The 72,089-nt window shown below is 30.7% G+C and overlaps 6 protein-coding genes across 12 annotated transcripts; 5 read left to right on the top strand and 1 right to left on the bottom strand.

Moving 5' to 3' along the window:
* The first annotated feature begins 23,360 nt into the window (after positions 1–23,360).
* On the top strand, positions 23,361–26,739 carry LOC133701220 (auxin-responsive protein IAA27-like). 3 transcript variants are annotated; one of them, XM_062125059.1, is made up of 5 exons: positions 23,363–24,128; positions 24,934–25,163; positions 25,670–25,811; positions 26,148–26,209; positions 26,414–26,739. In XM_062125059.1, the coding sequence occupies exons 1-5, from the start codon at positions 23,563–23,565 to the stop codon at positions 26,449–26,451; spliced, it is 1,038 nt and encodes a 345-aa protein (XP_061981043.1). In that variant the 5' UTR covers positions 23,363–23,562; the 3' UTR covers positions 26,452–26,739. The 3 variants fall into 3 exon arrangements, with proteins under 3 accessions (XP_061981042.1, XP_061981044.1, XP_061981043.1); XM_062125058.1 differs by having other exon boundaries at positions 23,361–24,128; positions 26,148–26,447; XM_062125060.1 differs by lacking the exons at positions 26,148–26,209; positions 26,414–26,739 and adding an exon at positions 25,936–26,141 and having other exon boundaries at positions 23,361–24,128.
* A 578-nt stretch (positions 26,740–27,317) lies between these two features.
* Positions 27,318–30,725, bottom strand: LOC133701219 (uncharacterized). Its single transcript, XM_062125057.1, has 4 exons — positions 30,237–30,725; positions 28,590–29,034; positions 28,356–28,471; positions 27,318–27,879 (listed from the first exon to the last, which is right to left on the bottom strand). Exons 1-4 carry the CDS (start codon positions 30,604–30,606, stop codon positions 27,458–27,460), a joined length of 1,353 nt encoding a protein of 450 aa, XP_061981041.1. The 5' UTR covers positions 30,607–30,725; the 3' UTR covers positions 27,318–27,457.
* A 12,516-nt stretch (positions 30,726–43,241) lies between these two features.
* Positions 43,242–43,926, top strand: LOC133701556 (protein JINGUBANG-like). The gene has a single exon (XM_062125505.1). It carries the CDS (start codon positions 43,321–43,323, stop codon positions 43,924–43,926), a length of 606 nt encoding a protein of 201 aa, XP_061981489.1. The 5' UTR covers positions 43,242–43,320.
* Positions 43,927–48,611: 4,685 nt separating this feature from the next.
* LOC133701555 (protein JINGUBANG-like) lies at positions 48,612–49,513 on the top strand. Its single transcript, XM_062125504.1, has one exon. It carries the CDS (start codon positions 48,612–48,614, stop codon positions 49,317–49,319), a length of 708 nt encoding a protein of 235 aa, XP_061981488.1. The 3' UTR covers positions 49,320–49,513.
* Positions 49,514–53,877: 4,364 nt separating this feature from the next.
* On the top strand, positions 53,878–59,362 carry LOC133701088 (uncharacterized). Of its 5 annotated transcripts, none has more exons than XM_062124878.1 (13): positions 53,881–54,297; positions 54,393–54,541; positions 54,923–55,095; positions 55,808–55,845; positions 55,940–56,019; positions 56,243–56,310; positions 56,738–57,050; positions 57,358–57,470; positions 57,541–57,606; positions 57,859–57,949; positions 58,118–58,185; positions 58,526–58,563; positions 58,956–59,362. In XM_062124878.1, exons 2-13 carry the CDS (start codon positions 54,424–54,426, stop codon positions 59,161–59,163), a joined length of 1,374 nt encoding a protein of 457 aa, XP_061980862.1. In that variant the 5' UTR covers positions 53,881–54,297; positions 54,393–54,423; the 3' UTR covers positions 59,164–59,362. The 5 variants fall into 5 exon arrangements, with proteins under 5 accessions (XP_061980864.1, XP_061980863.1, XP_061980862.1 ...); XM_062124876.1 differs by having other exon boundaries at positions 54,388–54,541; XM_062124879.1 differs by lacking the exon at positions 57,541–57,606 and having other exon boundaries at positions 53,880–54,297; positions 54,391–54,541.
* A 5,161-nt stretch (positions 59,363–64,523) lies between these two features.
* On the top strand, positions 64,524–66,224 carry LOC133700457 (aquaporin TIP2-1-like). Its single transcript, XM_062123995.1, has 3 exons — positions 64,524–64,844; positions 65,149–65,399; positions 65,629–66,224. Exons 1-3 carry the CDS (start codon positions 64,718–64,720, stop codon positions 65,992–65,994), a joined length of 744 nt encoding a protein of 247 aa, XP_061979979.1. The 5' UTR covers positions 64,524–64,717; the 3' UTR covers positions 65,995–66,224.
* Positions 66,225–72,089: the final 5,865 nt, after the last annotated feature.

The raw sequence follows: 72,089 nt of genomic DNA, 5'->3' as shown, positions 1-72,089 counted from the left end.
AACACCAAATTTTTTTTAACATTCTCCATAATAAAAATAAGGACTTTGTTTGGTTAACCTAATATTTTGTAGTCATTTCTTTTATAATTTTTAATTTAAGACAAACAAAGCCTTTGTTTTCTATTTTATAAGAATTATATCTAATAAAGATATTTTCTTAATTTCCATGAAAAAAATCTATTTATAATAAATAGTGTTTTTTCCAAAAATAAACACAACCTAAATATCTCAAAACAAAAGACATGTTTAAATTTTGTTTTTTTAGGGAAAAACTAGCAAGTACATTTTTTGCTTAATATTTGTATTTGTATTTTTTTTTCTTACTTCTGTTTCACTTGAAATCTTTCCTATATATCAAGAATCATTTCAATTTAAAATTTTAAAATATTAAAACTCTAAACTTTAAGCTTTGCACTATCTTGTGCTGAAATGTAATTTAATTAGAGAATAAGTATAATGAGATTTGAATTCTACATAATTATTAATAGTTTGATATCATATTAAAGAATTATATTAAATTAAAAAATTTAAATTATTAGATAAGATTTTAAAAATAATTTTATATTAACCTCTAATATAATTCTCAATTAAAAGTATTTTGAACTTAAAATTAATATAAGCTAACATCATTCATATAACAATTTTAATATTTGAATATTATTATAGTTTATACTTCCTATAGATCTCCAGATTCCAAAGGTTAAATTGACCTTCATAACACCTTCAATTTATTTTATGTTTTCTTGTCTTTCCGTCACGTATAGAACTGTGGTGAGGAATTGATCGATTCAATTGGAAATATCTTGAGATTACAATTTAAAATTCTATTTGAGCCTAAAGAATAATATTTTCAAAAAAAAAATCAATGAGAGAATTGAGAAAGCCTCTTAAAAAGACATTAGTTCATTGGCTTCTGCCATGTCGTGGTTCAAATAATTTTTTTTAAGTAAAAACAAATGTCAATAGTGTGAGAAATTATTTGGTAATATTATTAAATTTGATCAAATATGTCAATCTTAAAACCTCCTGACCCAATATCTTATCTAACTCGAGTTTTCAATTAAATTACGTGAGAGCTCGACATGAATCGTCCCTAAAATAGATGTTTATTAGAGATTTTGATAACCCTATAAAAAAACAAAAAAAAAATAAATCATGAAATTTATTCCCTAACCAATCTAATATTAAAGGATGACATAAACAAATCAATTAAAAAAATTAAAGGACCAAAAACTATATATATAAATATATTGGGTTCGTTGGATAAATCTGTCAAACCCGTGAATTGGATAACCTAGGTTAACTCGCATGAAACATGCGCCAATTGAACATCAACTCAATATCAAAGGATGAAATAAAAAAAAATTTAAACAAGAAAAAAATTAAACCTGCCAAACTCGCGAATAAGTTAATGGACTTTATAAAGTTTTAAAATAATATTTTTGAAACTATTTTTATTAACTATATGATAAAAAAATAGACAATCACAAAATCAAGTTCAAATAAAAAGAAAATAAAAGAAAAAAGGTACCCAATCAAACCTGCAAATCTGGTCATTAACTCCGCAAATCTGGTCATTGACTCCACAAATCTTAATAACTTGGTTTTTTTCTGAAATTATTTTTTATTTAACTAAATATTAAGAAAATAGATGATCATAAAATCAAGTATTAACTTAATATCAGGATGTTTGTTTGATACTATAATAACATTATAGAAAACCGAAACAAAAAAAAATAAATTATAATATCTAATTCTCAATCAATTAATTATTAAACGATGAAATAAAAAAAAAACAAACTTGATAAAAAATCAATTAACAAATCTAAGCAAAAAATCAAAGAGATTTAGAAATCCAAAAACTAAACTTAAAGAAGTGGGGAAAAGTGACAAATCTAGAAAAAAAAAAAAAAAAGGGTTCGGGGGAGGGGGCAATTCAATAAAGACAAATTCAATAATCGAAGCAAAAAAGAAAAGGATCTACTGGGAATTAATTTTTTCCCACACTTGTAGTTTTTGTTATAATTATAATATAATATAATTTTATTGAAATATTTTAAAGGACCAATAGAACCACAACTGGGAATTAATTCAACTTTGTGTTTTCATTTTTATTTTAGTTTATTTTTGGTTTCGTGGCTCACAACCGCTCACAAAGCACTAAATAATATTAGTTCCTGGAAGGTGGGCTGACGAGGATTATTCTTAGTTACCTTTCTATTACTATATAGTGTGTGCGTGTGCGTGTGCGTGTGCGTGTGCGTGTGACAGTAAGATTCGGAAGTGTGGCAAACTCCCATCAGTCGCGATCAAATAAGCAAGATTCCAATTTATTTATATTTTTTCAGAAATGGAGTTGCTAGCCGACATTTTTGTTTCAAACGTGCCTTGGAATTTCAAACTATCTTGGAATTTCAAAGAGGTTTCATAAGACTTTTTCATAAGACTCTGTGTGTGTGTGTGTGTGTGTGTGTGTGTGTGTGTGTGTGTGTGCGTGTGGGCTCATTGATAGAACCACTTCATGAAAAAGAAAAGATAATGTTGGTGCAAAAGTGGCCTACCAAACAGTCCGTATGAAAACCACAATTTTACAAATAAAGATTTTGATTGTTCTTCTGTTCGTTCCGTATGAGATAAACGCCCCTACTATATTTTTCTAAACATTCCACGCTATTTCTAGAACATTATATGTAAAGGTAAATCACCTGAGAAAATCATGTTCATCAAGACTTACTGATGCAGTGTTAGCAAAAGTCATATTTATCAAGATTCATGTTATTGTTGTTATGATAGAACTGTCTTTGATATAAAGAGTTGCAAAAACCCGAGTCAAACCGGTTTGAATCAATTTTTATTTTAAAAAACTGAAACGAACCAAAACCGGTCGGTTTGAACTGGTTTTGGTTTTTTTAAAAAAAATTTAGTTTGGTTACTTTTTTTTTAATAAAAACCAAAACCGAACAAAAAATGATCACCCCTATTTGGCGCTAGGGCTGCCATGCCTAGCCACAAAGAATTCCAAAGGCTACATGGGGGTGGGGGTAAGGTTGTGTCCCAGACTGCAGACACTTGACGCTGGGGCTGCCATGCCCTAGGTGCTAGAGCCAGACCCGCGCTCCTGGTTGCTGACCTGGCCAAGCAAGTCTGCAGAACCACACACCTAGGGTCTAAATGGTTGTTAGGTCATTGCAGCAGGACCCAATAGCATTAGGTCCTGCTGACACCAAGACCTAATGACGTTGGGTCTTGCAATACCTATGACTGTAATTTTTTTTTCATATGATAAAGAGGAAATAAATAGATGTGAATTTTTTTATATTGTATGAAAATTGAGTGATGATTTTTTTTATTTGAGGTTGGGTTGAATTTTCTTATTAAAACATGTTTGTTTTATGCTTTTAAAAATAAAATAAAAATTCATTTTTTTCTTTACTTCAAATTAAGATTTTTATTTTTTTCCCTCTTGAATTTTTTTTTCAAAATAAAAGCATTCAGAAAAATTATAATTCTAATATTGTCATATTAAAGTTGATGGAGCTCTAATAATTTAAATTTATTCATATAATATACTTTATATATTTCTATTATATAAGAAAATTTTTTAACAATAAAATTGATTTAAAAAAATTCATAAATACTATAATATAATATTATTTTGGGCCAGCACTGCTAAAATTCGTGTTTTATCAAACATGACCCAATGATGTTGGCTTTGCTGCCCAAGACGACCCAATATTGCTAGATTCTTTTGCCAAGCATGACCCAATGATATTGGGCCCAGATGGGTACCTAGCTGCCAGGTCATTATGTCAAGCAATACCCAATGATAATGGATCCTTTTGTCAAACATGACCCAATGATGTTGGGTCATGTTGCCCACCAACATTAAGCCCAAATGGATCCCTAATTGTTGAGTCCTTTTGCCAAGACTCGAGTTTATTGGGTCTGCCATTGCCGCCAGACCCAATGATAATGGGTTTAGGTGCCTAGTAGGAGGCCCTAGTAGCGGTGGGGCCAGATAAAGCAGGACCCACTAAAATTGGACTCTGCTTCCACTAGGACTTGGCAGCGGTGGACCCAGAGCTGCGAGCAGAACCCACTACAGTTGGGCCCTGCTTCCAGCCCCAACTGCCAACAGGACCCAAGAGAATTAAGTCTTGGCGAAGAACCCATTAGCAGTGGGTCATGGCACCAAACCCAAGAGCATTAAGTCATGAAGCCAGACCCAAGAGAATTGGATTCTAACGCAGGACCCACGAGAATTGGTTCCTGTGTCAGCACCCTAGATAATTATAATAAAAATAAAAATATTTATATCATAAATAATACTTTTTTAATATTAATACTTTCAATTATAATAAAAATAATAATATTTATGCCATAAATATTAATATTTTTTATATTAATACTTTGAATTATAATAAAAATAATAATATTTATAGCACAAATAATACTATTTTTAATAGTAATACTTTGAATTATAATAAAAATAATAATATTTATCGCACAAATAATAGTATTTTTAATATTAATACCTTCAATTATAAATAAAATAATAATATTTATAGCACAAATACTAATAATCATAATAATTTTTAATTTTATACTTTAAATCAACTATATGGTTTTTCTTTAGTAGTAATAATATTTTATTTCAAATTTATTAATGATAATAATGATAATAAGAACAATAATTTATACTTTTACCCTTCAAATGGGTCTTGCGTCAGGACCCAAGTCTAATGGGTCCTGCGTTAGGACCCCAGGGTAACACGTCCTGCGTCAAGACCCAATTTTCTTAGGTCCGGCTTCAGGACTCGATTGTTTAGGGTTCATGTCAAGACCCAAGCTTAATAGGTCCTGTGTCAGGACTCATTTCTCTTGAGTTCTGCGTTAGGACACAATGCTCCTGGGTCTGGCTACGCAACCATACCCAAGAGAATATATTAAGTTGGGTTTTGCTTAGCATGACCCATTCGAGTTGGATCCTGCCCTAGAAGGACCCGAAATAGCTTTGAGTCCACTCGCTGCTGGACCTATTAGCCTTGGGTCCTCCTGCGCTGGACCCATTAGCCTTGACTCTTACTGCAAGCAGGACCCTTCAGTGTGGGTCTTGTCTCAAGCAAGACCCATCAGCATTGGGTCCTGCCTCTAACAGGACCCAATGCTTTCAATTTTTTTTCTTTTCTCTCATGTAAGTTTTTTTTTTCATACAGTAAAGAGAAAATAAATTGATGAAAGTTTTTTTATATTGTTTAAAATTTGGGTGATCATAATTGCTCGGGAATTTATTTATTAAGACATGTTTATTTTTGCCTTTCAAAAATTTATTGAAAAATATTTTAAAATTTTTAATTTTTTCTCTAACATGATCATATTAAAGTTGATGGAGCTCTCAATAAATTTTTCATTCACATCATATACTTTATATATTTATATTATATAATAGAATCTTTTAACAATAAAATACATTAAAAAATAATTTATAAATATTATAATATAATATTATTTTGGGTAATAGAAATTACTTTTATAACATTAGTGTATGAGATTCAAAGTTTTATCAATGTTTTATTGTCTTTATATTTTTTATTCAGTAGTTTAGAATTATATATATTATTAAAGACATAAATAAATTATGTGTTGGGTCATTCCCGAGCATGACCCATTAGAATTGGACCCACAATAGCTTTGGGTCTGGTTGCACAACATGACCCAATAAGTTTGGGGATCCAAAAGCACTAGGTCCGGACCTAATTCTCTAGGGTCCTGCATCAGAACCCAACTTGCTTGGGTCCGACATTAAAACCCAATTCTCTTGGGTCCTGCATAGGACCCAAGACTAATGGGTCCTGAGTCCGGATCCAATTCTAGTCCTGCGTCAAGATCTAAGGGTAATGGTTCATACATCAGGATCCAAAGTTAATGGGTCTTGTGTTAGGATCCATTTCGCTTGGGTCCTGCCTCTGGGTCTAATTCTCTTGGGTACTACGTCAGGATCTAATTCTCTTGGGTCCAGCATCAGGATCCAAGGGTGATGGGTCATACATCAGGATCCATGGTTAATGGGTCTTTCATCAGGATCCATTTCACTTGGCTCCTCCGTCAGGACCCAAGGTTTTTGGATTTTAAGTTTCTAAATATTATTATTTGTGTTATAAATATTATTATTTTTATTATAAATAATAAAGTTTTAAAAAATTATTATCAATATAGAAAAACAACCTTAGATTCGATTTGAAGGGTAAAATTAAAAATTATTGTTAATATTGTTATTATTATCATTAATAATTTTTTTAAGAAAATATTATTATTACTATTGAAGAAAAACATTATAGATTAAAAAATATAAGAATAAGGGTAGACAAGTTAAATATTATTATTTATATTATAAATAATATTGTTGGATTTAGTGTTGCAGCTAGACTTGAAGCTTTTGGGTCCAGTGTTGTAGACAGACCCAACACTTTTGGTCTTTTATTTTTTATATATTTTTTATGAAAATAAAAAGTTGGCCCGTACAACTAGCAATTAAGTATAACTTGTAAAGCTTTTTCAATATTCTCTTTTCGTTTCTATTGTAATTTGTAAACATATCATTTAGGCTCTTATTAGGTTATTGTCTGTGCTTCGCTACTGTTAGGATCATATTTTTTAAAATGTAAAAAAAAAGTAGAAGTGAAAATACAAGCATTACTAACATTCTTTTTTCTATTTACAAATAAGAGTTTAACAATTACGATTTAATCAATTGACCTGTGTTTTGTTATATATAGGTTCTTAATATTAAAAATAAATTTGCCGACGTGTTTTTGACACGAGGACAATATCTTTATTGCTAATTGAAGAACTTTATTGCCAATTGAAGAACTAACTCATACATTTAATTAAGTAATTTGATAATCATATGTACTAATAAATATAAAAAATTATTGGTAACGCAAACTAAAAACTAAACTGAAAAGTTGAGAAATAGAAACAAATTCGGATATTAGATCTCGTAACCTAGTTGAGTTTAACAACTTAATTTCTTGAAACCAATTTCTCATTTAATTAAATGATAACAAAAATAAACAAGCATATGAAAGCTATTGAATAAATTAAAGAAAAACAATTATGTAGGGTTGCATAAAAAAAATGTTATAATCTAATTCAAAAATCAAGTAAAACTTAAATGCTATTCTATTAAAAATATCACAAATTTTTTTAATTTATTTATTTTATGTAATGTCAATTAAACTTGAATATCTAGATTGGGCATTCCACACTTTTATGTAATTAATCTAATTTAATAAATTCAAAAAATAAAGTTAAAAAGCCCAGTAAAAATGAAGCCCATACACTTTGGCTTGCAAGGCTTTTCTTTATTATTTTTTTATCTAGTCAAAAAAGCAAATGCCTCTATATGTTGTCTGCTTGCTCAGAATGTGATGATCAAAAAATCAGGGGGGTTTGTTTATCTAAAAATCTATTTTTAACTTATTTTCACATAAAAAAACCTATTAAACACCTTTAGAACATTATAAAATCAATTTATCAACCTAAAAAAGGTAAAAAAAAATACAAAATCAAATTATAAAAAAAATTTATTTATCGACTTCAATCTATTTTCTTAGACAAGATGAAGTTTCAAAAATACCTTTATGAGATTCTCTCATCAAATGAAACTCATTGACACTAATATTGGTCCTTTTCATCGCTGAAATGTGTTCAAATCGATGAGTTTCTCTATTTTTTTTTCCATTTTAGATGACTTTCTCTCTCATCTTTCAAACTTGTGGATTGAAATGTTATGAAAATAATGTTTTAGATCAAAATTAAAATTATACAAACTATAGGGGCTATGAACAAATAAAAAGGAAAGTACATGGACTTAAAAGAACATTTTTTAGAATATTTTAGATTGGTCATAGAATATCTCATTATTTTACACGTTGATCCTCTTTTGTTGAATTTGTCCTTTCTCTAACAAATTATAAAGAAATTGGTCAATAATTTTGTATAGAAGACTACAAATTAAAAAAAAATTGAGAATGTAAATGGAAAAAAAAGAGTTATTGTTGATTGTTATAATGTTGTAGTCATGTTTTTTAGTAGATTTTGTAATTGTAATGTAATACAAAGGTCATTATATATATATATATATATATATATATATATATATATATATATATATATATATATATATATATGATTTAAGAATTTGGTAACCAATTGAATCCAAATATATAATAACAAACCGATAAATTAACCTTATAAAAAGATGAATATTTCACTTAGGGTGAAACAAACAACAAAATAAGAGGAAAAAAATATAATTTTGTTAGGGAGTCAATATTTTGCACTATTATTAAGACAAACAAACAACAAATTAAATTAATAACAAATAATTAGGATTCTTAAGGAAATCCTAAACAAATAGATCATAAATTAGAACCATTTTCTTAGGGATTTAAAAAAATGGCTAAAAAAATCTTCTAGTTAAATTCAAAATATTCTTGCTAGGTGTTCAAAAATTAGCTTGAGCATATACTTTGGTTTAGTGATTCAAGTTTAATTTTAAAAACAATCAAGATTCTCTGTGGCAATGAGTAATTGGAGAAGATAGTTCCAAATCATTGGAAATTTGTTGTATTTAAGTGTAAATCTCAAAGATAAGGGTGTGAAGTATTACAATGCTCTGTCTACATGATGTTATTAATTTTTATAAGTTCCCCACTTAATTTTCTTAAACACTAGAATCCAAGGTTATTTTTTATCAAAGAAACATAGGCTTTAGGGCATCTTAACCTGTGGTCATGAGAGCTTTGGGAATGAGATGAATAGAGTAATGGGAGAAAATAGTTCCAAATCATTAGGAATTAGTTGTATTTAAGTGTAAATTTCAAAGATGAGGGTGTGAAGTATTACAATACTCTATCTACATGACATTATTAATTTTTATAAGTTCCACACTTAGTTTCTTAAATACCAAAATCCAAGGTTGTGTTTTATCAAAGAAACACAGGCCTTAAGGCATCTTAACATGTGGTCATGAGAGCTTTGGAAATGAAATGAATTGAAGGTTTTTTTAATTAAAGTATAATTAGTGATAAAATTCATACTTTTTATGATTAGAGTATTTTTAGATGGTGTATGTTTTGTTTCAATACTTTTTTTTGGGTACTACATATATCATATTGGTAAGTTGAACTCATTGTAGCAATATTGGGCAACAAATAGGGTCTTGCTTCTTTTTCAAATTTTACTACATCGATGGTTTCCCTCTTCTTTTATACTATTGAACTGACTATTGTCTCTTTTTTATTCATTGTAATTGCAGAAATCCTTGTTTCTCTCCCATTAACTATTATTAGAAATTCTCATTCAATGGCCACGATTTCTTATGGTGCAGTTATCCTTCTCTTTATAATACGCATCAAGTTATCTCTTGAAGGTTAACCAATACCATGAGTGAAGCTCTATCTATAAGGTTATGGGATTTATTCCTTTGTGGATGATTCCTTCTTATATCTTCCCTCTCATATTGTTTCCACATATATGGTTACCCCCATGATCAATCCCTCTTTTCTTTTATGGAAACAATAAGATAATCTATTTATGAGTGTTATTTTGTTCTCGGTATCTGCTGAAGTCTTACCCCTTGTTGTTGATTGTCAAACATTGTGTAGCATATGACAGACTCTTGAAAATACACTTCCTTCTCCATCCAATTCTAGAATTATACAACTTCATGGTTCTTTTCAAAAGCTATGACAAGGCGATGATATAGTTAGTGCTTATTTACAACAAAGTCTTTCTTTGATGAATTAGCTGCTGCAAAGAGAATGATCTTTTTAAAGGATTTTAATTTGTATGTTTTTAGAGGGTTAAGATGAGAGTTTAAAGATTTACTAACTAACCTTTCTACCAAGATTGAGCCTTTCTCTTATATTGATCTTCACAATCACTTGTTACATATGAATTTATAGATTCTATTTGTAGATACCTGTTGAGTCTCCTACAACCTTTCTTGCTAAAAAATAATCCTACCATTCCTAGGGAAATTTTTTAGGCTCTAATGGTAGTAGTTATAATCAAAATCATGGTGTTAAAGGATGTTTTCATGATGGATGTTGAAACAATAGCTAAAACAATCACAATAACAACACTTTTCACAACAATAATGGTTATGATTCTAGACAAAATTTATAGCAAGAAGATACTCTTTTCTCCTCTTCTAATTCCTTTGCAAATAAGTGGTCCGATAATTGGTCTGTGAAATGCTAGTTATGCTATGGTTTTAGTCATTCAGCACAACAGTATTCGCAGTTAACTAATTATAATTTACAAGGTAATGTTCATTTAGCGTTTAATAATGCTCTCATCATTACTCATATTACTTGGTTTCTTAGTACTACTACAAACTAACATGTGACACTTGACCTTACGACTATGATGGGTTCATAACCTTATCTTGGCAATGATACGTTGCATGTTGGCGAATGAAAGAGACTCGTTATATCATATATTGCTTATTCTACCATCCACACACCCAAACATATTTTTACTTTATCCAATATTTTACATGTTCCATGTATTAGAAAGTCATTATTATATGTTCAGAAGTTTTGTCTTGAACATCACATCTCAGTAGACGTCGATCGAGGCCACCTGAAATTGGTAAGGGGAAATATGATATCAAGAAAAATTAGGAGTCGCCATCTAGTAATTACAAAAAATTAGAGATCCTAAAATATGCATCAATCCTAGAGATTCAGATAAGAGATTAGTTATGCTTAAAGAGAGAATGACATCACCCTTACAACAAATTTTCTTATGAAAGGTTACCTTTGCTATATGTTTTCTTCTAAATTTATCCTTTTTTTTATTGCTCTAGTTATCCCAATTGCTTTTAGCTTCTTTTTTTATTTAATTTTCAATTGTTTTTATGGAGAATTTGATGTCTATCCCTAAAATAAAAGACTCCTTGATTTGGTTATTCTCAAAATTAAAATCTTAACATCGATCCTTTTTTAAAAGGAAACTTGTCATTTTGGTTATTCATAAAAAATTTGCATTGGATCCCTAAAAAGAAAACTTGTATTTCACAAGATCTTGATATCAGTCCCTATAAAAAGAAGACTTGTCATTTAAGACATTTCTAAAATGAACATTGGATCCACATGAGTGGCAAAAATGAGCTTCGGCTTTTTTGTTCAAAACATCTTATAAGTTGAGAATTTTTGTCATAGTTTTTTTTTTAACATGGGTTTTTTATTTTGTTTTTTTATATGTAAGCTAATGGGCCATTTGATTTTAGTCAAGTTTTAATGTACTTAATAAACTTGTCATTAAGTCCAAATATACATGCAAAGTTGTTTTTTATTTTTTATGAAAATGCTAAAATGTAAAAAATATTTTTTTCCTTTTTCTTTTCTTTTATTTTTATTCAATTAAAAGAGAACTAAAAAGACGTATACTCTTTTTTATTGTACAATGATAGAATATGCAAAAATGATTTTTTTGTAAAAAAAAAAAAGACTTGGTTGTAATGCAATCTGAATATAAAAACAAAAAAACTGATATTACTTCTAAATAATTATCAAAAGAGTACACAAATACTGATATGATATGTCCACTGTAAAAAAAAATGCTAATAGAAAGAGGTAGTATGTTGTGTGCATGTCTTCCATACTAGAAAGAAAAGCTAGGTTTTAGTGATGACCTTGCTACAAAACGCCAACATATGGCTTTATTTTAAGAAACTATTCTTCCTAATTTTTTCAAGTCATGTTGTGAACATGAGCTGCCACTCTTGTTCATTGTTCTTATACACAAGCTATAGGTATGAGAAGAGATCTCACCAATATAAACACAAAACTCAACCTTTAAAAGAAAACTATCTTTATGACAATGCATGATTATTTTCCTTTTAGTTTCCATTTCTCAAATGATGTTAGACTGTGATTTTTCATGATTTATGATCCGACAACTTGCAACTCTCCTACTAATTTTCATGATTTATAAAGATGACAATCATTGGTATTCTCTCCCTATACTCATGAATTGACAACATGCATTTTCCATATAGATTTCAAATTTACTTAAGAAGGTTTCAGGTTATTGAAGATTCTCAAACATGGAAAATTAAAATTATGCTTTCATAAGTATATGATTTCAGGTCTCACGTTTACATGATAATTCATTAAAAATAAAAAAACAAGAATTAGAACAAGACATTTACAATGAGAAGAAAGACAGCTACTTGACTTACACATGTTTTGTTGCAGACCAAACAAGTATTATGAATAAAAAATCACTAGAATCAATTCTTTTTTGTCGAGAAGCAAATATTAAAAGCCTCTTATTTGCCTACAAAAGAGCACTGGATGGCCCCTACTGATTTTCCAAACCTTGTGTCCAATAGTATACCTTTGAGCCAAATTCTCACATGGAAGGCCACCTACCCAATCATGAGTCTTTATAGTTATTTTCTCTGTATTTGTTCTCCTCCCTTCCTTATTTTCTTTGATTTTTATTTTATTTTTATTTTCATAAGAGAGGATTTTTTGCGTGAATTTTATTCATGATGGCTATCAATCTCACATGATATCAGTCTTTTAAAGAACAAATGAGCTTGAAGTTAAACATGAGTTAAATGATGACTTCCTAGATCTCTTTGCTTGATTCGTGGGGAGGGAATCATGGCAGAAAAGAAGTTATATTTCTTTGGTGTAGTAGACCACATATTTGAGATTATCAACATATGTGTTTTTACCTACAAGAATGATCAATTGAGAGCTGAAATTGGAGGCAAAACATAAGCAAAAAGTTAGCCTAACATATATATATATATATATTTATAGAAAAACTAGATTTTCATAGATTTTAGGGACAAAACGATGCCACTATCCTTTGAATGTTCAAAGATTATTCTTCCTTTTTCCAGGCAAAAGACATTGTTTCACTTGTTTTGTTTTAGGTTTTCTTCAATTGAAATTATGTCAAATTTCATATTCATCCTATCATTTCAGTATTTTTTGCGTTTCAATCTTCTTTTAATCATACCTTAAATGGAATTAAAACAACCCCTCTTATTTCTCTATTGTGTTTATTTTGGCTTCTGGTCTTCTCATTTTTCTATTTTTAAGTTGATTTGGTGCCCAATTTCAATTTGTTTTTCAATTAAGCCCTTAAATGATTTTCTAACTTGACTATTTATTTTGAACTCATCCTTGAACTTCAATTTCTTTCAGTTTTACCCAAATTAAACCAATTTAAACCCTTTTCTTCAATTCAACTTTCAATAGTAGCCTAAAAATTCCCAAACTCAGTTTTTGCATGTGATACTTAATTTTGGTCCAATTTCAAACCCCAACTGTCTTTTTTTATTATTATTTTTTGTACTTTTGTATTTGTTTTCTTTTTATGATTACTTATAAGCACGCAAATGCTAATAAATATGATGAAAATAACAAAACAAAATAACTAAGTTTAATGAAAAGATACATTTTCTGGATTTTCTTTTTTTAATATAAAAAAATAAAGGTAAAAAATTGGGTTGTAACATTGAAGATAAAGGTATGGAATTGGGTTAATTTCATTATTTGTTTTTTGTTAAGGATCTAATAACTAAGGATGTGCTTCTTTCCATTCAAAGTATGGATGGTCTTTATGTTATCTCTGAGTTTTTTGCAACATATTTACCTTAAGCCTTAATGCCTATATATGTTTCTATCTTTACTGATACCTGACATCATTGTCTTGGACATCCTAGTTTATGAATTTTGAGTTTTTTAGTGTCAAATAAAAAAGGTGTTATATACTTTAAAACATCTGAATTTTAATTGTTCAACATGTCTTTTAGAAATTGTGAGAAATTTATCTTTAAAACTTACAGGTCACAAAACTTCTTCTCCTTTTGAATTGATATTTAGTAATGTTTGAAGACCTTCCTTTATGTTCTCTTCTAATAATTTTTGCTATTTTGTTATTTTTATGGATGCTTGTACTAAATATATTTGGTTCTTTCCTTTGATTGTCAAATATGATGTTTTTATTATATTTCAATAATTTCAAGCTTAAGTTGAAAGATAATTTTTTGCTAAAATTAAATCTGTACAAATGGATTAAAATGGTAATTATAGAAAATTAAACACTTATTTTAAAACTATTGGTATTAAACATAGATTTATCTGTCTAGATACTCATAAATAAAATAGCACAATTGAACATTAATACAGATATATTGTTAAAACTTGTCTCAACTTTCTTGGTCATTGTAAGGCACCCTTAAAATTTTGTTTTTCTGCATTAGAAACATTTGTTTATTTAATAAATTATATGCCAACACTTGTTTTAAATAATAAAACACCTTTTGAATGTCTTTTTAAGTTTACACCATATCATAATTTCCTTTGTATTTTTTTAGGTGTCTATATTTTCCCTACCTTCTTCCATATAACAATCATAAGTTGGATTTTCATTCTACTCCTTTTATTTTTCGTGGTTATAGCTCATTTTATTTGGGTTATCAATGTCTTGCTTTTTCTTCAAAATGAATATACATTGTTTAGCATGTTAGGTTTCATGAAAATATTTTTTCTTTTAAAAAATCTGAACAGAAGGTAACATTGTCTACACCATCTATGAGTTTCTACCTTGATACCTTTTCCCTTTTCATCTCTCAACCTAACACTTACACATACTTTACCTAATCAGCTAATTTTAGTGAGCAATATTCTTGATGATCTATCTCCTTACACTTTCTCCCCTACTAATCATTATCAAGGTATAAGTTCTTTCTTTTTAGGTTCACATGGCTTTCTTCTTCTCATGTACTTACACGAGATGGTTCAGCCTTGGGTTTTCCTTTATCATCCACCTCTGCCTTATCACCTCCTAACTTGAATCTAGTGATTGATCTCTTTAATTTTTCTTTTAAATATGTTTTGGATTTTGACTAAATTTCTCATGCTTAGGTTCTATGTCAACACTCTATAGTTCCCATGAAAGACTTTTAATCCAGTTGTTAAGCCAATAACTGTTTATTTTTGTTGTTTCCCGGGGTTGGCAGATTAATCAACTAGATGTTCATAATATCTTTTTAAATAGAATACTTAAGTAAGAGGTGTATATAGAGCACAAATTAAAATTGATAGCACAAATTAAAATAAAAGTACACACTTCACTTTGTACATATTTAAAAAAGATTGATAAAACGGTTCTAAGAATTCATTAAGATTAAAACTGATAAATTTAGAATTTTACATAAACTGATTGATCGTTCGGTGATACTATGATTGGAGTGAAAAAATAAAAAACACCTTTATAATGTTTCAGTAAAGAATGATCATGTGTTTGGAGCTATAGCACATCCCAAAAGGTTATTTTTGCTAGCGACTAGTTTAGTAAAAAATATTATTGAAGGCGTCATTGTCATGTATCCAAGACAAACATATTCACAGCATAGAAAAACAAATGTTGAGGGAGGGAGCACGAATATCTTAGATTTGACTTGTAATAAAAATTAAATAGTATTTGGTTACTATAAATGTTAAAATATTGAGAGATATAATTGTGTTAATGAGATATAAAATATAACAGATTGTAGAAAAAAATTGTCATTTACTTAGTTATTAAATCATTTTTTAAAATATATTTAATAATAAAATAAATAACTAAACCAATCATATGTGCCAAATAAATATTTACACCAACACAAAATTAAAATCCCATATGGTTAAAAATGCAAGATAATAAGTTTATCATAAATACATTTTTTTTTTGTTATGATTCAATCATCACCTCTTTATCATTAAATTCAGTTTATTTGAAAATAAAAACAATTTCCATTTTTTTATATTATGTTGTTTTAATTTTTATATTATTTTTTCAATAATTATATTCAATTTCTTTCATAACGTTAAGAAAATCACTCATTAAATTAAAGAATTCTTGTACTTTTTAATAAGAACCACTCTTTGGTTATTTAGTTTTATTAATTCAAAAGAAAATTATTTACTCTAATTTACTCATCTTTTTAACTATAACAAGTTATTAAATTTTATAAAATAATTTAATGTTTATTTTTACAAAATTATTTTTTTTCATATTAATTTGATGAAATGAGAAAAATCAAGATTTTAAAATAATCATATTCTTTAAAAATTATTTTGAAAGATTTTAAAAATTAAAATGTTTAAAGGAACATTTGTGGAAAAAGGATTCAACTTGATTATGTCCCCAACTACCCCCCTAAAGAGATAAAAACCTATTTTTGTATTTATTTTCGAAACTAAATATATTCTTTTATTATGATCGAGAGCATATTCTTACCTGTCAAATGAATCAAATCTTGAATAATAAAATGTTGATATAGCGGTTAAAACATTGTTATCTTTTTGTAAGGATAAAAACACAAATTCAATATTTAGAAAGCATATTTATTAGAAAGAATAACCACAAACTCTGAACAGGATTAATTTCATCTTTTAAAAAAGTGCGAGGGCAACCGAATAATAATAATAAAAAAAAAGAACCAAATCTCGGATTTTCATATGCTTTGCCATATTTGTTTTTTCAATGAGAGCTAAAATCTACATTGTTCTGTCTGTTGAGAGAATATTACGAAATCTTTGCTTATTTTTATATGATCGACAGTGAAATCAGGACATCCTGCTGCTGTCTTGGAATCACCATAGAACGCAACTTATTAGCTAATCAATAATTTAAATAAGGCGTGGTCAAACTAGCATGGTATTTCAAGGGATTTAATTACATAAAAGTTTATTAATAAAGAATTAAACATTTCATTGCTTGTCCAAAAATGGGTTAACATGGTTTAATCAGTGGGGAAACGTCAAGGTTCTTCCGAGGGATTGGGTCGTTAAAGATAACGCTTTTTGACGGATCAGACAGAATCTTTATGTGGAGATTTTGAATAGTTTTGCTACAAACCAATATCATGCACAACCCACATTAATCTTGAAAAGTTCAACAATGTGATTACGTAAGGAGCAGCCACTTTAAAAAATAACCACAAAAAAAAAAACTAAGAAATAATGATTTGCACCTACCATTTTAACAGTTTTTAAATGTTGTGTTTAAATGTTGTTGTTAATTATTTAGTAAGTGGTTTAATAGATAATTCAGTGGTAAGAGTTTGGAATTAAAAGATTTGTTTTCCTTGTGGTTTCAAGTTCGAGTCATACAGTTGTTAATATGATGGCCACTAGAGGCTTATATGGTTGTTAATTTCAGGGCCAGTAGGATTAGTCGAAATGTGCGCAAGTTAACTTGAACATCCATATTAATAAAAAAAATATTATGGTTTAAGTAAAGATTGTGTTCGGAGGTGTTTAATTGAAATGCAAACATAAAATAAACAAAAATTTGAGTGAAATTTTGTAATTTTAAAATTAAAAATACAAGAAAAGTTTTGTTCCCATATAGTGGCTAAAAGTTATCTTAATTGGTGTTTGGTTAGTATTGTAGAACAAAAAAAAATAAAAACATAAAATGTTTAGGTCTCTATGTATTTTTTTAATTAATTTTTATACTTAAATAAAGAAAAAAGCATATCTCCTCTTGTTATTTCATTCGAAACACTACCTAAAACATTGACTTTGAATCACATCCCAAACATTTTGCAGTAGATTTTTCCCTTCTTGGTTGGGGGATTGACAAATAGTTCATTGGGAGTGTTAAATGTACAAAAATAACTTGAATTTTGTTTTTATTTAGAGCTTGTTTATTTTTGTATTTTAAAAGTATTTTTTAAAAAATTAATTTTTTTATTTTTTATATCAAATTAGTTTTTTTAGTGTTTTTAAATTTATTTGATATGCTCATCAGTCAAAAATAAATTTTAAAAATAAAAAAATATTTTTTTAATATATTTTTTTTAAAAATATTTTAAAAAATAATTATTATTATAATTAAAAAAACAATTATTTATTAGGAAGGGCCGGATTCAATTACAAGTTACAACCATGCATCTTGTGATTAGGTTACGCACAATAATTACGATGGGTACATGCGTGGGGGACACAAAGATTCACCAGCCACCACCCGACAGGATTAACCCCTTGAGAATTTACCACCGCACTCTTCACTGACCCGGGCAGTAAAATGTAACTCAATTTACTCTAGGCTTTTTATTAAAGCTTCAAAATCTAGATTTGAATTTTACTGAAGATAAAAGAGTCACTGGAGGGTTTATGGGTATGATTTTGATAGTGGTTATAATTTAAAATATTTTTTATTTAGAAATATATTAAGATAATATTTTTTTTATTTTTTTAAAATTATTTTTAATATCATCCCATTAAAATGATCTAAAAACATTAAAAAAAATAAACCTTATTTAATAGTATTTATTATTTTACAATCTATTCATGATGAATGCCCTCGATCCTTAACTAGCTATAAATGATTTTTAAAAACTATATATGGAGTAAAAATATTATTCCTGTATAGTAATCATTAAATAAATGGGAGTTATTATTATAAGGGAGGCAGAAAAATCCAGGGAAATCTTTCGAAAGAAAGGACCTGAAATTTTGTCACGGAGTTTTGATATATGCGAACCAAGGACACAGACAGATGTTCATTGTCGATCTATCACTTTCTGCTCTCTGCCCTCCTCCCTCTCTCTCACCTTTTTCCCTTTTTTCTAATATATTCATTACCCTCCCCTCCTTGCTCTTAACAGTTGACAGTGTGTGTTTATATATATATATATATATATATATATATATATATATATATATATATATATATATATATATATATATATATATATATATCTGCTCGTTGTCTGTCTTGCGCCAGGTGATACGGTGGAGGAGATGTATAGTAACATCAACAGTAGTAAAATAATAATAATAACACATGTATGTAAAGTGAGGCATGATAAACACTCTGTAAAAGGTTGCCGGAATATGTACAGGGAGCTGTCGGTGGACATGCATTTGACAGTTCACACAGCCACACGCTTATATATTTTGCTTCATGAAATGAGAATTTATAAAAGTTCAACAACTACAGGTCATTCCTCCCAAAAAGTTTTGGTCAATATAAAGCAATTTAGTTTCGAAATATAAAATAGGCTTGAAAATCCGGATATAGTAAGCACAAATACCTAGTCTTACTTTAATACATTTACTTCAAAATTATTATTTTTTATTTAGATAAAATCACAGATAATGTAAAAATCATCAATAAAAATTAAAAATTTATGTTAAAGATTCCTTATCTAATTAGATAGTTAGATTATGTTAGTTAGATGAGTAATCTCTCTATGAATATAAGAGTCACTAAATTTAAAATTTAAGTATGTTAAGAAGAAAAAAAATGTATTTTAAGAATTGAAAATCAATTAATAAAGCTTGAGAGGTCCAAATACTTGTGTGTGTTTTGTTTCTAACAATTGGTATCATGACTTAGTTTGATTAGGAGGAAAAAAAACACCGAGTAACAACAATTTGTTTTTTTAAAAGCTTTTCAATTAAAAGGATGAGTTCCAACACAAAATTTATAGATTGTTTGGTGTTTAAATTTCATAGCAAAAACAACTTCAAACATTGAAAATTCAGATGTAATTTTCCTTTGAGTATATTTATGCTTGGGATGTTGTCGAGAACAAAGTTCCAAAGTCAACGAATGTGCGAAAAACAAATCAAGCCAAGAAAAAAGAGAGGCTAATATCACATCAAAAGGTGGAATTATTTGTTTTTGAGAAGATCATGCATGTTGAAAGTGCAAAGAAAACTTGGGATATTTTAGACAAAACTTACAAAGGTTACAAGACAAAAAAAGGTAAAGTTGCTGATTTTAAGCATAGAGTTCGATCTTCTCCAAAATAAAAGCAATAAAACTATTGAAGAGTATTTTTCACGAACACAAAAATCAGTTAATCAGATGAAAGCAAATTGATAAATGATGATAGATTTCCTAGTTATGGAGAAAATTCTTCAAAGCCTAACACTTCATTTTGAGTTCGTGGTAGTAGCTATTAAAGAATTAAAAGATTTGAGTGAGATATCAATTGAGGAATTACAAGGTTCATCGGTATCTAATGAGCATCGCTTGAATTTGAAGATGTTTGTAGTAGCCAATAAAGATACATTGTAATCTCATTTGAACTTGATGACCAAGGAGGAAATCTTAAACAAATTTGAGCATAATTAACATGGTCAAAATAGAAGATGAAAGAAATAACAATTTTGATCAAAGAAAATGATACAATGGAATAACAAATAATAGAAGTGGAGGAGATTCAAATTAGCATAACAAGTCTCAAATTTAATGCCATAAATGTTATAATTATGGTCACTATAAAAAAGATTGTAACTCTCATATTCAATATCATCACTACAAAAAGTTTGGTCATTATCAATATGAGTATTGGTTTAAAAACTCAAAAAATAAAAAAGATGCATGCCAAATTTATAGAGACTAATAAAGATGCTTTGAAGACTTTGTTTTTGCAAGCTGTAATATAAAAAAGAAAGAAGAAGTATCTTTATTAATGACTTGTCATATGAACAAGAAAAAAAAAATATGAAACTGAGTGAGAGTTGATTAATAAAAAAAAAGCTAAGAAAGGAAGTCAAACATGTAGCTAAAGAGAGAAAAGCTATTTCTAGGTTGCTCAAAGATAAGCATGATAACCATAAATTAAAGAGAGAGAAAAACAATACAAGATCAATATAAGAACCATGTTGATTAACTTAATTGTGAGCATAAATATTTAATGAATAAAATGGAGCAAGAATGCATGAATAGTTCAACAAGATTCAAAAGGAACATGAAAACTTCTTATTGAGCATTAAGATGCAGAAGAAGGAACTGGAGAGCAATATTGATAAAAGACGCAAAGAGATAAAAAGCTATTTAAGGGATAAAGAGAAAGCATTTGAATTAGAAAAGAGAAGTGAGCTTCCACATTTTGCTTCTCTTAGAGAAAAAGTAGAAAAAGAGTTGGAAAAAAGTTGCTTTAAAAAAAAAACTTAATGATGAGAAAAAAAAAAGGAAGTCTATGGAAAATACATTATAACCAGTAGATGATCAAAGCTCATTTGTAACGTTAGTAAATAATAATCAAACAAATTGTTTTAGAAAAGAAGAAACTTAATGATGAGAAAAAAAAAGATGCCTATGGAAAATGCTTCATATCTAGTAGATGATCAAAGCCCACTTGTAACGTTAGTAAATAATGATCAATTATCACAAAATATTAGAAAAAAAAACCCTACATGTATGAGTAATTATGAGATAATTGGAATCAATCAATCTAATACTCATTTTCTTTTATTGCATGGTGTGATCCTGTGACTTTTGAAGATGCTATAAAAAATATAAAATGACAAAAAACTATGGATGATGAAATTGATGTCATTGAGAAAAACAACACATGAGAGGGCTTAAAAACAAAAGACGAAGCTTCCAAAAGACAAAATACCATTAATGTAAAATGGATGCCTAAGACAATGTTAAAGAAAACCTTTCATTGTTAAATTGAGTGTTTAAGAATATCAGTTTAAGGGAAATATTGTTAAATAAAATCCCAATTAATGTAGGAATTCTTGATAAAAAATTTTTGTGTTAGACTAGTTTATTAGAATCATTGTTTAATTAAATAGTTAGATTCCTAATTAGATTATGATAATTAGATGAACAATATCTATAAATATAAGAACCAATACATTTAAAATTTAAGCGTGTTGAAAAAATAGAGTATGTTAAGAATTGAATATCAATCAACAAAGCTTAAGAGGTTCAAATACTTAAGTGTGTTTTGTTTCTAATATTTTCTACTAAATTAAATGTGCTATTGGCAACCTTCCTTTAAAAAAGAACAACAATGAATTAACATTTCAAAGAAAAAAATTAAAGAAAATATTTATTTTACGCAACTCAATTCAGAATAGAAATGTATAAACTTTTTTTTTCTTCCATTAATTTTTTTTAAAGATATAATATTTATTAACATACATGCAAGTTTTTATAGTTCATAAAAAGAAAAATAATTAAGAAATGGTTTGATTTAGATTTAACCAACATTGAAAAAAAAATAAAGAGGGTAACATTCATCACTTTCAAAATTTGTTTTATTAAAAGTGGTTTTCTGAAAATCAATTTCCAAAATTTTTTATATTTATTTATTACTAAGAAAGCTGATCAACGAAAAATACTTTTCAGTAAAAAAAAAATTTGATTTGGTTTTAAGAAAAGTGAACTTTTTTTGTGGAAAATACTTTACAAAAGTTGTAAAAAATTCAAAATATCTTGTTATTTGTTGATTATATCAAATTTGATTCTCAATCTTTTATTTGCTATATATTTTGCTTTGAATATATTTTTTTCAATTTCATCTCTTAGAATTTGATTTTTATATCAACTTTAGTTCTTATTTTTTTTTATTGTTATTTGTTTTTTTATTGTTTTTTTTATTGAAATTTTTTATCTATCAGATTTGATCTTTTTTTATTTATTTAAAATAATTTATGAAATTAAATTTTTTAATTTCATCATCTTTCAACTTTTTTATTTGTAGAATTTATCTCTATTATTTTAATTATTATTTATTATATTTAAAATAACTTATAAAATTAAATTTTTTAAATATCATCATTCTTCAACTTATCTATTAGATTTAGTCTATGTTCTTTTAATAAACTTGAAAAAAATTAGAATATTATTATGTTATTTTCAAACTCATTTTTTGTGGCATACTAAAACATTAGAAAATATTTTTCAATTTATTTTTTATAATATTATCAAATTTTAAAAAATAATTTATTTTTTAAATCACTTTTATAAAAAAAAATTTATTTTTCAGCAAACAAACAAACTAGTATTTTATGCCCCCCATAATTTCACTTCTGCTTTTTTCTAAATAAATAAGCAAATAATAAAGGAGAATTCTTCTTGCCTTTTGATTGTATGCCCACTCTTATGAAAGAGATGTTGATAATTTTTTTTTCTCTGCTTTTATTCGACGGCGAGGATATATATAGAAGCCAGTTTTATTATTATTATTTTATATAGTGACTAAATAAATGATAATATAGTGTGATTTAGTCGATTTGCTGGATTAATTTATAACATGGGATTCACTTTTGTTTTTTTTTATTAAATAATATCATTATATTTCTTTTTAAATCTTGAATGATAGTATTTTAAATCATTATAAATTAAATTTGGATTAACTTGTTTAATCCATGATTTCATATTAAATCTAAGCTGAATTTTATAACTTTGTACAGAGTAATAATCAGATTAACCCTTTTAACTTTTACCTTAAAGATTAATGATTTTAAATTTGATCCCCAGATATGTTTTTTTTTTTTAAAAGAAAAAGCAAAGCAGCAACAACAGGGCGAAGAAGGTTCTTTCCTGCATTAACAAAAGCCAGCACTTGCAGAAGCCAGCCAACAAGACAGCCTCTCCCTCTCTCTCTAATCTCTCTCTCTCAGTCTGTGAAACCATTCTGTTTATTCTCTCTTCTTATTGTGCAAAAACCTCTCAACCTTCCGCTGCTCTATATTTTCACTACTTCTGTTACCAACTTTGATGTCTTCTATTCCAAAGGAACATGATTACATAGGCTTGTCAGAGACTCCTTCAATGGAAAAAATCTCTGACAAGCTCTCCTCTTCCTCCTCTACCCTCTCCACTGAAGAGAATATCAACAGCAACAGCAACAGCACCAATACTTCTCTCAACTTGAAAGAAACTGAGCTAAGGCTTGGCTTGCCAGGGTCTCAGTCTCCAGAGAGAAAACTAACACTACCTGCAGCTGGGGTGTCTCTTTTTGGAAAAGATATTGACACCAACAACACTAATGGTTATCCTCTTAGGCCGCTAAAGAATTTAGTGTCAGGAACTAAGAGAGGTTTCTCAGATGCCATTGTTGGGTCTTCTGGGAAATGGGTTTTCTCTGGGAGTAATGGATCTGAAGTTGATTTGGGTAAAGGAGCTATTTTGTTTTCTCCCAGAGGTGATAATGGTAATTCCCAGAAATCATGTGTTGCAGGACCTGCCAAGAAAGATGATGTTGCTCAATCTCCAAAGCCAGTTCAAGAGAAAATCAGCCAAGTGGCTGCTGCAAATGAGAACAGCAGTGCTCCTGCTGCAAAGTAAGCTCGCTTTAATTGCCTTTCTGCTCTTCAAGTTATTTTCTTTATTGTGTTGTCTTTTGGTTTCATACTTTGAGTGTTTGTTGCTGTGACCAATCTTTAATTTCTGTGCGAATTGTGAAGAAGAGGAGGAAAACCAGACCATTAGTTCCAAGAAAATGCAGCTGTGAGCAAATCAAACTGTATTAAAATGAGTTTTGGCTTGGCTTGGGAAACATAAATGGAATTACGAACCTCATCTTTAGCCATATTGCTGCATATAGCTCAGTTGAGTGTATTTAACTTAGTTTCTGAGAACCTTGGAATGAAAGGATTGATGTTAAGTTTAATTTCTTTTCCCTTCCTAATTGTGTGCTTCTTGGATTTATTTTCTTGTCAGTTTGGTCTTTTCCTTTAATTATGTTCATCAACTGATTTCTGGTTAGAATTTTTTTCGCTTTCAAGTGGTTGATGTCTGTATATTGGATCATGCCTAACCTCTTGTTTATGGTGTCACTGTGATGTGATATTTATCATGGTTATAAATTTGTATGTAGATTGTAATAATTTTTCTCGTATGTGGTCTTCAAAGTGATTTACTCGGAAGAATTTGGGAGGTACTTACATAAACTGATGAAAATAAGTAGTGGGTATTTCTTCTATCTTTGTGGATCTTTTGCATGCAATCTATGAAATCTTCAAGCTTGATTTTTTTTTCCCCAATCAAAACAGCGTTAGCCTTTACCTTATTTTGTCCTGGTCAATCAACATATCTACATGTTATGGTAACTTTGGTGAATTGCTGATGAAAAAGTTTTTGTAACAGGGCACAGGTGGTAGGATGGCCACCAATTCGCTCATTCCGGAAGAATACCATGGCCTCTAGTTTGGTGAAGAACAATGAAGATGTCGAAGGCAAATCAGGATATGGTTGCCTGTACGTAAAGGTTAGCATGGATGGTGCTCCATACCTTAGGAAGGTGGACCTTAAAACTTACAGCAACTATCTGGAACTCTCATCTGCTCTTGAAAAAATGTTCAGCTGCTTCACCATTGGTACCCTCCCTCCTTCCCTCCCTCCCCCCCCCCCCCCCCCCCCCCTCCTTCCTCTCTCTCTCTCTGCACACACAACACTCACCCCAACTTGTAGGGTTCATAGGCAAAATTTCAATAAAAAGTTACCTGCTCAATTTTGGTAAGGTCCAGAAAAGAGAGATGCTTTACTCATAATAAAAATCAAGAAAGGGGATTTTTACTCGTTAGAGCCACTGCCTGTAATGCCATACCAAAGGAAATATGATGAATAATTGGTTTTCCCATGTTATCCTGTTGTAACGAACCAATTCCATAACTGGGGATTGGAATTTTATGGTTGACTGGTGGTTTTGTCCCCTGAAAACAGTAAAGAAATATTTATAATTATTTCTAGCCCGCTGGAATTTCCAGCCTACTGTCCAATTAAACTAGGTTGCCTGGTGATGTATTTACCGATATATATACCAACAGGTGTTGGAAGTTGCATTGTGAAGTTGTTGACTCCTGTTTATGTATGAATGACCCAGGACAATGTGGTTCTCATGGGCTGCGAGGGCAAGATGGTCTAACTGAGAGTCGTTTGAAGGATATTCTTCATGGTTCTGAATATGTTCTCACATACGAAGACAAGGATGGTGATTGGATGCTTGTTGGTGATGTCCCTTGGGAGTAAGTGCTGTCCCCATTTATTTTAAATTAAGAGTTCAGCATTGAAGTCCTTGGATGAGTCTTTTTTCATGAGATGAAATTGCATGATTTGTTCTCTGAAAATACACTTTGCTGTGGTTAACAGAATTGAACCTTACATGTTTTGAAGCTGAATTATAGTTGATTTGACCTGGACACTCGTGGCATAAACATGCAACTTGGATCGGGAATTGCTGTTTCTTACTTGGAATGCATCGTTCAAGATCAAAATCCTCTGATCTGATAATTTAACATTTTATTGTTCATTGTTAGCTGTAAATTGTTCGTTTCTAATTTTGTTGTTGTTTGCTGTTACAGTATGTTTACCAACTCGTGCAGGAGATTGAGGATCATGAAAGGTTCCGAAGCAATTGGACTTGGTAGGTATTCATGTAAAGTTTTTTCATCCAATTGTCTAACATGTCTGAACTCTGAACACATGACTTTGATAATCCATTATGGTCTCTTTTTGCGGATACAGGAACCAGATTGGATGAACTTGCTAAGCTTCTGTTTGTATCTTCATATCTGAACAATGTATGCATTTGCTTGAAATTGATTTTTGTCCATCTGCTTGTTTGCAGCCCCGAGGGCCATGGAGAAATGCAAGAACCGGAATTAGCGAGAAGAGTGCATGAAGTCATGAAGCTTAAGAAGGATGTTTTCTAGATTTTAAGAGAGCCTTATAGTGTGTTGAGGTGAGCTCTTTGCTCATGAAGCATGATGTGCTTGGAAATTTTATTTAGTGTATGGGAGAAAAAAAAAAACTTTTTACTAGAGAGAGGATGTCATTGAACATGCATCCAATTTATTCTTAAGTTTGTTTACTTTACGTTGTTTTCTTCTTAGCTTTTCTTCTTCCACTTGTACTTTAATTTGTGTAAATGAATGGATTGCTTGTGGGTATAAAGCCTGAGCTCTCTCTCTCTCTCTCTGTGCATGAGATGGAGCGGAAAACAATATGAAACAAACGATGCCAGAGTATCGTAGAAAATGTTCTTGGCTCCATCCTTCCCTTCGAGAAGCCGCGCAGTGAGAAGCAAGAAGAAAACAAAATGAGCACCACCACCAAATTCTGAGAACAAACCATCTTCGAATTCAGTTAGGCTTCACTCCCAGGAAAAAAAACATTTTGGTCAATTTATTTCTGAACGTAAACCTGTTAAAATAATGCTGTGCGTACAACTTATTTAAAAATGCTTTTCAATTATATTAAAATAATATTTTTTCAGACAATAAAACAATTTAGAAAACATTTTAAAAAGCACGACATCCTTGAGGATGTGCTGGTACGAAATTGGCAGGTGTGCCTGCTGTTCATTAATATAGAAAACAGTGTTGTCAACTGATACGAGATTTCTCCAATTGCTTGCCACATGAGACGAGTTGCATGCTCATGTCAAAGAGTAGAAATTCAAAACACCAAACAGGAATAAATATTAACAAACAAATTCCTAAAACATGTCAAAACAAATGTAACAGCATGCATCTGAAAATCGCATCATCATCATCATAATAATAATAAAATGCTCCAACTTCAGCTATGGAGAAAATATATAAATATTAACAAATCCGTGTTTCAATCTAGAGCAAAACTAAATAAGCTCTCTTATACATTCTTGACAGCTTCAAGATTCTCGTTCTGAGATTTCAATATATACCATCTGGGTATAACCGTTAAATACAGAAGCCTCAAGTCGACCTAATCCCAGCCGCTGGAACAAGCCATAACGACCATCTTCAACAAGAGGACTGGTAGCACGAGCAGGGTCATATCGTGTTTGATGGGTGAGGGACGGGCCAGCCACTGGAGGGAGCTCCCAATAAACATCAAGAGTTGATTCAATAAACCTGCTGTTCTGAAAATGTTCTGCATAGGAAATTGGCTTATTACTGTGATTAAAGTTGTCCCGCATCCAGCCCCTAACACCCCACCATGCTTCATTCGGTCCACATAGTTCATCTATATCAACTGCTTTCTCCCAGAACAACTTCCTCTTCGATCTAACCCTAGCTTCATCACTGTCCCTAAAGCAACTATGGCCACCCCCTGCAATTTTTTTAAGGAAAAAAAGAAGTGCAGAGTGAAGTGAACTTTCAGAACCCCCAATTCAATTTCCCACTCACAATCAGATGCAGATTACAATATTATTGAAAACACACGAGGGAGGGAAAATTCTATGCTGGAGTGAGTTAAAATTCAATCTGAAATATGTTTAAAGTTACCTCATAGCAAATATCAAATCCAAAGTTGAGATGTTAGATTTGTTTTGTTTAGATCCTACATCTGATGAATTTGCATTTAGGAACCACAGGATCTGTTAGCCGATTTTCCATAACATTCCCAAATCCTAAGTATTATCGGTTACAATCTGCTACTCTTTGTTTTGTGAAATTTCACATAGCAGCACGAAAGCTTTTGCAGTCCATGTTAATGGAAGAACAATGTTCACGTTGTGGATTTCCAGCAAAAGGCAAAAAATGCAACCAGGGAAATCATTAAAACAAAAGGGGAAGTACATGCACCTCTTATATAGGATTGATCACATATCTGCCTCAAGGAATAATGATCTCCAGTTCCAGTATCATAATTATCCTCAAACACAAGATGCCGAAAACCAGCATTTAGTGCCTGCTTTACTCTGCCCATAAAATCAATAATTGAGAAAAAAAATGCATCAAGCTAATTTAGAAGGGTTAAAAACATGAAAGCACTTAAAATGTGTGAGGTAAAAAGGACTAGACAGATGCTACGAGTACCTCTTAAATTCATTCTGATGGTCATCGAAAAAGATAAGAACTCGACTGATATCAGTAATCCCATGTTTATTCATCACGCTCTTCCAATCAACATTACCAAAATCTACAAAATCTTTCCCAGCAAAGTATGTGCAATTACCATCAACATAAGCAGGTCCCTTCTTTAGGTACTTCCCAGGATGCCTGGGTGAAAGTGAAATAATTGGTGTGTCTGGCATTGCTTGTCGCAGAACCCAAGTGGAATGCCCCTTAAAAACACCACTCTCAATCATTAGAACTGGCTTCAGCCACTTTGCAATGAACCAAAGCCCAAAGCTGTGGTCAAAACCCATCCCATAAATGTTGTTTTTTATTGGCCGAGTTTCATAAATTGGTACAAACTCTTCCAAGCCTTTGAGTAAATCCTTGGATGTCCACTGAACTGTTTTTCCATGTTTCGATCTGCCTTTTGCCAAGGACAAGAATCAAATGGGAGTAGATGATAAGAACCCAAATCAAGCATTCAAACTCAGTTTTTCAGTAGACTAGCAATATAGCATCCAATGCCACAAAAATTTTAAAGAGTGAATCAGATGAAAAACTGACTAAGCAAACAATAATTACCATAATATCATGAAAAGAATGAAGAAAATGAAAAAAAAAAAATCCCAAATTCACAAAAATTAACAGACATGGACTCACCAACTACAGACTAAAGAGTTGTCAGAGTGGAGTGCGTAAAGTGAAAGACACCAGAAAAGGATTCAAGAATCATGTAGTTGGTCATTAATTAAAATGAAATGTTTAGAGGGTATTATCTAGTTCTGCAGGATATCTCAAAAATTTCAACCATCAACTCAAGTGGCAGTTAGCAATAAGCCTTCTGCAAAAGGTATATCCCTTTTAATTAGAGACTTCAATGACAAGTAGCATCCTCTCCCACATCCTTCAAATCCCCTGAATCTCTCTCTCTCTCACATACATTTGCATGTGGGAAAAATCTTCAACACTCCCTTTCAAAACATACATCTTTCAGATTTCAATAGTTGCAGGTCCCATCATGTTGGACCCACAAATACTGAAATTTGAGCAGAAGATGCATCAGTGGTTATTGGTACAACGACAATACCACATTTTTTCCCCCTGTGCACCCATAAAAGCACAAATGCAGTTCCTTTTGAGGTAATTACACTAAGTTAAGCAACCTTCAGGAAAATAAACCAGCAAAATGAAGAATTGCAATAACCAAGAACATGCACCCTAAACTGGAAATTCCAGCTTGGTGAACTCAAAGACAACATCTTTGAACAATCAACCAAGTCTGATGCCAATGCTGCAGTTCTACAGAGAGCCAAATCGAGCTTAGATTCCATATCAAAACAAGAAAACCCCATTTCCAATTCTCATTTTTTATTACAAACCCATTACTCGAACCAAGCCAAGAAGATAAGAAGTAGATTTCCTTATAATTTCTCATATTTATAATTCCTACATTTTCTCAGCCACCAAACGGAAATAATCAAACTCAAGATCCATATCTCCTCAGTCGCCACCCAATTAGCAAAACCAAATCTGACTCCGACCCAGATACCCGGATTAAATTCATACAACAATTACAAATGCATAGATAGACAAATTCATCAAAGGCTAGATGAGATAGAGACTTACACCAGGGAACACCAAGTGATCCAAAGTCGGACTCAAGACCATCAAGACCGAAGAAGCCAACGCGAGAACCGGGATCAGAGACGCAGACAAAACTCCGGGAATGAAAAGCGAGAGAAGTGATCAAAACGATAGCTAGTAAGAGACAGAGAAGGAGAGAAGCAGTGGGACAGAAGCAGAAATGGGACAAGCGAGAGAGGTAATTAGAAGCCAATAAGGAGAGGTTCTGTTTCTTGGTCTTGGAATCGTCGGTAGAGGCGTCAGTATCAGAGTCGTCAAGGTGAGAAGTGACACGGCGGGAAGAGAGGACTCGGTCTAGCATCTTGGTGGTGGCAGTGATGGTGTTTTTGGGACTGTGTGCTAGAGTGTGCATATTTCTGTTTTGTTGATTTATAGATTCTTACATTTTTAAGTTTGATGAAACTGGAGATCGAGTTAATAACCTCCTATGGCCGGAAAGTTGGGCTCCAGTCTGAAAATTAAAAATCAAATTTTTATCATAAAAATACATTTAAAAAAAAAACACTCCAAGAAACTACAAAACCATTTTCAATCTCAAAATATCATTTAATTGGTTTAAAAATAGTTAATCAAAATTAAAATTAAAATTGACAGGTCATTATCTAGTTTTCAAGGCATGTTTGATGGGAAAAATAACCTCTCTTGGACTCATCTTTTTAAAATGAACCACTTGATGCCAAATTTGATTCTTTTTTGCAATTAGAGTATGGTAGGCCAAATACCTTTTCTCTTTTTGACCTTTTTCTGCGACTTTTGCTCCCATCTATCACTATTTATCACTATTTAGGGATTAAAACATGATATAAATGAAGTTTAAGTCTAAAATGTGAAAAGCTAAAGTAAAATGGTCCAAATAAATGCATAAATTAAAACTTTAGAGACCAAACTACATATTTTTGTGCTCTTGAAAGTGAAAATGAAAGGGAGCCTTTTTTTGTGTGTGTTAGATTTGATTATTTTTCTTTAAATTGATTTAAAATAACCCTAACCTAAAATTATATTATGTCAAATTGATCTTTAATCTAACATCTAAATATTCTATAATACTTTGCATATACAAGTGCATGCAAATTAAAAAAAATCCCAACAACTAAAACCATGCTAATATAACTTGCAATGATAAAATTACAAAAAATAAAAGCTTGATAACCAAATTAAAAAAAGGGTTTATTATACCGAGCTTCCTATAATTTATTCATTTTTTCACTTTGCCTACATTCTTTTAGAAATTATGCTTTACATTCTAAAATTTATATGATTATAATACTTTACATCTTTAACTTGGGGTATAAAAAAAACTCAACAAAAAATATTGAATTATGTACTAGAATGCAATTATATTTTATTTAATGACTAAAAAGTTCTTATTGTGTTAAAATAATGAAAACACCATTGAAGTTACCATTGCTTTTTTTTTTTTTTTTAAAAAAAGTATTCATTGTTCAATGCTTTTATAAATACAAAAATGCTATCATTTATATATATTTCTAACAAAATACCTCCCTCTTTTCTCACCATTTTCAATTATAACAAACACAAAATTCTCCATTTTTTTACACAATTTTCTCAACAATTCTTAACAAAAATTTGCAACTATATTATCAAAACAAACACACCATTTGAGTACAGAAGTCACCATCATATTCAAGAATATAAACAACAAAATTTCAAGCAAACTAACACATAAAATTTTAATAAACACATTGTCACAAATTCAGTAAACGTATTGCCTATAATTCAAGCAAACACAACCAACATTTCAAGAAAAAACTCGTCCTAATTCCAACAAATACCATTGCCAAAATTCCAGGAAACACAACCAACATTTCTAGCAAACATACTACCCAAAATTCAAGTGAACACAACCAATATTTTTAGCAAAAACACATACTAATTTCTAGTTTAGATATAACAAACAACAAACCAAAACCATGCACTACTAATAATTCAAAATTTATAGCAAATTTACTACCAACAACAAGCATACACATTATCAGCATGTCATCATATTCATCAAAAACTAATAGTCTATTAATTTGCAATAACTTGGATGGACCAAATTTCAAGAATAGAGTGCATGAAATATGGGAAAAAAAGCATATGTTAGGATATAAAAATCAAAAGCAAGTAAAAGGAAGATATTATACAAATGTGATGACAAATCTTGTGACAATATATTCATTGATTGGTGTAAACCTATTAATAATATTGAATTAGTTACAAGAGGGGAAGATGTTGCTAATGATATCGGTTGAATGCTAGATAAAGTAAAGAAAATGAAAGATAAATTATGTAGAGTTTGGATAAAAAATCACAATATGAATGTTAATTTTTCAAATGTAAAGTTGTTATTGGTAGCTAATTAAAAGTGTGTAATATTAATGTTTTTAACTTTGATATTGTTCAACATAAACAAATGAAATAAAATACATATATTTCATAGCAAACAAAATGCATGAAACATAAGTATCAAATATAGCAAAAAAAAAAAAGCACATTAAATAAAGTATAATCTATAATTTAAACCTGCAATAACAACAACAATGATCCATAATATTTATGTTTTACTAACTTTATACATTTTAAAACAAAATCCATATATTGGTTCTTTTACACCCTTCAATCAATGCAACTAGTTTGTGTTGTGTATTGAGAGGAGAAAACACCAACACTAGTCTATAATTTCAAAGAATATTGATTAGTAATAGAACAATTATTAAACTAAATGAAATATCATGCATATTTATGAGACTCACCTATGTTTGTGTTGAGGGTTTAGATTGGTATGGACCAATGACTCTCCCACCATTTATCCCAGCTTTCCCACCATTTATACCAGCTCTCTCACATCTGAAATCTCTTAACCTTCTTGCAGCATTGAATCTTTTAATTTGTGTTACACTATCTCTTTAACATATTCTAGAATTGTAGCTATTGTCATAACCCATTTTTAGGTTATTCTCTAAATTTTACCATTTTTCTTTTTAAAATAAAAAAATAAATAATAAATAATAATAGCAAGAAGATTGACGATTTGACAAAAGTAGGTTGAGGAGGATTTCAAATATACAGAAAAAATCAAGCTACAATTTTGGATAAAAATTAAAGCCTAATCGTACTCCATTGTATCCAAAATTGGAGAGACGATGCAGATTCAAGGTTGAATTAATTGATTGTTCGATAAATCTGTATAAGAATTAAGCCTAAGACATAATTAGATTTTTAATAGGCCAATTTGATTTAATCATGGGCATGGGCCAAATTAAAAATTTAAATATGTTTAAGAATTAATTTGGGCCAAATTAAAGGATTTAATTAAGTGCAAGGATTTAATTATACTTTAAATGAGTCAAATTAATTTTATTAGGGACTTAATTAGTGAATCATTAAGTTTAGGAACCCAATTTGGGTTTAATTGAGAATATTAGAATTTTAGAGGACCAAACTTAATTTTTATAAAATTAATTGGTTGAAATCAAGGGTAAAAATGCTAGAAAATAAAAGTTTAGGGTTAATTAGGGGCTAAATTGAAGAAGTTCGCAGCTAAGAACTAAAATCAAAAAGGCGTAAAACTCTAAGGATTAAATTAATCAAAATTAGGAGTGAAATCGAAGAGAAATGAAAGTTTAATGATCAATTGAGGGTCATTTTGCATACATCTGAAACCAAGGACCAAAATGAAAAAAGACGCTAAAATCTGAGGCTAATGTTAAAGTTCGGCAGGGGTAAAATTACATAAAATAAAAAGTTCTAGACCAATCAGGGGTGTAATTGAAAGGAATTAAAAGCCGGAGGACAAAACTTACACTACCATAATGGCATGATGATTAGTACTTAAAAGTGCATTCTCATTAAGACTTTATATCATCATATTACACTTAAAGTATCATTAAATTTCCTAACTTAAGTATGTTTTATAATAACAACTCTGTTAATATAAAATAGCTTTAATTTATGGTAAATGCCCATTTAAATGCAGGCATATTTCATAATTCAAATGATTGATTGATGTGAGTAACTATTGAAAGTGAAAGGACAAAGAAATGGCTAAGTTTAGAAAAGAGATACTGGTTCAATTCAAACTGGAACACCACTCAGTTTGGTGTTCCAGTCATTGGATCATATCTGGAGTTGTGAATTTTGGATTTCAGTCTGGTTTATATGGCTAGAAAGGTAAGACATAGGCCTAAAACATTTATAAAGAGTCTAAGACTCAATTCTGCCATTTGAAGTCCAAATCTTAGCATCAAAAGAGAAGTCTGAATCTGTCCTGCAGCCCAGACACTATTCAGTGTTCAGTCCATATCTCGGGTTCTAGAAGTCCAAATGATCTCATTCTTCTTTTTGTAGAAAGCTGATACAAATTTCAACAACTTTCATGGGGACCACCTGCTCAAGTTCTGATGTTAGTAATGACATTTCATCCAGACAAGAGCTTGAGGATTATCCACTACATCCACCAGAAGCACTACTAAGTATTTTAGCCATATCTCGAGCTGTAATGATCCAAATGCTCTGAAATGTTATGGGTGAAAATAAGAGATGATTTCCAACAACTTTCATGAGGAACACTTTACCAAATTCTGATTGCATCAATGTCATTTTATCCAGCCAAAATGCTTGAGTGTTGCTGTCCACCAAGTCCACTAAATCAATAGTTGGCCACTACATCAATAATTAATTACCAAATGAATAGTTTCAAATTTTAGCCTATAAAAGAAGTCATTTTCCATTCATTTCGGCTTCTTGCTTTCCAGATCAAATTATTTTCTTGCTTTCTCTTTTTGTAATGTTCAAATTCTATTTCATGTTTTATTTTTATTAATATCTTGTTTATGCTTTTCATTTCCTTTACTACTCTTAGTTAACTTATATCACAATTATGTTCTTATCTTGTTTAATTATGTTCTTCTTCTTCATTATGTATAGCTAAGTTAATTATATCAAGGTGAAAAGGTTTCATTAATGTTGTTAGAATATGTATAAAATAAACTCAACATGGACTTTAATGTTTATATCCAAGAAAGTTTGTTATTAATATGTCTTATCTTTTTATCTTACTAATTCTTAATACCTTGCTTGTTAAATGGTTAATCTATATTTGTGTTGTATAACACTTGGTACATCAAATGCTTGATCCTTCATAGTCTTCGGTCGACATCGTTGTTATGAGAGAAACTTGATTTATTGTTAACATAAGTTAGCATCATGAATTCTTGACAATATTTAAAAGTATTGTGTTACTAAAATAAGATAATTAATATAATCATGTTAAAAATTTATAATGAACTATTAAGGATAAATCATCCGATTGAAACCTCCTTTGTGTGTGGTTTTCAATTGAGTAATAAAAAGAGTTTATACTATACTTATTTCTAATACCATTAGTGAATCCTCTAATTTTGACATCTGTTTTTTATTATTGTTTAATCATCACATTAATCTCACATTTTAAAGATCTCTTTAACTTTTTGTCAATATATATATATAGTTGACCTTCAGTGGATTGACCTCGATCTTATCGGGTTATTTATTACTTTGACACTATTGCACTTGGGATAAGACATCAACTCTTTGATCGTGTCACCTGACATTTGACTACACCCCAATATGGTTCTTTTTGGTTGAATGATACCACATTTGTCGTGACGTTGCCTCAAAGAGGTCAACTCAGACAGCCTTTAACTGTCAAAATTTGACAGTTCATGATTGCCACTTTAAGCTAACGATTGAGATCCTTCCAGGTTGAATCAAGAGCCAAGATTTGTCCCTAATAAAGATAAAATATCCATTTCCCACCTTCTATAAATAGAGGTGGATTCCATGCAGGAGGAAGGAATTCAGGTGCAAAGTTGGCGAAAAACCAGCGCCCCCGATTTTATTTCTGCCATTGTCGTCAACTTTATTCTCTCTCTCTCTCTCTCTCTCTCTCTCTCTCCACTACGACTTCGGCTTCTACATTCTTCCAACCACCCAAGACCGTCAGTCTCTGCCATCAACTCACCCTCAACCTCTGGTGAGCAACCACACCATCGTAGGATTCTTCCTCCTCCTTTATACTATAGATTTCTCCTCCTCCAGTAACTAATGCCAGCTGCCAAGTCCTCCACCAATGCTGCCACCAGTCTCATGTCGTGACCCACCATCAGGACCACCAACCAGCCACTCCTTCCATGCCAGGTAGTCTTCTTCTCTTTTTTTTTCTTCTTCCCCATCCATGGCCTCTGTATGCAGGATTCATTCTGTATGCAGCGACTAAAATAATTAACATGGTTGCGGGGCTTGGCCAACGACCATGTGGGTCGTGGGTTGGACCTATTTTAGCCCAGCCTAAATGGCTAGGCCGGGTCCAGCCCAGCAGAGAGAGAGAGAGAAAAGGTTTTTAATAAACGACTGAGTCAGGTTAGACCCATTTCAGCCTAGCTCAAATGGTTAGGTCGGGTCCAGCCCATTTAATAAATAAATAAATAATATAATAATATTAAAAAAATAAAAAAATACAAATTTTCCAAAGGGCATTTTAAAAATATTTGTGGGCCCCTTGCATGTTTTTTCAATTATTTTGCATAATATTAGGCTCTAGATTGACACTGTAAGATGCAAACCCAATATTCAAAATACCTGGTTTTCTACAAAACTTTTTAAAATTTAATAAAAAAATTCAAAAAAAAATAATCTTACAATGTTAGTCTATAGCCTGAATTAATCCTAAATTTACAAAAAATTAATAAAAATTCCAAATAATCATTAAAATTAATCCTTTACATTTAATTGAAATTGAACAACAAAATTGGAAAACAAATAACTAAAATTCTTCAAAATAATAATAAAAAATTTAATAACAACTAAAATTCAACACAAAATTGAACAAAAATAACGACAAAAAAAAAACATTGCAAAAAAAAAAAAACACAAATAAAGAAGAAAAAGGAATGAAAAATTCTTACCTTTATGGCGTGTTTAGTGTCGGATGAGAATTAAAAAAAAAGAAAAACAAAATAAATGAAAAATGGAGAGTTAAAAACCTAAAAAATAGAGAAATAACGAAAGACAACATATCTTAAGATGAGAACATGAGATGATGCTTGATTTTAGCTCGGGTTGTGAACAAAACAAAAGTAAAGAAGAAGAGAGAAAAATTGAGAGAGGATGAAAGAAGATAAAGCTCGTCTACTGTGCTCATGGTCTTTTATATTAGGTTTTACAGACGGAATTCTTGACAGAATATTAAATATTAATATCTTTAAAATTTTCGTTGGTGATTCTATCTGTGGAGTCAAAGTAAAATTTTCAATTTGCATAAAAAATTTTAGAAACCCCTCCAAATATTACCTATGACTTTTCATTCCATTGGTAAAAGAGTAAATAGTCAACAATCAGAAAGAGCATTAATTACCAACGCCTTGAAACTCACATTTCGTCGGGAACCTGTAGCATAGTCAGAAGAAGCATTAATAGTCAGTGCGTAGGAGTTAACATTTTGTTGGTAATTTCATTGATAATCTCATCCATCAGAGGGTCAAAAGCAGATAGATATACCAACATAAACATTTCGTCAGTATGTTCGTGTGTAATTAACACAATGATTAGTACTAGAAAAAAGAAGAACAATTCTCATCGCCACTGGAATATACCAACAAAAATATTTTGTTGATATGTTCATATGTAATTAACATCATAAATAGTGTCAGGAAGAAGGGGAACAATTCCCTTCACCTCTGGAATATACTAACAGACACATTCCATCTATATATTCATATGTAATTAACACCATGAACAGTGTTAGGAACAAGAATATACCGATAAACACATTCCATTGGTATATCCATCGATGTAAAACAGTGTCTGATGCTAGATTGTAACTGTATTCCCTATCTATTTATCTTGCAAACACTTAAATTCATAACTGTACGCACAACACAATAACGTCTACTCACATCACAATAATAAAATAAATATTTCCTTGTAACTCAATAATATATTAACATCATTGTCATTATATTGAAGTGAATTTTGTCCATAAATATTACATTATATTTTATGTCATTACAATTTCGTGTTGTGTAAATTAATCAGAATTGTCTTCTTCTTCGTCAATTGAATTGTCCTCATCTCTATTGCAATCTTTTACGTTGATTTTGTCACTATCATCATCTTCTTCGACTTGTGTATGTTCGATGAAGCTTAAAACACCATTCAATTCCTCAACATCGACATTAACAAAAATATTATCAGTGATGTGAAAATTTAAATTTTCTTCCAAGTCATTAGATAGAGCAATTCAATATAGATCAACTAACTCAACAAGTTGAAAGACATCATCTCCCATAATTAATTCATTGTTCTCATCTTGAACAGCCTCGACATGGCCCATGAGTTTGGTTTTCATTATGGATAACCAATAAACTCTAATAAACTTGTTAAAGAAAGGGATGTATATGTAATAAACTTGCTGACATTGCTTGGCAAAACAAAGACATCAGGAAAATGCAAACTTTTAAGCCATTGATAGACAAGTAATTGTGCATTATTGTTTAAGACAAAGCTGGCTTTGGGCTTTGCGACCCATGACCCAACATAAACCGACTTTATGTTTTTACAGTGACAAAATAAATCTATATTCATTCTAACCTTGATATTATCCTCTGTCTTCTCCTTTATGTTTATAATCGTGTTGAAAATATTCTCAAATACGTTTTTTTTTATATGCATAACATCAAGGTTATGGCGGAGAAGATTAGTCTTCCAATAAGAAAACTTTAAGAAAATACTTCACTTAACCCAATTATGGATTAAGCTAAAATCAGGAAACTTTTGCTTATCGGATTGAAAACCAAACACAATGTCATTGTACTCTAACACCACATCATACAATTCCTCATCCGAAAGAAATGGCGGTGCAACACCCCTTTCAACTCTTCCAACAAAGAAGTCCTTATTGTTCTTTATGTACTTGTGATATGTTGGAAAGAACCTTTGGTGGTAGTAAAAAAAAGATGTTTTACCGTCGTTTGTTAACATGAATGCATTGTTATTTTCCATACAATATGAACATGCAATTTTTCCATGCGGGCTCCAACCAGAAGCCATTCCATAAGCAGAAAAATCATGATAGTCCACATCAAAGCTGCTTTCATCAGAAAATTCTGTTTCCACAATACACTATAAGTCAAAGCCCCGAATGACCACATCTATTTCAACTTATCAATCAACGGTTGAAGACAAACATCTCTATTCTGACCTAGACTATTAGGATTAGGTATGACAGTAGATAAAAAAAATTAACTTCAACCTCATACACATCCCTAGTGGTAAGTTGTAAATTATGAGTATCATCGACCAACAAGAATAAGGAGCAACAAATGACTCAAATGGATTGAGTTCGTCTGTACATAACCCAAAATTCACATTCCTTGATTCTGTTGAAAACTGAGGATGCATACTGTTAAATTTTTTTCAGGCTTCATTATCAAAGGGGTGCACCAGCACTCCATCCACCACATCATGTGATTGGTGCAATGTCATGTGCTCAGTAGTCTTTGGTGACATGAATAACCTCTACAGTCTAAATGTGATTGAGAAGTATCTAAGTTTTTTGTGTGTGATAATAATCCTTCCCCTACTAGTTATGGGTTTATTTTGAGAATGCCCATATGTTCTGCACTCGGTCGACTCAGTATTTTTAAGGTAGTACAACATGCAGAAGTTTGGACACATGTTAATTTTATGGTATCCTAGACTAAGGGGTTTTATCCTAGATTAAGGGGTTTTATACCCATATGTTAATTTTGGACACATGTTAATTTTATGGTATCCTAGACTAACAGGTTTCATCATGAACTGAGCGTAATAGAAGATCTTTTTCAGTTTGTTCTCTTTAGGTAAACTGCTTCTCGCCCATTGCATAAATATGTCATAACCGGCCTCACTTAACCCATGATTTAACTTGATGGTGAACACTTGTGCAACGACCGATAATTTACTGTGATTTGTGCAACCATCCCATAATTGTTTGTTAGAATCTTTCAAAATATCAAAAAAACCTTGTCGCGTCTACATTAGGATCTTCATCTATAATTGGACATTGACTGACATGACCTTGGTTCATTCCCATCATATTTATAACCATATTCCTATAAAGATTACTGTTGTCATTTACAACTCCATGCACGTTCCTAGCACTAAAAGTTAAATTAACCATCCTCTCTACCATGGTATCGTAAGGAACATATGGTTTTTCATATCCATACCAACACAAATACTTCTCCATAAATCTTTTTTTGTAGAAGATGCATCGTTATAATATCTGGATCAATAATTTTTTTATTCTTACACTTCTTACATGGACATTTAATACCACTTCCATTAATATTTCTCGGATTAGATAGTGCATAATTAATAAAACCTTGAACCCCATTACAATAATCCGTCTTTTGCAACCCCTGAGGTGAATCTCGATACATACATGAATAATCATCCATTACTTATATCAAACTTATTTAAATAATGATGACAACATGTATTAATTAACTATATTAACTATATAAATTTGTAAAAATATATGTTTGGCTCAATCTTATTCAATCTATTTATTAGTTCTCTTAATTCATTATCAATTATATATCTACATAAATTCAAAATTATACATATTTATTGAAAATTAAAACTCAGTAATAAAATTGATAAAATATAAACACAAACCCGTTAAATAAGCCATTATTTATTTCATCACAAAACACCAAAGTAAAAAATTCGATATAAGTTTCATCAATTTACAAATAAATATAATTTTATAAAATCTAAAACAAACCATAATATGTATAAATCATAAATTCATACAATAAAATTGTATGAGAAAAAACTATAAAAAAAAGTAAACACCTAAACAAAATACATATACTACAAAAATATGCAAAAAAATTAAATTGACATTTAAAAATTGTGTTCAAATAAAAAAAAAGGGTAGATTTGCTTATTTAAGGTGGAGAATCCTCAATAAAACTTGAATCAGAACACGAATGCTGACAAACCAATTATTGTGGTGACTGAATTTGTTATGGGAAGTTGAATTGTGTTGAGATTGAGGGGGGTGACTATTTGCAGAAAAACAAAATGCATAAAAAAGAAGGAGAAAATTATTTAAAATTGTTATGGGGGAGGTGGAGAGGAGAGTCAATCACAAAGTCATAAATTAAATATTACTGATGGATTTACCTATAGAATTATTCCGTCGGGAATTCCATCGGCCATTCTTTCCATAAAAAGTGTCCTGTTACCGTACGATTTGTTTTTTTGAATCTCACTATAATATCTTCTGTAATTCTGTCGATATATACTGAGAGATTATTTTTGTTTGTATATTTATGGACGAACTTTACCGTCAGGCTTATTCCATCGTTTAAGTCGTTGGTAAATGTTACACGTCATTGTACTTTTCTGCATTTTTTCTTCCTTCCTTTTCCAATGCAATTCCCTCGATATATACCAACGAAATGTTTCTGTTGGTGCTTACCAATGGATATAGCGATACAAAATTATATCGGTAAAATTCATCGTAATATACTAATGGGAAAATTTCATCGGTGATTCTCTTTGTATTCGTCAAATTTCTGATAGTGTAAGAGCCTATGCACGCCCGTGTGGCCTTTTTAAAAGGGGCCAAACATGCAGGCTTAATTGGCTAGGCCCAAGAGTGCTTGTCCTCTTTCTTTCCTTTTGTTTATCTTTAATTAACATCCTTCTTTTTTTATATATGTATTTTTTGTTTGCATTAATTTTGTATCTATATTTAAATTAATACTCTCTTTGATATGTTTTAAATTAATGATTTCATCTTTTTTAAATAGCAATTGTTTTTTATTAATTATTTTTTATGTATTTAATATTTCAAAGATATTATTCTAATTTATCTATATTTTTTTCTTTTATGTTTTATATAAATAAACTTTATTTTCATGATGTGTTTATAAAAATAAGAATTATTTGTTCTTGTTAGAAAAAAAATAACCTTTAACATAATATAAAAAACATGTAAATTAGAGAGAAATATTGAGTTCAAATATCATACTTATCTATCTTTTACTTTTACGAGATTCATTATTTTGTTTATCTTTGCATTTGATTAGCATTAATAGCTCTTTTACCGTTTACATACAATTTAAAATTTATTTTGTTTAGTGTAAACAATGTCTTTACTTTTTTTAATTAAAAAAAATCATGATATAGTGAAACGTACTCGTAATATTGTTTTATTGTCCTACTATGTTAAAAATTAACTCGAGATCTTATACACAACGTTATGTGAATAACTCTTTATTGTATTTATTAATGCATATAATTTTTATTTTATTTTACTATATAAATGCACCAACTTTTTAGTTCATAATTAAATTCTTTTCTTAATACAAACAAATATTAATAGTATTTATATATTTATTTTTTTACATTAAAAATAATTATCTAAACCGAAGTGAATTGCGGACAAACTGACTAGTGATATCTAAAGCAGACAAGTAAGCAAATAATCTCCATCGCACTCGACATTTGTCATTATAAACGAGACCATGCTAGGTGTCAGCTGTTAATTGGACAATTCTTGTTGAAGTAATAACACGTGGCCAATGTTTATTTCAAATATTTACAAATAAATAAGTAAAAAGTTTAAACAATTAACTGATTTTTGTAAACAAACAACGAGCTTTCGTACTTAACTTACGCCTGTGGAGAACACAAGTCAAACTTGAACATTTCTAAAATTAGATTAAATGAGAGATTAATGAGCAAATTACAAAAACAATCTTGAACTGTAAAAAAGAGAGTGATTCTTACATATTAAAATCGTAGTAATATTTTCCAGGGAAAAGCCTTTAAATGTTTTAGGTTTGCAGAGGTGAAACATATCTGGGGAATTCTTCTTCAGGACCCAGCTGATGTTGCATTAAATACCTTTTCCTACCAAAAGTAATTAATTCATGAAACCATATTACAATACCATGGACGAAACGAATCCTTTCTCACAATATCTGCACTCGCATTTGCCTTGAGAGACAAAAACAAAGGACAAATCATGGCCTCATTAGACTCTCCGAACTCACCTCCGAACCCATCTTTTGCAATAAGAGAAACCGCAGCCCACAAGTTCCTGAGAAGCATCTCCATAGGAGAAGCACCCTCATTCTCACATTTTCCTTGTAGCCCATCACCTCGCCTAAGCACTAATTCAAACATCCACACCTCTCCAATATTCTCCTCTCCTCCTCGTCAAGGCTCTTGCACTCCTGTTGATAACCTTGTCACCACCTCTGAAAGCACTAATTATACTTATAGGTGCCTATCTTCAGTCCTCAAAAGAGATGGCCAGATATTATCTATAGCAATGTCAAATAGCCTTATCTATTCTGGTTCTTCAACCAACATCATTCGGCTATGGAAACTACCTGAGTTCAGTGAGTGTGGTCAACTTAAGACTAAGGCCCGCATGGTTGTTGCGTTGCAAGTCTCACATGATAGGGTTTATGCTGCCTATGCCGATGGCAAGATCCGAATTTGGAGGAGAACATGGGATGGAGCTTTCAAACACATCCGGTTGGCAACGATTCCTAGCTCCGGCGGATATGTCCGAAGCCTTATTGCCCGGAAAGATAAGATGGTAATTTTAACTGATTTCCTTTAGGTACATATTTATGATTTCATTTATTGTTTCTCATGCTGCATGGTCGACTGTGTGAACTGAATATAACGTTAAGGTGTAATTTTATCACCGACCAGAAAAATCAAAACTTAATTACAATTAATGTATTTATGCTTATTATGTGAAAGAGGTGATGGAGGTAAGACTAAGGACAGTACTACAGTATTAATTATTTTGTCACGCCAGACCTTAAATAGTTACATGATTTATTTATACCAAGGACTTGGAGTTGTCATTGTTTAGAGATGTGTGGATTAAACTAGGTTTTAATTCTGAATTGGGAACATCCACAAGATTAAAATTCGGTCCACCGGTGATGGTGGTTGGGCAACTAATACGTGGACTCCGAAAATGCAAGCACAAACTATGAAATATTGTGCTAAGAATTGATCTTAAATGTCCTCACCTTCTTCCTGCTGCATACCCCATCCTGTGCATTTATGTTTTCAAAGGGTACGTAATGATTATTGGCTGATATTAATTTGAAGTAGTTATACTGCTCTTTCTATAAGTACTTGTGTTATATTGTAATTTTTTTTTTTGAAAAATCCTTAATATTTCAAAGTATAAATTAAAAAACTCATGTAAGCATTTAATTAAATAAACTAATAATTATTTATATAAATAACCAAAAAAAATTATTAATAATAACCAAAAAAATTAACAAAATTGAGATATAGATGTAAATCAATATATTTAATATCATAATATGGATCACTTACTCGATTGTATTTAATGAATTTATTTATGAAAATTAATTTGTAACAGAAATCAACACACATAAAATTTATTGAATAAAATAAAAAAACTATATAAAATATAAAAAGATTATAGATGAATCTCATTAATCTCATAAAAAACTAAATACACTCAATATAATAAAAATATCATTATCTCATAAAGGCTAAATAAGCAAAAACAAATCAAAGAAAATGGGTATTAGTCAAAATATAAATGGAAAAAATATTAAAAAGCAATAATTTAAAAAAAAAAGAAATAAAAAAGAAAAGAATAAGACAAAGTGTTGTGGGTCTGGTAAGCCAAGCCTAGTGCCTAGTCCATAAAGAAAGGGCTTGCATGCAGGTATTTTTTTTTGAAGTTAATGGGAGTGGACGATGTGTTGTCCACGTTATTCTTTGTAAAAAAAAAAATCATTGTGTTGTCTATAATTGTTCAAAATCCGGCCACATAAGACTCTTGTATTTTCAACTCATTGTTTACCTAAAAACACTTAGGAAACACCATTGAAATCTTGTTTAACTAATTCATGACCTCTAAAAACTCAAAAACCCATAATCAACCTGAAATCCAAAATCTTTCGAAGTTCAAATATGTTTTATTAGGTGTTTTCAAGGTAAAAAAAAAACTTAACCTTAACTCTCCTCATCATATGAAATAATTTGACACAAAAATCAACCATTTTAGAGGTTGGAATCGTCGTCAACGATAATTTTCTCTCTTTAAATCAGAATCTAATGACCCTCTCTTTCTTCTCTACTGAAAAAGGACAAAAAAAAAGAGAGGAGATATGAAGCATGGTTTCAAAGTGCAAATTTTAATAATTATAAGGACTAACTACCTAATAACTTAAAAGGTTGGGGACTAAAATAAACTTTTCAAACACATTGCAGAGTCGCTATCCATGTTACTCTTGTTTTTCACTTAAATTTCTTTTCTTTCAATTCAACCCTCACCACCCAAAAAAAATAATAATTGGGCTCCAATTTGGGCTTAAAGTGACTCAGTTGTGTAAAATAAAAATTCAAGGATAAAATTAAATTTTTTAAAAAATCTTACTATTACAGTTCACAACAAAATGTGAGATGAGAGATAGTAAAGATAGCTACGAGAAAAATGTCTCACCATTTATATTATCGGTAATATGTGTCCCATAGAGGAATATTATATATATATATATATATATCTTCTTCTTTGTTTATAATTATTCTTTAAAAAACATTACTAGTAACACAAAATGTAGAAATGAATAGATATTTGACCTGCACTCCTTGCGAGTTATTTCTAAATTTTCATTGAGAAAAAAATAGATATGAAGGCTTTTTTGACATGGTTTTTTACATAAAAAATTCTAAGTGTAAATCAAAAACTTAATGCAAGCATTTAATTAAATAAATTAATAACTATTTTTGTAAGTAAATAAATAAATAAAAGAGTCATCTAAAAATATTTGATCTCACAATATGAGACAATTACTCAGTTGTGTTTACTAATTTTTTTTATTAAAATTAATTTTTTATTCAATCACATGATAATAAATATAGATACATACATGAAATTGATTAAATAAAAAAAAATATTATGCAAGGTTGCATATATTAGAGATGCTATCTAAAATTAACTATTTTTATTTTTAATATAAATTTCATCTATATAAAACATAAACAAAGTTATAGATGAATAAGAAGAATATCTTAAAAAAATTAAATACATGCAAAATAATTTAATAAAAGCCTCCATTCAACAAAAAGCTAAATAAACAAAATGTTAAAAAATTATAGAGAAGGGATATTAATTGACCCATAAAGTAAAAAATAATTAAAAAAAGACATTAAAAAAGTATCAATTAAAATAAAAACCAAATTTAGAATAAAAAAATTTAAAAAAGGGCAATGATAGTCTAGGTGCCACAAACATGTTTAAAATAAATAAGAAAAATAAATGACTCTGGTTATAGCCCTGATTGGGTTCAATAGGTTGATTTTATTTTTTTTAGACAATATAAAATAGGCAATGATAGTAAAAAAAAAATAATTTTTTTGCCAAAAAAAAATCAAGATAACTTGAAAAAATACCTTTGTATGCACAAAATCAGACAAAAAACAGCCTGAATCAACCTGAGATAGTGTGATAAACATATAACTTGGATAATAAGGGGTGAGCCAACCCAAGTTAATCCATAAAACCCGTGATCTAGATCATGAAATCAAGATAACTTAATAGAAAAGAAATTGAAGAAAATCGCAAAATCATTCTTTTTTTTTTTCAAAAAAAAAGTTCAACAATGAAATCAGAAGAGAAAATCAGCCAAAAAGAAGATGTCAACCCATGTTAATTTTTCAAACATATGAGCCATGTTATTAGACTGGAAGCACCATACATGGAGAAATCCCGTGAAACTCAATCACAAGCAAATCAAACGCAAAAAGATAAAATTAGAAAAAAAAATTAATTACATAAAAGGAGGATCTAAGATAATAAAAAATGACAATTAAAATAATAAGAGTAAAAATCAAAATAAAAAATAAATCAGAGGGCAATCCAAAACTTTTTATTGGAGGGTTAAATTGAAATGAAAAATAACTTCAACAAAAGAAAAAACAATAAAAAAAACGAGGATCAAATTGAAAAAAAAATAGATCATAAACTTTAATTGAAGAATGAAATTGAAAATCAATAAATTTTTTACAAAAGAGCTAGGAAAAAAAAATTAAAATCAAAAGAATAAGAACGGAATTTGAAAAAAATAATACATGACAAATATGAATTGAAGCATTTAATAAAAAATAAATAAAAATTTTATAAAAGGACCAAGAACAAAAAAAATATAAATCAAAAGAATAAGGACTGAAATTGAAATACCAAAATTAAAGAGGACTAAACTATATTTTTTTAGGGAGAAGAGAGAGAGAAAAAAGGCTCACTAGTAACAAATTACCCCACCTCCACCGACACGCGTCACACCAGAAAAAAAAGGATGTGAAGGTGCTTCCAACGATATGGTAGAAGGGCATGTTGGTCCAACAGGAGACGATATATATTCCGTGTAAAAAGGGCGTGACCACCTCCCATACACCAACAACTTTTAAAATTTTAATGTTAATTAATTAACTTAAAAAGGCCAAATTACCCTTGATGGTTCTAGAATTTATAAAGAAACCTGAGTGAAAAGACCAAAAAGCTCTTGAATACATGTTTTATTTATTTATTTCAAGGACAAAGATATATTTTTATTGTATTTTAAAAAATAAAAAAGACTTAAAAACCCTTTACTGACATTGTAAAAAGATTGATATGAAGGGTAATTAAATTATTTAACTGTTATTAATAAATAAAAATATCACACATACTAGTCAAATAACAACTACGCGTCATGCAAAAAAAAAAAAAAAAAAAACCCAAACTAAACAAAACTACCCTTAGGCCTTTCATTTTTTTTTTTCTTCGAATGACACATAAGTCATTGCACTGGCAATGCATAATGACTTTAGAGTGTGTAAAATGATTTCTACAGGGTTTTTGCTACAAGATTTAGAGTTTGAGTTATTTAGAAGATAATTAATGAAATAACATAGTTTCGAAATTTCGTCTTCCTTATCTCTTTTGAGTAAAATGTTTTCCATTTAGAACGATCGTTTACTTTGGTCCTTAATTTGGGGTAGTTTTCATGTCCCCAAGTTCCACATTGTGCTTGAATAAGAGAAATTCTTTGTCATAAATACTGTCTATAGTAATTTTAAGAAACAATTAATAACCAGTACTTTAATCTGAGGATTAATATGATGATAAGTAATACTAGCTTGAAAATATTCTAGTTAAAAGGTTGGTCAACGGAATGTTGTTGATTATTTAAAACAAAAACATGAATGTTCCGTTCACATACATATGATTAGCCAAGTAATTGGTTTTGTTGATGTTAAATGTAACAGATGAAGCATGTGGGGCCAATAACATCATTAGCAATCAACCTTTCTGATGACATCATATATTCAGCTTCCCTTGATAGGACAGTGAAGGTATGGAGAATATCAGACCTCAAATGCATTGAGACCATCCAAGCGCATTTAGAGCCCGTCAATGCCGTTGTTGTGGCCGATGATGGTATCCTTTACACCGCCTCCGACGATGCCTCAATCAGAGTTTGGCGGCGCAACTTCTGTAGTGGGGAATGGCCCCATTCGCTCACTGTAACCCTCTCTTCCAAGCACTCACCTGTAAGAACCCTAACCCTAACCTCAGACAACGGGGTGCTGTATGGTGGTTGCACTGATGGTTACATTCATTATTGGCTTAAGGGATGGTTCCCAGGTCAATTACAATACGGTGGTGCCCTCCAGGGTCACACACATGCAATAATGTGCATGGCCAACGTGTCAAAATATGTGATTAGTGGCTCAGCTGATTCAACCAGTAGGGTTTGGGTGAGAGATTCAGTTGGACAACACACATGCCTAGCAGTTTTAGTGGGGCATAGAGGACCTATTAGGTGTGTTACTGCATTTTTGGGGCGATTAGAGGATGATAATGAAGATGGTTGCACGATTTGCACTGGAAGTCTCGACGGGGTCTTGAAATTGTGGCGTGTGACACGTACCAACAAGGAAAGTGGGAGTTTGTCACAAAATGCAAGCGATTAATTTTGATCTGTAGCGGGGACTTTATATTGGATTTCTGGTGCAAAATGTGCAGTACATAACTATTCTGAGAATTGAAAGTGAAAGGTGAAGTCCAGATGCATGCTTTTCAACTCGTCAAAACATGGGGGCATGAGGAAGATGAAGCGATCAGTCTTGCCAGTTAATTGTATCGTAGAAGATATGTGCAAGATCCTAAAGCACTTGCGTACTATTTTTCTGATCCATAGCCTCTAGGTGAGATTGATCTATACTCGCAGGAAAGCGAAACCTTCTCTCTGCCTCCAGTTAAGATCAAATCGAAAGTGGAAACATGGTAAAATATTGTAGATCCATTATCAAAACTATTTGTCAGATTTCCTTTTGTGTTAATTATATAGAACAAGCAATCACTGTTTTCGTTGCGCTATCGAAAAGTGGAATGTCTATGCAGGGCATCACCTGGTTTTCCCTTTCCTCAATTTCAAGGGAATCAAGATTAGCTGCAAAAATCAGAATTAAACATGCTATGCTATAATGATAGCTGCAAAAATCACAGTTAAACATGCCATGCTATAATGATAATCTCTTAGAACTAACTTTCCTTTTTATTTATTTTGTATTTGAAATGGAAAGAACAATTAATCCCAAAGGAAATAATCACAAATTACAGCTGAAAAGAAAATCATAAGCACCGATAGAAGAACATTCATGTATGTAGCAAGCAGGCTGGACACTTAATGAAGTTAAACAACGAACGAAGCAACTCCATCTTCTGTTGGGCTAGCAAACTTGCTCTCTGGCAATGCTCTTCGTATGCAAATCCGGTAAGCATGGATCATGGAATATCTTAATCAACAAGCAAATTTAGCTGCTCAAATCACGTCATGTTATTATTAACTTCGTTATCCAAATTTGTCAACTATCTTAAACTAAGATTGTTTCCTGGTTTGTATCACATGTTCTGTATTGGTTGTTCTAAATTAAAAACCCCCACAACACCACCCCCTCCCCCAACCTATAAAAGAAAAGAAGAAGAAAACAACAGCAAAAGCAAAAACAAACAAAGAGCTGGAAAACAAGAAGCTAATTCTAAAGATGCTTTTGTGAAGCATATGAAGTTTGTTTATAGAGGAAAATGTTAGTTCCGATATATGAGTCATTATTTCATGGTATGTAGGCTCTATCTCAGCCCGGGGATACATATCTGCTGGTTACGATTTATGTGTGTAATTATTTTGTTCCCTGACAAAGGAAGTTGATACAAGTGCATAGTGGAGTTTTATTGTGTTTGGGTATTGTCCTAGATGGGACTAAAGATAATGAGATATATACAAGTTGAAACCTTAAAGATCAAGATTATTATAATTATAGAGACATTTAAAATATTTATTTTTTATTCATTATTATGGTGTTTACATTCAAGATTTGGAGATATTATTTATATATAGAGAGAGAAATGTTAGATATTTATGGATTACAAAAACTTAAAATACTTAATAACCTAGAAAGATTGAATTTGAGGCAATTATAGTGGTTAGAAATATTGAAAGATTATGATTTTAGCATAAATTATCATCTAGGTAAAGCCAATATTATAGCTGACACATTTAGTTGAAAAGTTCAAGGTATTTTGGGGTTCGTGTATTAATAACCTCTATCTTTATTGTTAAATTAAAAGCTTTTTAAGTAGGGTTGACAATTAATAAATAACAAGGGTGTGCTTCTAGCTCACTTGAATGCAAAACCAAGATTGATAAATAGAATCCAAGAAGAACAAGGTAGACATACAAGGTCATAAAAATAATAGGTGAAGTAAAGAAAGAGAACCATATTGATTATAGTTTAAAAGAGAATGGTATCTTAACAAGTTATGTGTTATAGAAATGGATGAGTTAAAGAAAGAGACTTTAGAAGAAGCATATAGTTTATTTTATACTATGCATTTAGTAGTACTAAAATGTATCAAATATTGAAATAGAGTTATTAGTAGAAGGGAATAAAACAGGATATAAATGAATTTTTGTATATATATTTGGTATATCAACAAGTTAGAGCTGAGCATCCATGTCTTTCTAGAGTTCTACAATCACTTTACATTCTTGACTGGAAGTGGAGGAGAGTTGCTATAGATTTTGTAACAAAAATAACTTGTACTTAGAAGAATCATGATGCCATTTAAGTGATTTATGATAAGTTGACTAATTTTACATATTTTATAGCAATTCAAGTTGACCATTCTCTAAATAGACTTATAGAGTTATATGTAAGTAAATAAATCATGAGGTTATATGGAATTCTATTATCTATAATGTTGGATAGGGATATGAGGTTTACTTCGTAATTGTTGATAAGCTTATAGAGGATATTGAAGACTAGTTTAGATTGTAGTTCAGCCATGAATATATAAGCAATCAAAGAGAGTACTTTAAGTATTTGAAGATATATTAAGGGTTTGTTTGGGATTGTGGTAGCGATGGCGATTTCAAGTGTTTTTTTGCTTAGAAATGTATCAAAACAATATTTTTCTATTTTTAAAAAATTATTTTTGACATCAGCACACTAAAAAGATCTGAAAACATAAAAATAATTATTTTTAGCATAAAAATAATTTCAAAATTTTTGGGAACGCGGTGCAAACGAAGCCTAAGACTATTTGTAAGTGAGTTCAATGGTTGTTGTGATTGGCATTTACCTTTGATGGACTTTGCATATAACAATAGTTTTTAATCCAGAATTGATATGGCCACCTATGAGGCACTATACCATAGGAAATATAAGACTCTTCTATGTTAGAATGAAATTAAGGTTAAGTTATTGGGATCTGAGTTAGTGTAACATATTGTAGAGAAAGTTTAAGTGATAAAAAATAAATTAAAATTTGCAAGCAATAGATAAAAGTCATACGCTAACTTGAAATGTAGGGATATTAAGTATAAAGTAGGCGATGAGGTGTTCTTGATAATATCTTATGGAAACATAATATAAGATATGGAAAGAAATGGAAGTTAAGCTCTAAATATATAGGTTTGTATGAGATTTTAGAAAAGGTTGGACCACTAGCATACAAATTAGTATTGCATCTTGAACTAGCCAAAAAATCATAATATTTTTCATGTGTCGATGCTGAAAAAGCGTCATTCAGATTTATCCCATGTTTTACCAATATAATCATTTGAACTCCAAGACAACCATTATGAACCCGTAAAGATATTAGCTTTATAGATCAAAAGGATTAAGAATAAGGTCTCTACTGTGAAAATATTACGAGAAACCATTCTAAAAATGAAGAGACTTATAAGCTTGAGAATGGCTTAGAGATACAAATACATAAATCTGGGGAAAAATCTTAAAAGGAAGACAATTGTAACACTCTAAAATTGCATTGCTATAATTAGTGAATGTATCATAATTTATAAAAATAGTAAAGTATAAATAGATTAAATAATGTAAAATAAATGAGAAGATAACTAAATGTCAAATAACATATGGTGAAAGAAAGTTAGGGGATGAAAAATATAAAACAAAAGAAAAAGGAAGGCTTAAAATGCAATTAGCCAATCTAAGTAAGTAAAGTATGATAATTTTTGCTCGTGAGATAATTTCTGCTTTGTCATGCTTTTGAAGTGTTAAAAAGCAATGAGGGATGTTCTTCTCTTATTATCATTTTCATTATCTTCATTTTTTCCCTCCACTTCTCAAACCTAAAAGCTAAACATCATTCCTACAAACTAACAATAAAAAATTATGCATCCCAAGAGCAAATTGTAGAGTATTTAAGCCTGGATTGAATAGAATTGCTAAAAAGTAAATCAATGATAGATTGTGATAGGTGAGGAAAGGAAAGGAAAGGAATAGAAAAAGCAAAGAAAAATGGGCTAGAGATTAAAGTGAGTGATTAAACTAATAGGTATGCATAAATTCTTTTGTTTAATATGTTTTTATATGTAGAATTCTCTTAAATGTTTGATTGATATATAGAATTGATATATGAATTCTAACCTAATTGTTTGAATGCAAACTTCATATGATAATTATTAATTAAGAGTATGCTTTTAAAAGATTGAACAATGATTTGTTCTATTAAAGTGAATGGTGTGTTTTGCCCAATTGATGTGTTGACATAATTGCACATATCGATATGTGAAAAAGAGAACTTGTTTCGTATGAAATTGTGACCACCTAAATGCTACATGTATTGCCTTTAAGGTAGCATACGAATAAATCAAAGATATAAAAATTGAAAACTCTTTAAAGTTGTTGGGCTTAAATGGTAAAAACTCTTTAAAGTTTCTCGTGCTTATTAATTTATTTATTCATTGAGTTATACTCGTTAACAATTAATAAATTATTTTTTAAATGAGAAAGAAAGACAGCTTGGGTAGCAGGTTTCCAAACAAAGTGAAGTGAGGGTGCTACCTTATCAATGGGTAGTTTTGTGCATGGGTCCTTGCGTATATTATGTATGAACTCTTTTGGTACGCATTTGATACAATGTATAAAAATGTTGACGACAAGATAAAATGTGAATTTGTTTAGTGAATAAAAGGTTGCGTGTGTATACATTTGTTTAGTGAAGACAACAATAAAAAATGATGTCTTTCGGTTTACTTGACTAATGAAATCAAAGGGCATGTTTCTAAAATGAATGCAAGTGATGTTACTTTCTAAGATGAGTGGTTTGAAGAAAAAGGAGACCCTGTCGTGATTAAGGTTAATGATGGAACTAGGGTGGGTATACTTTGGAAAAGTTTAACAACAGAGGGGTTGGATTGGGTTATTGACGAATCTATGGTAACATAAAAGAAAAGGAGAGGAACGACCTGTGCAAAAACAAGAACAAAGAAGATTGCGACGAGTGATTGCTAGCAGCTGCAGCGGGTGGTGTCTCTTCTTGTCAGTGTTGATAGTAGAAGAGGAGATTTGAATTTGTTACCTGGGAAACAGAGTTGACTGCGCTCTCACATCATATCTGAAATCGAAGTCACTTACTTACTTTGAGGTTTGTTGTTTCTCTTTTGTTGTTCTGTTTTTAATGTTTATATGACAACAATAGTAATTTTAAGTTGTGTGTTGTTAATTAAATAACAAGAAGAGGATTAGTGGGGTTGGCAAGGATAATTCTGTGATGGATAAGAACAAGAATTACAAGAAGAAGAAGCAGCAGCACAAAGCAGCTGGTATTGGTCAATTTCAATGGAGACCCGTCTCTGTCTCTGTCTCTTCTTCTTCTTCTAATATTGGAGGTTTGTTTTTCTTTCCTCTTTAATACACTTTTCATGACTTCTGAAACCATTCTTCTTCATTATTTAATTACAAGACTAACCATTTTGTTTTCAAGTATTATGAGCAATTTCAATGCTGCATGCCATTATACGCTCTTTTCTTCTTCTTATTGATATATAATTCTTGCTACAACAATAAACCATAAAGCTGATACTTTTTTACTACTAAATGGACCTTATTGCTTCTCAGCTGATAGTTGACCATGGATCGGCCTTTGTCAACAAAGCAGTCTGTTTCAAGACGTTGTGTTTGTTAGAGTATATGCTTGGCGTTACTAATTGTTTGTCTTAAACGATCTGCACTCTGGTGTTCCTTATGAGTTATTTAATGTAAATCTGCAGAATCCCTGGTCAAAGATGTTGCAAATGAGTCAGAAGATGGACATCATGTTCAAGAACTGATAAAGGTTGCTCAAGTGGTGACTGATAATTCTGACTCAACCATCAGCTCTTGTGTGCTGGATGATTGTGTTGAGCCCATGCTTTCTGCTGAGAAGCATTCACTTTCGCTTCAGGTAGCTTTTTACTCGTTCAAGTTTAAATAGTTTACACACGGTATGCTCTCTCATTTTGAAGTGGGACTTTTCATCTGCTTGTATTTTCATGCAAGGAATTTGATCTGAATAAACATGAATAACCGTTGCCTTAGTTCTCACTCATTAGTTTTCTTTTTATTAGTGCATGTCTTGCTTTCTTAGGAAACTGCCTCGTAGAATGTGCTGTTACAAAAAGTATCCTGTCTTGCATAGAATATCTGATGGTGCAATGTTGAGATTAAGTATAGATTTCTTCCCTAACCCTCCTGTAGTCTTCACAGTAGTTCTTTAATGGCTTCTCTCAACTTTGATCTTATGTGTTATTCTTATTCTATTACTCACCTTGATATTACTGCATTGTACATGGTCCATTTCTCTTCTATTTCTCAAATTCCTTGATACATGTTGCTAGACTCTGGCTTTCCAAGATTTTGCATTGTAGCTGGAAAACTTTGTTACCCATTTGAAGATTGTATTAATCATCTCTATCATTTCCAACTGCTGCAAACTTTAAAATGAAACCTAAATACGGTAAAGATATGACGCTTAGACCTTGTGAAGCCCATTGTGAATTATGTTATTAAGTACTATCTACCTGCGAACACCTTAATCATCCAGTAATTATTGCTATCTTGTTGTTTTCTCTCATGTTTTTATTTTTTTTATCTCATTTCTGTGTTTTGCTTTGAAGGTGGATGCTGCTCTGATTCGATTCATTATAGGAAAAGTGTATGAATTTCAGCTTAACTTTTTTTTTCTTCTATCTTTAATTTGAACATAAGTTACATCCATATTCACCTGTACTTATAAGCTCCCTACTCAGAGGATCTGCTCAAAAAAGGATTGAAGAGGAGATGGCTGTTAAGATTGTTTTTCCATCATCAAAGAATGAAGAATCAATTGGTAAGCTTTCCTGATTGAAAGTAATTGTCTTGCTTGTAAGCAAATGTTACAGCCAGTTTGTCACTTTGAAACTTCAGGGGTGTTACCATGTCTTCCAAGATGGTATCATGACCTGTGCTAATATGTTAATGCTTGAATTTGACAATTTTGATCAATACATTTGAACGTGGTGACCACAACTTTGGCTGTGATTGTTCACTACTTGACATGTTATCCTCTGCAGTCATTGAAGGCATTTCAACTGATTGTGTGACAAGAGCTTCAGAAAAGATACAAGCTATTATTGATGAGGTCAGTTACAAGTCATTGTGGGTTCAAAAAATTCACTTGTTCCTTCAAGTCATTCCATTATCATTTGACACCTAGTTTGATGGTTAACTTTTCTTTTAATTACTCTAGAAGTTCATGACTGACATGAATGTGCTGTAGTGAACAAATGCAATCAATATAGTAGTCTGGTAAATGCGATGTTGATTGTTGAGGAGAGAAAAGTATGTGGGTTGTAAAAGGTGTGCTTCGCTAGTTAATGTCAAGTTTTGGCATCTGTCATTGGATGCAGGCGACACACATCTTTTTTTTTCCTCTCCTTGTTTCCATCTAAAAATCTCGCACAAAAAGCATATGGTATTTTTTGGAGCGCTTCATTTGTTTTTTTTTTTTTTTTTAACATACATGCTTGACAGATTACTAATATTTTCTTTTCTGTGTGAAATCACAGGCAATTAAAACAAATCTCGACTACTCTCACTTTGTATCGCTTCCATTGGGAATATACCCTGAATTGGTTGATAAGCTAGTTGATTTTCAGAACTCCATACTGGGAATTAACTATGTTTCTGTAGATGCAAATGTGGAAAGTGATTATAATGAAGACACTTCAGACATCAAAAATAAGGGTCAAGAACTAATTGAAGGAGATGATGAAGCTGTTGAACTTAAAGCTGAAGATGACACTCATGTTAAAGTGGATTTAACTAGCATATCTTCTGTTAGTTATCCTCCTAAACCACGAAGGTTGCCTAATGCTTCTGGTAGGTTTTAAGTTCATCAGGTTAATTCAGAGATTATCCTGGTGTCCCCTATAATAGCATATAGTTCTATACCCACTTTTTAAACTTTGGGCCCTATAAAATTGCTGATAATCCATTTTCCCGTGTTCAAAGTCTTGCTTCCAATTTGTTTATTCTTAGTCACACATAAAGATGAAAATAAAATGCTTACTTTACTGTTAGCCAATTTCACCTAAACTAATTTGCTTCTATTTCTTTTGGCAATCACTTTTTTCCCTTCTCTCATATACTTAAATGAAATCTTATTGATTTATGCGTTACTTGACAGATTTTGGAATAGACAAAACAATATTCATTAAACCTACAACATTTCACTTGACTGTACTCATGTTGAAGTTGTGGAACAAGGAGCGAGTCAACGCAGCTTCAGATGTTCTAAAGGTATGTTTGTGTTAAATAAGGTTGGTATTATCTAATGGTGGTTCTAATAAATCACTGCATGTGTGTTTAGAGTATCTCATCAAAAGTGATTGATGCCTTGGATAATCGACCTGTCTCCATCAGGCTTAAAGGGCTGGTAAGTAGAATATGTCTTGAATTGATTCTTCTTGTTTTTGGATCCACAGTAGGATACATTGGCCTCTCGAATCTCAATCTCCATCCTTGGTAAATAAGTGTAAGATCCTTTGAAGTTCTAGTGGGTTGTCTTCTGAAAAAAGATGGCATATTTAACATCAGTGTGATGGGTGGATTGCTGTCTTCATGTCCTTCTATTATGTCCTTAAGCCAGCTATTACCTACTAAAATTTATACTCGTATCCCTTGGTAGGATACCATGAGAGGGTCTTTGTCCAGAGCTCGTGTTCTATATGCTCCTGTTGAAGAAATCGGGAGTGAAGACCGACTTTTACGTGCATGTCGTATCCTAATTATGTAAGCATCAATAATCTGGTGCCACTTCACTGTTTGCTGCACCTGGAAAAAGATAACAGGAAAGAGAAAAAAAAATGATTCTTAGTTCCATTAGATTTTAAGGTGTTTCTTTCACTTGAATGGAGGATTCTTTTGAATTTCCTTAGCTTTCTTAGAAGTCATCATTGATGCATTTGTTGAGGCTGGACTTGTTCTAGAGAAAGATGCTAAGCATAAGTTAAAGGTATGTTACTGACCTTTTGACCTCATATGGTCATGCTTATATGTCACTGTTAAATTTGGAGGAATAAAAATGTTCTTTGGCTATCTACAGTGCTTTCTAACCTTTCAAGTAGAGCATAATGGTGTATTTTCTCAAGCAGCGATCATGGCATGCTTGCTTAGCTCCTAGGTGTTCAGTTAAATATTGTCCAACAATAGACTTGGTCACTCTTAAACCTGAACATACTGGACCTGATGCACAGTGGGGTTGCGTAGTTGTTTCAGTCTATGTTCCCGTTATTTCATATAGGTTTGGTTTTGGAACTACTAATATCAATTTATGTTGTCTCCTTAAAATGCAGTTGCATGCCACGGTGATGAACGCAAGGAACAGGAAAGGGTACTGATTTTATTTCTTTTTGCTCGTTTTGCATTTTCTCTGGGTAAAATTAATTTTTACCAGTCCATGTGCTATCTGTGTTCATCATTAGACGTGGTTTCTAAGTGTTGAAACTTCAAAATTTGTTCTTTAGTTACATTTTTATGATGCAGTAAAACATCAGCGCCCCCCCCCCCCCCCCAACCATATTCTGTTCTGCCAATTATTTCAACTTCTTTGGGATCAAAGAATAGAGTTTAAAAGGTTGGGAACTGAAGTCTAAATCTTTAGTAAAATCCCATGGACCTATTAATGATTTACCCTTTTTTCTTGGCCTACTTGGTATCTAGTTTTTATTTGTCTTTTGTTTTTCTGTTTGGTATTTCTAATATATGATGAACTGAAAATCTCAGGAAGAGACAAAGCAAGAATGATTCCTTTGATGCAAGGGGCATATTGAAGCAGTTCCGATCAGAGGATTGGGGGGAGTATGTTATCCCCGAAGCACATCTTTCACAGCGCTTTGTGTATGATGACAACGGATATTACCATTGCTGTGCTTCGATACCTTTTCCGGGGAAAGAAGCTTGCAAATATAGACTGATTGACGCACATAGCTAGACTATCTTTTGGTAGGGAATAGTTAAAAGTATTAACTGCTGAAAATCTTCACAAATTTGGGTTGCTTTTGTAGTATTTTAAAGATTTCAGCTTTTAGAACTACAGCAGGAGTAAGTATTTTCATTGCATCGGATATACAACATTATGCTTAACATTGTACGAGGATCAGTAATGTTAAAGATGTTATGTTTTTTTCTTCTTCTTTTCCTTGACAAAGTGGAGGTCTGAATTCAAGACTTGTTGAGGCTTGTTGGCATAAAATTGTCATTTTGAGGACGTGTGTTCCTTGAAATCTCAGAACGAGCTTTGTTCTAAATACAACCGAAAGGCGATTAGCCCCTCCTGTTAGCTGGGGAATTCCACATCTGCAACACTGGAGAGAGGCTTTACTCCACCCTCTAATTAGCAAAGGAAAGGAACGAGGGGGTGAGAGTTATTTCCTTTATGTCGGCAGGATGAAAGATCATGATCATGGAGGAGAAAAGACTTTCCATTCCCAATCTAACAAAATCGTTCCATTTCCGTGCAAGAGCATGTAAAAGAGAAGCAGACAGCTATCTGGATAAGCCACATCAATCCGCACAACCCTCTATTTTAGAGACAGATTATCCAACAGAACATTTTCAATATTCATGGGTCAATTGCCTCTAGTAATTGATAATCTGAGACAGAGCATGTGATACTGCAATGTTTCCTATGATTAACGTACTTTAATGATTGAGACCTGCAATCCATTTTGATTTGGTGCACCGCCAAATTCAGAGATGAAGAATGGTGGTCGGCATCGATGGACACCTCGCCAATTCACAACCACAATTCCATACTCTTTGTGACAAAAGAATCACGTGGTGGATATCCGAAGCCACTTTTTCCAAGAGGTGAAAAGGGCAGAACTGGAAAAGTAATCACATGTCAAAAAAAAAAAAAAGATAGTAATGAGAAGCCAAACAAAACTCCATTTTTCTTTTTCGAGAAAGTCTTAGAGATTCCTTCCTATGCATGTCCTTTTGCCGGCTACACATCTCACCATTGCATTTGCAATTACAATTATTAAGTAATACCCTAAAAGGCGTTGCTTTCCCCACGCCTGTACTTATATATTATAATTATAATTATAATAATATAATAATAATAATATATACTAATAGCTGTTTTTTTTTCTTTTTCGTTTTTAATTTTTTTTGTTGTTTTTATTTAAATTTTTTTTTTGCTTTTTTTTTGTTTTTTTGTTTTAATATTTTTTTAATTTAGTTTGTTAATGTTATTTTTTTATTTAGTTATCAGATTTTTAATGACATGGATTCCAAGTTTGACATCGCGCGGGTCATGTAACTAGTAAGAAACTCTAAAACGCGTGGGGAAAGTACTGTAGCTTTCCCCACATGTTTTTTTTTAGCTTTTGTTCTTTCTTTTTTTTTTTTCAAAATTGACTTCTTCTTTTTTAAAATTTTTTTTTTTGTTTTTTTTAAATTATCTTCGCTAATTTTTAAAATTTAGCTATGTTTTTTAAAAAAAAAACATTGTGGATTGCTACAATATTTCCCTACAAGGTCTTTTTTTCTTTCTTTTTATGATTTGTTTTTTCAAATTGGTCTTTGTTGATTTTATTTTTTTTCATATTGAGCTGGTTGAGAATTTAACTTTATAGTTTTTTCAAAATAACACTATAGATTGCTATAGTGTTACTACACATGGTTTTTATTTTGCTGCAGTGTTTCCCCACATGTTTTTTTTTAATTATCTTTTCCGAATTTATTTTTTTATTATTGAGCTGGTTGAGAATTGAGCTTTAGCTTTCCCCATATGTTTTTTTTTTGTTTTTTTGTTTTTTTTCCAAAATTATCTTCTTCTTTTTTTGTTTTGTTTTTTTTCAAAATTGTTTTTGTCAATTTTATTTTTTTACTATTGAGCTGGTTAAGAATTTAGTTTTTTAGTTTTTTTCTTTAAAATACAGTTGATTGTTACAGTGTTTTCCCACATGATTTTTGTCTTACTATACTGTTTTTTCACATATTTTTTTTATCGATTTTTTTCAAAATTATCTTTATTGAATTTATTTTTTTTATACTGAACTGGTTGAAAATTTAGTTTTATAGTTTTTCTTTCTTTAAAATATCATTGATTGCTACAATGTTTTCCCACATGATTTTTTTTGTTATGATTTTTTTCAAATTTGTCTTAATTGATTTTATTATTTTTAATATTGAGCTGGTTGAAAATTACAACTGTAGATTTTCTCATGAAACACTATAGATTACTACAGTGTTTCCCTGTATGGTTTTTTTCCCTTTTGTTTTTTTTTTTTTTTGATATTTTCCAAAATTTTCTTTTTTGATCTTATTTTTTATATATTGAGCTGGTTGAGAATTACAATTGTATATTTTCTCATGAAACACTATAAATTGCTACAGTGTTTTTCTAAATGATTTTAATATTGTGTTGGTTAAGAATTTAGCTTTAATTTTCCCCATATGTTTTTTTTTTCCAAAATTGTCGTCTTCTTTTTTTTTTCTTTTTTTTTTGGTGTTGTTTTTTTTAGAATTGTTTTTGTTAATTTTATTTTTTTAAAATTGAGCTGGTTGAGAATTTAGCTTTGTAGTTTTTTCCTTTAAAACACTCTGGATTGCTACAGTGTTTTCCCACATGGTTTTTTTCTTTTTTAATGATTTCTTTTTCTAGAATTATCTTTATCGAAAACACTGTAACATTATTCACCCAACACTCATTGCATTGTGAATTGTAATAGTAATCCATAATGTTTTGCTTTCTTTTTCCTTTTCTTTTATTTTTGAATTTTTTTTATGATTTTTTTTTCAGAAGTATATTTCATCTTTTAAAATTGAGATTATTAAGAATTTAGCTTTGTAATTTTTATTTATTTATGTTTTCTTTATATAAGGTTAGCATGGTGTACGGGTTTGTCAAGGTAACCTAAGTTGCCCTAGTTTACGAGTTTGATTGGTTGTTTTTTTTATTAATTGAACTTTATTTTTTTTATAATCTATTTTTTTCTCATATAGTTAAAAAATAATAATTTTAGAGAAAAGTCATGTTATTAAACTTTATAAAGTAACAAAAATTAAAGGGTGTGAGGAAATTATTGTTCACCCACACATATTGCATTGTAAATGATAATAGCAATTCATAGCATTTTGTTTTCTTTCTTTTTTCTTTATTGTTTTGAATTTTTGTTATGATTTTTAAAATATTTTTTTTTGTCGATTTCATTTTTTAATATTGAAATGGTTGATAATGTGACTTTTATTTTTGTTTGCTTTCTAGGGATAAGTGTCTCAAATAAATGTTTATTTTTAGGTTGGTGCTTAATTTTATGAACATTTGTTTTTATCATATAATTAAATAAAAAAATTATAGAAAAAAGTTAATAAACTCAATAGAGTCCATGGCTTAGATCGTGAAGGGGCGATATCGATCATTATCTCAATATTTTTTAAAAAATTATCATCTTAAAGTTTTTTTAAAAGCTAAGTCATGTTTTTATTGATCATTAAGGTTGCATTTGGACCTATAAAATCGATCAATTTAAGTTGAGCTAACTCTCACACGGTTTAATTAAAAACTTGAGCTAAACAAAAAATTGAGTTTGGTGGTTTCAGAATTAACTCACTTGATCATGTTTAATAACACTATTAACAAATTCTCAATGCTCTTAATATTTTCTTTTATATTTAAAAAAAAACTAATCAAATCCGTGGCGAAAGCAAACCAATATACTAGTTTAATAAAATTAATAAAGGAAAAAACTGTTCATTTCACTTTAGACCTAAATACAAGCGCATTGTGAATCGCTACGACGCAATTAAGCCTGTTTTTTTTATTTGTTCTTAAACAATTTTTTTTTTGTTTCGACCACTTAATTTTTTTTATAATTTTGTTTATATTGTTAGAGGCCTAACAACTTTGGTTTGCGTGCTAAATCGTAGTTGTGATGTCAATATATATATATTTCAATTGCTTTGTTTTAAAATAGAAGAGAGAAAGTTGGTTGTTCATATTCTAGCTATAAGAAAATCAATCACAGTACATAGGAACATCTTGCCGAGAAACAAGGTCAATTTAATTTTGTAGTTTTTGACTATTTAATGGATGTTTGAAAGTTGAAAATAGATTTAATGAGGTGATTTTAAGTGTTTTAAAGTAAAAAAAAAAAGGCGCTTAGAAATTGGATTTTGGGTTCTAGAAACTTCAACCCTAACTTGGCGATCACTTATGGCTACCAAAATCTTAATCATTTGATAATGCATCATCTATTTTATTTTTAAAAAAATATATAAAATGAATGTTGCTTCATCCACCTATTTAAAAAAAATAAGGCAAGTACACCTAGATTTCCATATGTATCTTCGCATCTTTGCACCAAATGCACTAGCTCACTCATCCATTTTGTATGCCTAATCTCTTTTTTTTATATATTGCTTTTTATTTTTTTTATTTGTTTTTTTTCATGAATTCTGAATAAAATTCACTATAAATAGAATAATTAAAATTATATCTAAGATATTATTCAATTAAATATCATTTGATTTTGCCATCATTTTCAAATCAGGCTTTTTTTATATAATGGTAGCAATCAATTTGTTAATTGCTATATATAAAATTGATATGCAAAATATTTTTAAAATGTGATCATGAATATTCAATGAAAATAAAATTTTAATTTTTTTATTATGAATAATTTGCATAATTTTCGTAGGTTTATTATTCTTTTCCCTTAATTACATACAAGATATTAGAAATGTTTCTAAAAAAAGCATGTTTTTCATCAAAATTAAAAAAAACAATTTCATGAAAAAGAATATTATGGTTTTGATTAAGAATATAAATTTTCTCTTTTTTATTTCTAATCTTTTTTTTTCAATTGTTGTTATTTGTTATTTAGTATACCAGATTTCTAATGATAAGTTTTGTTATCAAGAAAATTACATGAATTAAAAAATAATTTTGATGCTATATATATATATATATATATATATATTCTTTTCTATAAATATTTACTTTTATTATTATATAATTAAAGAATTCCATGGACAACTCAAATCTAAAGACAATTATTTTATGTTTTTCCCAGCTCCTCATTTATATAATAATTATAAAAAAAAAACCCCACCAATGTTATCCACTTATTTTCCAAAATAATCCCCCAACATCTAGCCCTTTTCTCTCTGTTTTTTGTGTGTGGGGGGAGGGCATGGTCGGTGCACTTTGTGGCCCTAAGGTAGTCAAGCCCTTATCACCTCCTTTCTTTTATCGTAGTTTTCTCCCACCCATGGCCCACTTTCCTCTGTAACATGAAGGCTGGTCACATGGAAGTATCATTGATGTGCATCCAGACATTTCTAATAGGACAGCACCGTGAAAAGACCTTATTGGATATGGATGGAGCCATTGTACACAGCACATTCCCTTCTTCATCCTCCGAAAGAAAAAGAAAAGGAATTATGCAACTCATGACTCCGTTTATATATTTAACTACAATTCTCCTCCCATTTCCTGGAGTTCCCCCTTCAGCTATAGCCTGTTAGTTCTTTCAAAGATGGCTGGAATAGCCTTCGGTCGCTTTCATGATTCTTTCAGTTTAGGCTCTCTCAAAGCCTATCTTGCTGAATTTATCTCAACTTTGCTCTTCGTTTTTGCTGGTGTTGGCTCAGCCATGGCTTACAGTTAGTATTCTCTTTTCCACACCCTGCTTGGTAATAGACTGGCGAAGATAATATACATGGCTTACAAACCACAACAATCTTTTTTTCTTTTTTAATTATGATCATAGTTAAAGGGAACTGATCGTAACTTAATTACATCATGATGTATTTAACTAGAGTCTTTATAACTCATTGTTGCTCGAGGATGAAGAATATCCTCCTAATTAGACATAGTGCTAGCATTAACAACAGCCATGCAAAGGATGATGATGCAGTGCGGCCTGTGACTGTAAGTAAACTAACTACAAGGATCTCACTGTTGCAGATAAGCTGACAGGTGATGCAGCTCTTGATCCAGCCGGGCTAGTAGCCATTGCTGTTTGCCATGGATTTGCGCTCTTTGTTGCAGTTGCTGTTGGTGCCAACATCTCCGGTGGCCATGTCAACCCTGCTGTCACTTTTGGCTTGGCTCTTGGTGGTCAAATGACCATCCTCACCGGCATATTCTACTGGATTGCCCAACTCCTTGGCTCCATCGTTGCATGCTACCTTCTCAAAGTTGTCACCGGAGGCTTGGTAATAATGTTATATCTTATTATTAACTGAATCACTCTGCTGAGACCTCCTAATTATATTATATACAAAATCTTCCATGCATTTTTTACACTTGACCTCTTAATTATCACACTCCTCGTGCAGTTTTCAAGAGAGATGTGATTTATTTATCTGTCCCATTATCCATGTACAAATACTTGAATTTATTTGTCCCTGAAGCTTGACTTTCTATAATTACTTGGTTTCACAGGCAGTCCCCATCCACAGTGTTGCAGCTGGAGTAGGAGACATTGAAGGAGTCGTCATGGAGATCATCATCACGTTTGCCTTGGTTTACACTGTCTACGCAACTGCTGCTGACCCCAAGAAGGGATCCCTCGGCACCATTGCCCCCATTGCCATCGGTTTCATTGTTGGTGCCAACATCCTGGCTGCAGGCCCATTTTCTGGTGGATCCATGAACCCAGCCCGCTCCTTTGGGCCAGCTGTGGCTAGTGGTGACTTCCATGACAACTGGATCTACTGGGTTGGGCCTCTTATTGGTGGAGGGCTAGCTGGACTTATCTATGGAAACTTATACATCACTGATCATAGTCCTTCGTCCTATGAGTTCTAAGTCAGTCTAAAATAAATTACTCAACTTGAGCTTCACTGTGCCGCATTTGTCTTTGTAAGAAAGAAAGGGAAGCAGATTATGCTATTCTTCCTTTTCGTTGCCTTTTTTTTCTTAAAAAAAAAACCATTCATCAAGTCTATCGTCATGTTGTCAAGAACCATTTGCTTTATGAGAATGAAGGGAGTGTGTAGATAATTCTTTTTCATGTCTTATTATGGCTGTTTCCTTTCCTTCTCTTTCTTTCTGTCTTTTTTTCTGTGTTTTGTCTTCCTCTTGAGCTATTTGGAAAAAGATGAACTGGATCTGTGGAAATTACCACAAAATCTCCAATTATCTCAACATTGTTACTATTGACACAATGTTGATGTTATTTCTGCTTTCTTCTTCTTCTTCTTCTTCTAGTTTTATAGGACTCTCAGCTCTTACCATGACGAATCTCTTTATTAATTAAACTTTGAAAGAAATAAAAATAATATGAATGCTACTGTTAAATTTGTGTGATATGGTAACAAAAAACAAGTTGCACAAGGAAATTTAAATTTTAATGTAATTATATCTATTATTTAGTTTCATGATTTTGCATATAATTTTCACGACTATTTGGATCATAGTGAGAATTTCTCCAGAATTTCTAGATATATTTTTTTATATTGAATTAAAATATCAAGTTTATTGAAATTTGATAAAGTATTGCAATTCAGGTCAAAAGATGTAATATAAATTTTGTTGTTTATTATGAAGAGGATTTTTTTTTTATAGTGCAAAGATACTCAACAATTTATTTTTAGAAGTTTTTTAGTTCTACAAGGATGTTTATTGGACAACAATATAGTTTACAAGCGTGTCAAGGTTTTTAATGTTTCAAAATCCATTTCTTACAAGAATTCCTTATTTATCATAACTACACAAGAAAATAAGAGCTGGAGTATTTAAAGGCAAATTACTTTTAAGTTGAATTATTTCTTTGCATTCATAAGAATTATTTTAAGGTTTTATTTTTTGTTTTATTTTATTATTTGAATATTTATATTCAGTTCAGAGCTTGTGTTTTAGTTTAGATTTGTGTTGGGCCAAAACTCAATAAAGATCTATTAGGGCCATTTAGGAGGACTATATATATAATAAACTTGTTTGTTTGCATGATGCGATAAGTTTTTCTTTATTGGGACAAAAAAAATAAATTTGACTTATCAAGGTATAACTAACTTTATAGCATCTTCATATAATTTAGATTCTTGATTCTCTATAATCAATAGGTCTAAGTTTGATTTCCAATATCTTTAGTTCTTAGGGACAAGGTTATCTCCAAGTCAAGGTTTACCTCTCACAAACTTGATTTTTTACTTATTTAAGTTTGTTATCTACTTCATTATGGGTTTTTGGATCTTTATATCTAAAATGTTTGTATCATTTGGTATCAGAATGAGGATCTAAAATTAGGTTTTAACTCTTTGAAATTTTTGTTTTTTTATATTCTGTATCTCTCTTTGATTTCAATCTTATACTCATTCTCTTGCTTGCAACATTTGATTTTAAAAAAAGTATTCTTGTTGTTTTTATTACTGTATATACATAACAATAACACTAAATTAAAAAAAAAAGACATTAAAATGTTAAAGATATAGTTCAGTCGTGAAAACACTAATACAAAGAAGATTGAATCAAACCACGTTGGAATCACTTCCAGATTTATATTCTTGGGTTTTTAGGTACAATAACATCAAATATTAAAATTAGGGTCATTTGGACTTTGTTTGGCTTGCGTGTTAAATCCGTGTATTAGATTGCGTAAACGGGTCTAACTTGCGACAACTTATAAAACATGTTTTGCTACTATTTAATTTGAATTAATCAGTAAAATAAATTTATATTTGGGATATTTGAGTGTTAATAAAGACTTTTTTTATTGGTTTTGCATCTTAAAAAACACCCATATTTCATACGAATTCATTTACTACCTGTGAAATTATAATCATAGTTTTGTTTTTTTTTCCATGTATTTCTTGCTTATTGAGTCATTAAAAATATTTATATTATGTTACTAAGATCTATTTTATTGTGTTGAATTTCAAAATGAAAAGTCTGCTTGAGTGAAACATGAGATGAATGTAAGCATATAAAGGAGTGAGTGAGAAAATAATTTTTTTATCACTAATTTATTTTTTAGATTTAAAGATATCGGACAATACCAAGCCTACACCACCAATTGAAAAACAGGCTTTTCAAACTCAAACCTTAGCACAACAAATATGGTAATAAGGAATTTAAATGGTAGGATAAAGAGAAGGGAACATAATGCTAGAATTGATGGTTTACAAAATAGGGTTGATTAAGGTGAAAATAATGTTAGGAGACGTGAAAGGTGTGCTAGTCCCATTATTGATTATGTTTTTAATGAGATGGGTGATGAGAATTATAATAGTGTACATTTAGGCTATGAAGATCAGTTTGAGCATTCTAGATACCGTAGGTTTAAGTGAGTTATAAGAGATGAACAATTCAACCAAGGATATGATTCGGGTTTAAGTGAGTTAGGCTATGAAGATCAGTTTGAGCATTCTAGAAACCGTAGGTTTAAGTGAGTTATAAGAGATGAACAATTCAACCAAGGATATGATTCGGGTAATTTTTCGGTACTGTGTTGGGGTAGATAAGAGTTTGGGTAGAATTAAAATGAGAATTCCTATATTTTAAGAGAAAAACAATCTTGAGGTGTATTTAGAGTGAGGAGAAAATTGAGCTCATATTTGATTGTAATAACCATATGGAGGGTAAAAAGGTTAAGCTTATCATAATTAAGTTCATGAACTATGCTATTATGTGGTGGGATCATCTTGTGTTGAGTCATAAAAAAATTATGAGAGACCTGTTAAGACTTGGGAGGAGATAAAAGCTATTATGAGGAGATGATTTATCTCTAGTCATTATTATAGGAAATTGTACCAAAATTTATAATGTTTGAGCCAAGATACAAAGAGTGTTGATGAGTATAACAAAGAGATAAAGATCATGATGGTTTTGGCAATATAGTAGAGGATAAGGAGTTCACTATGGCTAGGTTCTTGAATGGAATGAATCGCGATATGGCGAATATTATGGAGTTGGAGGGTATAATGCATATAACAACAAAAGTGGAGAGACACTCAAGTGTAAAGGTAGTTAACGACCTAACCAATAATTAGGTTTTTCATCACATTGGAAACCTAATTAAAGGTTTAGTGTGGGGGCTACCCAATCTTAACTGAAAGTGAGGGAAAGAATCAAGATTCTGAAAGAGAATAATTACATCTTTATTGATAGTATAGGTAAAATTAAAACTCCTACATCTTATAACTATAACAAAAATTTTATTTTATTGTTTGAGAGTTGGTCATATTGCTTTACAGTGTCCAAACAAGCAAGTTATGATTATGAAGGCTCATAGTGAGATTATAATCGATGAGGAGGTTAGTGATGAGGAGGAATGCCCCAACTTGAGGATGTTAGTGATGAGGAGGAATGCCCCAACTTGAGGATGTTAGTGATGATTATATTGAGTATCTAGTTGAGGGGAGGCAATTGTGGTGAAACAAGCACTGAATTTGCAAGTTAATGTGAGAGATTTGAAGGAGCAATAAAAGAACAACTTTCATACAAGGTGTCATATTAGTATGATAATTGATAGTAGATGTTGCTCGTGAACGATCAACGTCAGCGGGTCGTTGGGAGTCATCACTTAGTTATTTGGTTCAGGGTCGCTAGGAAACCTTAGTATAATAGTTTTATTAGATATTCAAGGATAAATGACTGATTATGGCTAGGAAAGATATTAGTACTCTCTAGCACACCATACTTGAGATAAGCTGCTTTATGTTATTTGATGTGGTTTTGAGATTTTGATGGTTTTCTAATCGGTCATCTATCTATGACTTAGGATTAAGATTTATTCGTGTGAATAAATTTGGTGTTAAGAATTTATTATGGGCTTATATATCAAAATAAATTCTTATGAAAAAGGTTTTATGTAATTCGTAAATTGTGATTTAAAATACTTTCAATTAAAATTGATAGGTATTTAGAATAACTTTAAGAATTTTCTGGTTAACTTCTGATATTTAGATACCAGCTTCACTTGAAAGTCCAACATTTATACTAGAATATTAGCCATTAATCCTCATGAATTAAAAATTTAGTGATTATTGAAATATTGGCTAAATTCTCTTCGATTTAATGAATCAATCATTAAATTCAAAATGCATACTAAAAAAATAAAATAAAACATACCATGTATTTTATTTTAAAAAAATATGTGATTTTTTATATATTTTTAAGAAATTTGGCCATATACACACAAATAAAACATATTTTATTTTTTATAGATTCCTTAAAATAAAAACTACCTTAAAAATCTAAAAGGGTTTTGCCCAAACACATTCTTAAACCAAATATTCAATCAATTCAAACAAAGCCTAAAGACAAGGATTTTTTTTTCCTTTTTATTTTGACCTGATAGGGTTGACCCAGTTAAGCTTGACCCAGTTAAGCAGCTAACTCGGCTGGGTTGACCCGACTAAGTTGACGTAGAAATAAACCAGAAAACAGAAACCAAAACCAAAATAGATCAAACTTTACAAAAACATAAAAACTTAAAAATCTTTCAATCAAAACGGATCAAACATATAAAAGACAAACTTGAAAACTAAGAACATTTTCGACATTTCATAAACATAAGTCTCAATCTAGACCAAATCTCGAATAAAGAGGGGCATAGTCTTGTTCACGATCATGCATAGAACAAGAATCAAGGATTTTTTTTGCTTCAATTGTCAACGAATTAACACAATTTTGCCAAGTTGGGTTTCGGTTCAAAACGGAAACCATATGATTAAAACCTACTAAACCCTATTATTGGTGCGTAAAACTTCTTGATTACTTATTAACAGTGATAGACAAACTTGGATAAACTAGAATTTAATCAAAAGAATCTCTAAAACTAGTTCCTAAAACAGAATTCATAGGATGAATCTACAGAAACCAAAACCCAATATACCAGAAAAACCTAGAAAACTAAAGCAAACCTAGAATAGCCATTTTAAGCTTCTAAAGTATGTTTCTCTCATTACCACAGACCATATTATCAATGATGAATATATCTGGGACCAAGGAAACAACAAAAACAAAACTAAAAAATGTTGTTTTCTATTAGAATTATATCTAAAAGACATTGAAAGATGGTTGAATATGTTTTTTGTCAAAGAAAATGAGTATGGACAATGACCCATTATCCAAGGTAACAATAGTAGTAACTACTTTTAACATAGAAGAGCTTCTTAATAAAGGAAAAATACATTGTATCAAGCATGATCAACCATAACATAGATTGAAATTGATCATTAATGCTTTTATAGGAAAGAGATTTATCAATCATGGTAAGATCAAAGAATTAGCACTAAAAAATTAAGAGAAACCTTTTTATAAGTATATAAGCGCCCTATTTATCATACAATCCTACTTAAAAGGAAAGGTTTAGGGGCTAGGTTGAATAGAATGGTACTCCATGAAAGTCCAAAACCTTCAGGCCTAAAAGACATATTGATAATGAATGACATAAACATCATCTGCAGTAGAAGTCATTAAAGCTCAGTGACAAAAATGAAAAAAAAAAAGTAGTAATCACCAACATCTCTTAACCCTAGAAAGAAGAAGGAAATAAGGTTGATAAATCATGATATAATTAAGGAAAGATGCATTATTTTGAACATGCGAGCGAGAAAGGACAAACTAGATCATATACCAAACTATGAGAACATGTTTTAGAATTAGAGAAGAACAACTATTTGGTCAGCAACACCATATAATGGTACTTCATGAAAGTCCAAAACCTTCAAGCCTAAAAGACATTGATAATGAATGATACAAACATCATCTACAGTAGAAATCACTAAAGCTTAGTGACAAGAATGAAAAAAAAAAGGTAGTAATCACTAACATCTCTTAACCCTAGAAAAAAGAAGGAAATAAGGTTGATAAACCAAGATATAATTAAGAAAAGATGCATCATTTTGAACATGCGGGCGAGAAAGAACAAACTAGATCATATACCAAACTATGAGAAC

This window comes from Populus nigra, chromosome 8 (assembly GCF_951802175.1).
Source record: "Populus nigra chromosome 8, ddPopNigr1.1, whole genome shotgun sequence".
Taxonomy (NCBI): Eukaryota; Viridiplantae; Streptophyta; class Magnoliopsida; order Malpighiales; family Salicaceae; genus Populus; species Populus nigra.
This window is presented reverse-complemented; position numbering and strand designations above follow the sequence as displayed.

What these genes read in the sequence shown, in the direction of transcription:
- LOC133701220 (XM_062125058.1), top strand. Translation starts at nt 23,563, where the DNA reads ATGTCTTCTATTCCAAAGGAACATGATTACATAGGCTTGTCAGAGACT. An exon ending in AGCAGTGCTCCTGCTGCAAA is followed by an intron (nt 24,129 to 24,933) that starts GTAAGCTCGCTT and finishes TTTTTGTAACAG; the next exon opens with GGCACAGGTGGTAGGATGGC. An exon ending in GTTCAGCTGCTTCACCATTG is followed by an intron (nt 25,164 to 25,669) that starts GTACCCTCCCTC and finishes TGAATGACCCAG; the next exon opens with GACAATGTGGTTCTCATGGG.
- LOC133701219 (XM_062125057.1), bottom strand. Translation starts at nt 30,606, where the DNA reads ATGCACACTCTAGCACACAGTCCCAAAAACACCATCACTGCCACCACC. An exon ending in ATCACTTGGTGTTCCCTGGT is followed by an intron (nt 29,035 to 30,236) that starts GTAAGTCTCTAT and finishes CCTTGGCAAAAG; the next exon opens with GCAGATCGAAACATGGAAAA. An exon ending in TGATCAATCCTATATAAGAG is followed by an intron (nt 27,880 to 28,355) that starts GTGCATGTACTT and finishes AAAAAATTGCAG; the next exon opens with GGGGTGGCCATAGTTGCTTT.
- LOC133701556 (XM_062125505.1), top strand. Translation starts at nt 43,321, where the DNA reads ATGGCCTCATTAGACTCTCCGAACTCACCTCCGAACCCATCTTTTGCA.
- LOC133701555 (XM_062125504.1), top strand. Translation starts at nt 48,612, where the DNA reads ATGAAGCATGTGGGGCCAATAACATCATTAGCAATCAACCTTTCTGAT.
- LOC133701088 (XM_062124878.1), top strand. Translation starts at nt 54,424, where the DNA reads ATGGATAAGAACAAGAATTACAAGAAGAAGAAGCAGCAGCACAAAGCA. An exon ending in TTCTTCTTCTAATATTGGAG is followed by an intron (nt 54,542 to 54,922) that starts GTTTGTTTTTCT and finishes GTAAATCTGCAG; the next exon opens with AATCCCTGGTCAAAGATGTT. An exon ending in AGCATTCACTTTCGCTTCAG is followed by an intron (nt 55,096 to 55,807) that starts GTAGCTTTTTAC and finishes TTTGCTTTGAAG; the next exon opens with GTGGATGCTGCTCTGATTCG.
- LOC133700457 (XM_062123995.1), top strand. Translation starts at nt 64,718, where the DNA reads ATGGCTGGAATAGCCTTCGGTCGCTTTCATGATTCTTTCAGTTTAGGC. An exon ending in TGGCTCAGCCATGGCTTACA is followed by an intron (nt 64,845 to 65,148) that starts GTTAGTATTCTC and finishes TCACTGTTGCAG; the next exon opens with ATAAGCTGACAGGTGATGCA. An exon ending in AAGTTGTCACCGGAGGCTTG is followed by an intron (nt 65,400 to 65,628) that starts GTAATAATGTTA and finishes TTGGTTTCACAG; the next exon opens with GCAGTCCCCATCCACAGTGT.